The 72,089-nt window shown below is 46.8% G+C and overlaps 1 protein-coding gene across 1 annotated transcript; it reads right to left on the reverse strand.

The window, feature by feature from the left end:
- Positions 1-6,305: 6,305 nt before the first annotated feature.
- CD276 (CD276 molecule) lies at positions 6,306-38,040 on the reverse strand. Its single transcript, XM_037046906.1, has 11 exons — positions 38,008-38,040; positions 36,726-36,880; positions 35,993-36,244; positions 35,862-35,901; positions 21,086-21,206; positions 16,109-16,450; positions 15,635-15,931; positions 11,980-12,114; positions 10,872-10,913; positions 9,180-9,215; positions 6,306-7,686 (listed from the first exon to the last, which is right to left on the reverse strand). Exons 1-11 carry the CDS (start codon positions 38,038-38,040, stop codon positions 7,664-7,666), a joined length of 1,476 nt encoding a protein of 491 aa, XP_036902801.1. The 3' UTR covers positions 6,306-7,663.
- Between the last annotated feature and the right edge of the window lie 34,049 nt (positions 38,041-72,089).

The raw sequence follows: 72,089 nt of genomic DNA on the forward strand, positions 1-72,089 counted from the left end.
TTTCTTGCTCGCCTGGGGCTCCTCCAGCGCCATTGTCTGAGCACAGAACCGTCCTCCCACCCCCATCTCTATCTTACCCGCCCCACTGCCCCAAACACCCGGTCTCATCACCTGTGCCCTCTCTGTTGGTCTCAGCGCACATCTCTTCACTTTGTCTGGACTGAGCCAGATGCCAAATGCTCACAACTATCTGTTCACACAGTGTCGTGAGTGCAGGTGGGTGGCACCATGGAGCCTCTGTCCTCGGGTTGATCTCTTTCCATCTCTGTCAACCAGGGACGTGGGCACTACTCTTGACCCCATTTCATAGCTGCCTCCTGTGTGGTCAGAGCATTCAGCTCCCCAAGTGTTAGCAGGTAGTGTATCCCCCACAGACTTTAGGGACCCTTCTCTGGTAAATATTGTTTGCCTAGAGAATGACTTGCCATTACTATATCAATTATTTATGGGCACATAGGGGTTTCTAAGAGATTTTAAAAATTGAGTATTGCTTTAAATAAGTGTGTGGTATGTAAGAACATGGGCCCCTTTCCAAGCTCCGATCCCCGCTCTCACCCTGTGGGAACACGAGGAAGCCCATCTGTAAGTACGCTGTGAGACACTGGGAGCCTGGAGGAATGGCCGAGAGGAGGCTGCTCTTCCTGCAAGCCCAGACTGCAAATAGCTGGCACTTTGATCTCACAGTTTGCATGCAAGCACGTCACCCTGCGTGCCTGTTTGCTTTGTCTTCTGTACTCTATGTGATCCTGTCCTGGGAAGGCCTGTGTTGCAGAGACTTCACCAGCAGGCTGCCCCCGTGCCCACAGAAGTCCAGATAAACTCACATCTTACACAGCCAGTCAAGTCAGTCCTCTGGGTTATTTCTTTGGCATGCAAACAATATGCTGAAGTCTTTTGGGACCTTGGCTCTTTGCATAACAATAGATTAAGCACCCTTGGCGGCCTCATTTCTATCATTCACTTGCTGGAGAGTCGAGTTTTCAAGGGATGGTGCAGAAGCAAACTTCAACCTGGTCCTTTTCACTCAGAGACTGGATGAATGGTACTTACATGCTTGCACTGGGCTGGCAGGGGGCAAACACAGACCTGCTCTGGGGAGGTGAACTCCCGGAGAACAGTGAAGGAGTCAGTGCCTTGTCTGGCTGTGAAACCACAGGTGCAGCGGGAGACCAAGTGATACACAGGAAGGCATGCATAGGATTTGCATGGGCAGAGGAGCCAGGGAGGGTGGGTCCTTGAGAGGAACAGCTTGAGCAAAGCCTTATGACCAAGACTGAATACGGTCCATGTAACTTCTGCCCTCCATAGGTTACCTCCACCTCCCCCCTCATCACCCATCCTCCCAACAGAGTAGAACGCACCCCTCTCCCAGTACGGCAGACCCTATTCCACAAACATGGAGGGTCCAGATTCCCTTGCTGCCAGCACGTTCTTTTGGGGCTGACCCAGATCTGTCTGGCTGCAGTGGGCAGGGGGCACTCAGAAAGACAGCATGGAGAGAGACACCAAGGAAATCAGCATGGTAGCCAGTCTTCCTGGGTCACCAAGGCCCTTAGCGTGGCCACACAAAGAGCTTGAGCCCCCTCTGCAACTTGGCCAGCTTCGGGTGCCCAAAATGTATGCTCAAGTCGCCCTGACTGGTGTGGCTCAGTTGATTGAGCGCTGGCCTGAGAACTAAAGGGTTGCCGGTTCAATTCCCAGTCAGGACACATTTCTGAGTTGTGGGCCAGGTCCCCAATTGAGGGTGCACAAGACTTGCAACCACACACTGATGTTTCTCTCCCTCTCCCTAAAAAATAAATAAATAAAATGTATGGTCAAGTCGCCATGATGAACATGTAGATTTCAAAGCAGCTATGAAAACTAGAGGAACAAGAAGCAGTGTGTTCATTTATTAGCAGCAAATTACACAAAAATTATCTTTGCAAATAAGACAAAATGTCCATTCAGTGGTTGGCAGAGACGCATGTCAGTCCTTGCTCCCAGCACCCCAAGACTGGGAGTCACATTCTGCAGAAACTGTTTAGGGGAGAATATTGAAACACAAAAAAGGCACAAAGGGGGGCTGAAGGCTTGTGAATTACGGGACTAGGTAGGTAAACCCAGGCTATATAAAATTTGAGCCTGAGGAAGGACTAGAGGCCAGCGACCCTGTGGAGGGCAGTTGGGGCGGCAGTACAACAGGGAGCCTCTGCTCTGGTCACTCTGGGTACGGCAGGGCTTCAGAACAGTAGAGGCCCCGGGTTACCCTGGGGTGGAAGCAAATTTGAGACAGGGAGGGAAGAAAGCAGGAAGAGTGTGAAGGCCACTTTCTTGAGCCTGGCACACACCCGCAGAGTGACGGGCTGCCAGAGCAGGACAGATGGTCCTGGCCTCATGAAAAACATGGTGCTGGGGAGACGGAGCTGAACCAGCCACGTGACTTTGCACATCTGGAGGCCTGAGGGTGGAAAGGGAGAGGGACGCAGGGAGAAAGCAGGGAGGGCCTCTCATTTCCTAGACTGAACTGAAAGGGGTCGAGCCATTGCCCTTCCCCACTCCTCCAGAGCCTGGGAGCCTGGTCTGACTTAGGGCAGGGGCTCAGGGCTCCCGGGCCCCACGACACAGGGAGTGGGCTCTTTTCTTTTCCACACTAACCGTGATCGTGCCCCTTAACAGCCCTTGCATCTGTATTTTCTGCGCATCTTTTAATGTGTAAACAAACACCTCTTGGTCTGACTCGGTGATCATTGAGAACAACAGGCTCATCTCAGGTGCCTGGTCTCGGAAACCTCTGCTCGGGGTTGTCCTCTGAATCCCATTTTGCATTAGCTTTTTAGGCTAGCTAGAGCCCCTGGGCATGCACATGAAATATTTAGCAATTATCTCAACCAACTGCACCAGAACTTCTAGGGATAGATACCAGGTACTTCTATTGTTAAAAAACCTCCTAAGTGATTCTACTGTGCAGCCAGGGTTAAAAACCACTGGATTAATGGGGTCTGGAGCTTTATCACTAGGAGCATAGTACTCAAGATCAGGGAGGTGAGAGGCTGATTCATTATGAGCTGCAATATTACAGTCCGTGCCAGGGCCTCTCCTAAAAAGGCAATGACGAAACCTGTCCAGGGAATGGCAGTGGGGGTGGAGAAGTCATACTGGCTGAGGGAGGGTGAGGGGATGGGGCTTTTTTGCAGCTCAGATGCTGGGGAAAGCCTGGGGACAAAGGCCACAGGCACCCTTTGGCCCCCTACCCCCCACCCCAGACCAAGATTTCTTGTGCTCTAACAAGCACCACCTCATTCATGGTGAAATAGTGTCACTATAATTACCTGGAGCTAAGGAAGCCAAACGGCACGTTAGGAACGTCCTCAGACACAAGTGCAGATTTAACTTGCCCTGGAGGCACCTGTATCCAGCAAGGTAAGGATGAACTGCCCCCATCCATTCCAGTCAGGTGACCCAAGTACAGGATGCAGGGCTTAGCCCAGCCCCAGCACACACTCAGACCACCCCATCTAGCAGACACACCCTCAGGATTGGGGTCCCAGAAACCTGACAAGAGCTCCCTGGGAACTGAGGCAGCTGCTGGAGGGAACAGTGGTCCAGAGTGGGTGAGAGAGGGAGGGGTGACCACAGGCCTATACACTGAATCAGGCCCCCCCCGCCCAGGTCCCTGACTAGCTGGGGTGGCAGTTCCCAGCACCTTTCCTGCCCTCTCTAGAAGCGGTTTTACTCATGGCCCTGAGTGTTCTTTGCTTGCACATTCTTGCTAACGGAGGCTGGCTAAAACAGGCAGCCCGAACAATTGTCAACTCTACCAACACTTCAAATGTGCAGGCCTGGGATTCTAAGACCCCACTTCTTGGGCTCCATCCTGTGGAAACCCTGGCACAAGTCTGCATGATTTATATGCAAACTACGCATAGGAACTGGCAAAACATATTCTAGAACAGTAGTATTAATAATACGATGAGATACTATGTAGCCACTTAAGTAGAATGAGGGAGGTCTTTGAAGGAAGCTAGACACAAAATAGTGTATGCTATAGGATTCCACTTACAAGCAAAACAAATTCATGGTGAAAGCAGCCAGAATAGTATCGTGGGGGTGCTACTGATTGGGAAGGGTCACAGGGGAACTTTCTGGATTGGAAAGTGAGTCATGCCTTGACCTGGATAATGGCTACATGGGTAGAAGTATGTGTGTGAGAATTCATGGAGCTATACACTGAGGGTGGATGTCCTTTCAACAGCAGATGTATGTCACACCTCAATTAAAAAATAAAGAAACAGAAGAACTGACTTGGGAAAACGGCAAACAGAAAGAAGTTGCAGAATGATATGTATGACGTCACTTTTGTGAATATGTAACGGGGGGCGGGGGGGCGGGGGAGGAAGGTCTGGAAGGACGGCAAACCCCTAGTAGTGCTTCCCTCTGCATAGGGGCCTGGAGATGAGGCCAAGCACTTCACACGTTTCTCTACTGTTTGCATTTGTAGCATTTGAACCTGCTGCCCCAGCCCCATCCATTCTGGGTCCTCACTTCATGTCAGCCTCCAGCTTCCCTGTAGGTTTCTTACCCTTGGAGGCCCGGGCCTTGGCCACTTGGGGCGAACTCTGGCTCCACATCCCAGTGTGAGACTTGGACTCTCCAGCGGAATACGTGGGCCTCGCCTGGGTCTGGTCAGCCAGCCTGTCTGCTCTTTAAGGACCAGCACCTCACTCAAGAACTGCCTCCTGGGACGAGCAAGGTCAGGCGCCTCCCCTGAATGGACCCTGGAGGAGGCGCCGCTCACCCGTGAGCATCTGGATGCTCTGAAGGAGGGAACGAGCAGGCAGAGGAAAGCAGGGCGGCTTGGGGCCCTGGCCACAGTTTTCACTCGCACCCAGGCTGCTCCCTCTGAGTGGTCAAGTACACTAACGGCCTCCACAGCCTTGGTCACACATGGTCCTGGAGGTGAGTTCCAGTCACACCCTGAGCCGGGCGCTCGAACCCTGACACCTGCAGGCTCCAGCTTGCTGCAACATGAACAGTATTTCTCCACTAAAATGCAGGAGTTGGACCTTTGCCCAGAGAGGCAGCTAAAAATACTGCTCCTTGAGGCACTTGTCACCAGGGACACAGTGGCCACCTTCCTCCTCTCTCAGCCCACTGGGCAAGCCCCTCATCTGCTGGGTCGCTGGCCCAAGCACTTGATACAGTGTGACATCTAAGCCTGGCCCTGTCAGAATAAAAAGCACTGGTAAACGTACCTGTTTCACAGATGGACAAACTGGCCCTGACAGTTCATTCTGGGCCATGGCGTGCTGGCTACAAAATCACTGGGGGAGCGAGAGCGCAGCCTCAGTGGCGGGGAGGGAAAGAGGCCGTCCTACGTTCCAGCGCTTCACAGTTTGCAGCGTCTTCTCATCGCTGCCCCTCCAGGCCTCACCACCACCCCACGGAACACACTATCGCCCACCCTGCAGGCAGGATGACACCCAGGGAGGCGAGCAAACCCCTGGTGGGTGGAAAGCACAGGCAGACTCTCAGGGACCTTTTGATTCTAAGACCAGTGGCGGGACTTTAAGCAAGGTGACTGTCTCACTCCCAAGGCCATCTAGTTTGTAACAAGTGCTCCAGTTAGCAAAGACTGTCACAGAGTCCTCAGAGGAGGACTCGCCACCCCTACTTAACGGATAAGAAAATTAAGGTTCAGAGGTATGAAGGGCTTGGTCACAAGTTAGTAGTGGAGCCAGGAACAAAAGTCGAGGGTCCTGACCCCCAGCCCTGGGCTCCTCCTGCTGCCCCAGGGCCTGCAGAGCCCTGGGGCCAGCTGGCTGGTGCCGAGACTCAGTCCCCCGGGGGCAGAAGCACAGTGCCCTCTGCAGGCTCCCACGTCCCCAAACCGGTTCCCCCCCACACGTCTGCCTGCACTTTTCACCCCTGCCTCTCAGTCCTTGGAGGTGGGCAGTGGCGAAAACCCCAGGCCCACTTTCCATACAAGTAAGGCCCAGGGAAGCTACAGGCCCCGCTCGGGGTCACGGGCCGGAACGAGGTCCTGGACCTCTGACTCAGGTCTGGTGTCAGCTTCTCCTTCTGTAAAATGGAGCATGAGTGCAAACCTAGGGCTGGAGTCTCCCTGGACGAAGGAATTAGAGGATGTTGTAAGGAGCGGGTGGAACGGCACAGTGGCCTGAGGCCAGGGACAGGGCCACATGCCCCTGAGACCCAGTGTCGTAAGGAAGGTGAGAGGGGAGATTCGGCCTTGATGCCTGGGAGGGAATCCTTCCTGCTGAGCCCTGAGACCTGTCCTGTTTCCACACACTGTGCAGAGAAAAAGCTTTCTACAAAGTCATTTATTTTTCCCCAAACCCCCTGTCCCCCCACCCAGTTAACAGAATTCCTCAGAGTCCCACATTTAAATTAGAAATACCCACATCTTCCATTGCTAGCGAAGGGAGATACGTTAGTGGGAAGACATCAGAACTTCAGAAGTTTACTCGACCGGAGGCAGGGCTGGCCAGAGAAGCCAGAGCTGTCTGCCCAGCCCGGGAACAGCACCATGGGGCGGGGGGGGGCTCTGTTCCTACCCCCAGAGGTCCTGGGCTTCCCCTGTGCTGCGCTCTTGGAGTCTGTTGGGCCTTGGCTACCTGCCCACCTGCTCACCCTGGAAAGACTGGGGGACCATCAGCTTCTTTCCAGGTAAGAACGAGGGACGGGATGGGGGTGAGGTACCTAGGTAGCGAGGGGCACATAGAGCAGTACAGTAGGGAACAAGGCAGGAGCCTCTCTCACAAACCGCTATTTCCTCACAAGTTTCTTGCTGAAGGGCAAGATCCTTGAGGGAGCACCTTGTCTTTTCAAAGAGGGTTCCCCAAACCAAACACAGTGCCAACACCCCACAAGTGCTCAGTGAACACTGTTTGGGCACATAAATGAAAGATGGAAAAAGCAGAGGGGCAGAAGCTGACCCTCAGAGACCCAGTGTGGCCGGCACTTGCTTCTCATGGGAACAGTGGGCAGAGGGGGGCTCACGGGGCACACCAGCGCACTACTGTGAAAGAGATCGGACCAGGGGAGGGCTGAACGTGTTTTGGCACGTGCCTCTGTGTCTCTCTGCACGGCTGGGGAGGGTGCCTGTCTGCACTTAGAGGGGAAGGGAAAGGCCAGCACTGGGTGGGGCCAGTGCAGGAGAAGGCAGGAGGAGACACTGCTGGGCCCAAGGAGATGCTGAGGCTGCAGTGCCCCGTCTGAATACACAGGACGACAGGCAGCTCGGGCGGGGAAGGCGGAGGTGTAACTAGTGTATCAGGGCCCCTGGAGAAACAAGGCAGGGTGACTGTGTATCGTATCTTTGGAGAAGTAAGGCAGAGGGTCAGTCTGCATACTGTGTCCTCTGGAGACAAAAGGCAGCCAGGTGGCCCACGTGGCATATCCACTGGAGAAATAAGGTGGTGGGTCATCTGTGTCTTGTGTCCGTGAGAAATAAGGCAGCAGAATGACTCGGGAGCCATGTCCGTTGGAGAAATGAGGCTGCGGGTGTTCTGTGTGTCACATCCACTGCAGAATGAGCAGAGTCACCAGGGTGGGAGCCATGTGTTGGGTGCAGGGAAGCCCCAGCCCGGGGCTCACACCGAGGTCCCAGTGCAGCCAGAGGTGGGAACTCAGGGCAGGGGCAGCAGCTCCCTGGTCCTCGTGGTCAGGCTATTTCTTGCCCATCACCTGCATTTCATGATCAGAAGAAAAAAAGGAGGAAAAAGCATTACATGCAGGAGTTCTACTCTGGGAAGTGTGTCAGAACCCCGGGCACATGGTCATATGCTTCAGGGTGTGAGTGAGCACAAAGTCCGACGGGCAGTCTCCAGACTAAGCCCTGCCCTGAGACCCAAAAGACATAAACACAGGAACTGGGACTCAGCCAGACCGCAAGGGCACCTGCGGGAGACTGCCCAGTGCTTGCCAGCCCTGCTCACTCCCCACAGGCCTACTCACCCAAAACACTTCCCTCCCATCGACCCCTCTGCCTGGCCCGCTTCCCTCCTCCAGCAGGAAACCCTCTCCAACTTCCCTTCCCCACACTGATCTCCCCAACAGCCATGCTGTAGGGAGCCTCCTCCCCCTGGCTCTTCGGGTCCACGTGAGGGTACGCCACGGATTCACAGCCCTGGCCTCACACCCTCTTCCTGGCCTGGATGGAGAGTTCAGGAGGAGAGCCGGGGCATGCATGACCTGGCCCTTCCCTCTGCCATTCTTCAGGGGTCTGTCTGCCTGTTGCAAAAGCAGCTCTCCCTCCTGGGGACTGCCCCTGTGCTTGTCCAGCAAGTCCAGAGCCTGGGGCCCAGACGAGAGCCAAACACGGGAGGAGCATCCAGGAATCCCTGACAGGGACACAGAGGCGACTTGAAATATACTTAAGGTTCCATAAACTTTGGTGACTAACCTTGATTTTCTAAGTAGAAGCCACTCAGATCTAGTAGCAATATTCTGCATCCCGGAATATTTTGTTTAAAATACACACAGAAATACAGATATTTACACACAAACATACATACATAGAAGTGGCTGTTGGTTACTTCAAAAGAATCTAAAACTAACCTGCAACCATTTCCTAATGTAACTGCTTGCTACAATAATATGAGCACTAATAATTGTTAACATTTACTAGTTAACATTTACTAACTACCTAAGTACCAGGTGGCTGCCCTTGTGAGACATTTCCTGGTCTCGCTTGAGTTAGGAGTCACATGATAGGTTCTGACCAATGGGATGAAAACAGGAGTGCCCTGAGCTATTTCTAGACAAGCCCTAGAAAAAACTACACTTCCCTTCCTTCCTTCCCGCCTGCTTCAGGTGTGGGGGGTGCAGGACCTGAAGCAGCCCAGCTGGACTTGGGGACAGAAGCTTCACGCTGAAGGGGCAGAAACCAGGAGGATGGAAGCTGGCTCCAGGACATGAGTGGCCTTCAGATCACCTATGCTTAGACTTTACCAGGAGAGAAATGAGCTCTTGTCCTGGTTAAGCCTGTCATGTCTGTGTCCTAGCAGAGCAGCGGGACCTTGGTCACTCTGCCCTTGGCCACGTGACCAGGGGGCAGTGCAGGCTGCTGGTGTGGGGAGCAGGTCACAGTGAAGGGTGATAATTACTTCCCCATAACCCTCCCTGCCTCCTACACACAGGTGCACGCACGCACAGTCTCAAGCACTGCATGTCATTACCTTCTTTGTTTTCAGAGTGTTTCAGAGGCCGCAGAACTGTAAAAAAGGAAGGAGCACATGGTGAGGAGGGAACTGTGGAAAGTGATGGGACAGAGAGGGAGGAGCTGAGGCAGGGAGGGCCAGAGGGACTGGAGGAGTAGGAGGAGGCGGCAGGAGAGTGGGGACGACATCACAGCACCAGGGAAGGCGCCCTAGGCTGCTGTCCCCAGTCCCAGCTCCACGCTGTGGCTTGTTGCTCTGCTCTCTGGGCCTCAGTTTTCTGCATCTACATGAGAGCAACCACCCTGCCCTCCAGCGGCCGGTGATGTGGACGCGCACTGGGTCTGTTCCATGAACACGATGAAGTAAGAAGCCAAAGGGGCTGCCAATGTCCCCAGATGGCCCGGGGATGGTGGGACACTGACCAAATCTCTAAGCCACCTGCTCCTCCCCACTCCCTCCTTCTGTCAACTACATCTGCCTCTGAACATGCAAACTGGAGGCCCTGTCCCACAGCTATCTACAGCCCGCACACCAAAGGCAGCGAGTTCACTGGCATAATTCGCAGCAGTCCCAGAGGTCAGTCGCCCGCCCTTCCTCCTGCAGCTGTGGGGAGGGGACCTGTGGGAGGGGACCGGTGCCAACTGGCACCCTCCTGAATGGCTCAGCAGGAACCTGCCTCTCCCAGCCCAGAAGCCAGAAGGGAGGACACCAGTGCCCCAGAACCCATTCCCCCGCCGGGCCAGGTTTGTGTCTCCACAGCATCATGACCTTTGCAAACCCCTTTCCTGTCCAGTCACCCCAGAGAACTTGAAAACAAGCCCCTGGTGCCACTGGCGCAGGGGCAGGGTGATGTTTTCCCGATGGAGAACTGAAGCCTGAAAGAGCAAAGCACCTTGACCANCTCTCCCAGCCCAGAAGCCAGAAGGGAGGACACCAGTGCCCCGGGACCCATTCCCCGCCGGGCCAGGTTTGTGTCTCCACAGCATCATGACCTTTGCAAACCCCTTTCCTGTCCAGTCACCCCAGAGAACTTGAAAACAAGCCCCTGGTGCCACTGGCGCAGGGGCAGGGTGATGTTTTCCCGATGGAGAACTGAAGCCTGAAAGAGCAAAGCACCTTGACCAGAGTTACCTGAGCTCTAACCAGAATGGGACTATCTTAGACTATCTGCCTGGTAACAGGACTCCCAGGTGTTTACTAGGCACCAGGTATGACCCTAGGCCATTACAACCCTTACCTCATCTAATTAAACCCACTCAGCCAGTGAAGACAGGCAGTTACTATGAGGAAACTGGGACTCACAGATAAGGAAACTGAGGCTCAGAGAAGCAAAGTGACTAGGCCACCCAGCTTACACGGGCAGGATCTGGAACTGAAACCCAGGTTGCCCTATCTCCTGATCCCTTCCTGCTCACCTAGGAAGCCACCAGACTCCACGGTGCAGGGTTCCTAGGGGCGGAGCCGGCTGGCAGATGGCTAAAGGTGGGCAGGAGAAGTGAAGCGGCCCCTGGGAAGGAATCAGGGAGCTCCACCTCCAGGCCTAACGCTGAGTAGAGACCAAACTCATCCGGGTAAGGAGGCCTCAGTCCACTGGACAAACTTCATTCAACCTCAAGCAGATGTGGCTTCCCTGGGTCCTGGACTCCTCTCCCCAGTCCCTGTGTCCTCCTCTCAGCCAATAAGGAAGGCCAGCTCCAAGCATAGACTTACCTGTCTTAGAGCCTTCTCCATCTCCATCCTGATCCTCAGCTCCTGGAAGACAAATGAAACCTTCCTCAGCTCCATTTTCATCACTGCACTTTCCCACCTCGGGGTGCGGGAAGCAGGCAACTGGGGAGCAGGCGTGGCCTGTGGTCAAGCGTTGGACACAGAGTTGGGCCCTGAGAGCAAAGAGCACAGAGCAGAGCCCGGGGGCCGGATGAAAGGGCTCTCAGCCTGGAGCCCACCATTTGCCCAGCCAAGGACCAGCTCCTGGCTCCACCCATCCGCCCACCCCATCCCCTCACCCATCCACTCGCTCACCAATCCAGTCAACCGCCACCCTCCAACATGGACACCCCCCCCCCCCACTTATCAGCCTACTCATTCTGCCACCAGCCCAGCCAGGCACCACTGCACAGGTGTCACCTGTCCACCAACCAGTCTCCTCTCCACTCACATAGTCACTGTGACAGACTCCAGGTCATCTCCCATCTCTCACTGCCGACTTTCATGTTTACCCAAGAAAACCTCTGTTAACCCGAGTACCACCCACCAGGCAACTCACCCACTGACTGATGTCCACTTCCTCACCCACTGCTCACTAGAGTCGGCTCACTCACCCACCAAGGTCAAGTCACCCATCTAGTGATAGCAGCTCACCACCTGCCTGCCTGTCGCCAAAGTCAACTCCTACTGGCCCCAGCCCAGCAAATGGCAGTCATGCCTTCACAGAGCGACCCCGAACCCACGAAGCAACCACTTTGCTCAATTTCCTGGTTCTAGATCTGCACTGTCACTCACAGACACACCCATGGGACTCACACTCTCATAGTCACACTTGTTTGCACACGCATATTCACATCTCCTCACACTTCAGCCTTATACATCCACCACTCACTTCCAGTCACACTGATATACACACTCATCCCACATATTTGCACCCTCACAGATAGGCTCACACTTGTTTCCACACACAAGACATTCAGCCCGGAGATAACACACACAATCTAGCCCCACTGGCAAACTCAGTCTGTTACTGAGGAGCAACACTCAGACTGGCGTCCCGGACGCCCCGGCACATGCAGGGACGTGTGCACGCGCACTCGCCCCCCCTCACCTGCATTCTCCTCTTCACAGCTCTGTTTGATCTTTCTCCAGCACACAAAGGCCAGGGCCACCAGCAGCACGACGAGACAGACCGAGAGTCCCACAGTCACCCACAGGGCCTCGGGGGGGAACGACACAGGCTGCCCTGGAAGAGGCAGGGAGAGACGGGGAGGAACCATCATCTCCGGCCCCACAGCCACGGGAGCAGCACCCTGGCTCCAAGGTGTCCGTGGGGGGCTCCCCCCGTTCTGAGCGCCAGCACGATGCGGCGTGCCCCTCCAAAGCCCGACACAGCCGTAGCTGGAGAAGACATGCCTCAGCCCGGCAAGGCTGACGAGTCTGCAACTAATGATGCTCGAGGACCTTCTACGGCTTCCTGCTGACATGGGAATAATGCTTCAACCGTCTTAGGACGATTCAAGAACCTCAATAATCTAGCTGCTGCTTAACCTCCCCCAGCCTTTGTACCTTATTCCACTACAGGAACCTCTGCCCCAACTACACCGGCATCCCCATCACTCCCTGAGAAGATGACTGGCCCCCTCCAGCCTCCACACATGGCTGCCGGTTTCCTCTACCTAAAAAGTGCCCCCAAGACCTTCACCTAGCTTAAGTCCACCTCCTCAGGAGACCCTCCCTGACTGTCCCGGCTCTACCTGGTGACAGTCCCTACCCTACGGATAAGGAGTCAGCAAACTAAGGCCTGTCAGCTACCTCTGGCCTGCAGCCTGTGTTTGTATAGCTCGTGAGCTAACAGTGGTTTTTCCATCTGTAAAGTGTTACCAAAACATGGAAAAGGCGGCCCCTGGAGGGTGTGGCTGAGTTGGTTGGGTGTTTCAGTGGTGGGTTCGATTCCTGGTCAGGGCACACGCCTCAGTTGCAGGTTCGGTCCCAGGTCAGCGTGTGTAGAGGAGGCAACCAATCAATGTCTCTTTCTCACAGGATATTTTTCTCCCCCTCTTCCTCCCTCTCTAAAAATCAATAAGCATGTCCTCAGGTGAAGATTTAGAAAAAATGGAAAATGAGGAACACAATGAGATGAAAAAGCAGCAGCCGCAAGACACAGTACATGCCCCACGAAGCCCAAGATGTTTACCATCCAGCCCTTCACAGAAAGCGTTTGCAGACCCTGCATACAGATGAGGGTGGGCAGCGAGGGCGCCAGGGTGGGGAGACATGCCAGGGGCGCATTTCCGTGAAATGCCGAGGGCCCTTCTGTTGGCTGCGTCACGGCAGACGGAAGCATCTGAGTGCCCACGCCTGGGTCAGAGCCGAAGCTGTTCCGAGCATGCCATCTAGCCTAGTTTCTGGGCCCCTACTGGGTCCTGGGAAGAGGCCTTAGGGACAGCAAATCTAACCAAAGACAACGCTGCTTTCCTGCACTCTTTAAAAACCGCAGGCACCCAGGGCACCAGCAGCAGCAGAGAGCGCCCGCCGACAGTGTTGAGAGCAGTGCCCTGAGCCCTTTGGCAGTGGAGGCCCTAGCACAGACACAGGCATCTGTAGCAGGTGTCACTGCCAGCTGGCATGACTGGCAAAGTTGCCACTGTGCATGTTGGCAGCAAAGGGGCCCATCACCCTGATAAGCAGGAGAGGAGGACAGCAGCTGATACGAGGGGTCGGGAGGGCCAGTCTGTGGAGCACATGGGAGAAACTCCTGGAGACCCCAGGGTGAGGCCCCTGCAGCAGTGACAGGGCAGAGCCATGGGAATATCCACAGGGAGACAGACTCCGAGGCTGGTGCCTGGAACACAGGCCAGACTTGCCCTCGTTCCACCAGTCAAGGCCAGAGCAGGGCTCAGAGCCGCGTACACAGGCTCCATGCCCAGTGCCTACTCCACAAAGCCATCTCCACACAGCACACGTGACTTCACTAACCCCCAGCAGGCATGGTGGGGAGAGACCAGGCTGCAGGACTGAAAGTCTGACTCTAAAAATGTTGTGCGAGGCACAAAGCTGCCCAAAGCAAAATACAGGCCAAGGGCTCCAAAGTAGGCCAGACCTGCTTGAACGAAAACAGGAAGGAGGCTGGGTGGTGGGGAGGAGGAAAATCAGACCGAGAGGCTGAGTTCAATTCTGGTCGTGGTTCATCTGCTCACTGCAGGGTGCAGGAACCCAGGCCCACAGACCCCATGCATGAGGTTAGAGGGGCCACGCACCCTCAAAATTGAAATGCAAACTACCGCATTTATCATTTATCCAATTATCAAAGAGCTGCCTGACCCCCAGCAGAGCCAAAGCCACTGTGCCAGGCTGTAGCCTGGGGCAAGTTCTCTCTTCTCTCAGGGCTTCAGTTTCCTCACCTGTGAAATGAAGGCACTTTTAATGTCAGTTGCTAAAGTTTAAAGTAAAGATTTCTGTCCTCAGTGGGATAAACGTAGTCCCTGCAATTACATTTATACCGACAAGCCCCTTCTGTCCGGCAAAGATCCAGTTCAGCCCAGTGTGCAAATTACCAGGATCCCTCGGGGTCCCATCGACTCCCACCTGTCCCCGCAGAATTCTCTCGACCACTCTAGCCAGTCTCACTAGCTGACAGCTCTTATTCTCTCCTGCACACACACTAGACAACACGCTGTTCTTTAAAAGGGGTCAAGGAGACCCCCCAGAACACCCAAGAGGCTGGGGCAGTGACTTCCCCAGAAAGAGCATCGACCCTGAGGTGGTCTCCAGGAGTAGGGTGGGGTCAATCTTGGGGACAGGGTGGGCACAGGGAACACCTAAAAAAGAAGAAGGAATGAATCTTAATACCTAGAAGGTAAGTGAAGGCCTCAGAAGGTCTAGGTACACTTGGGAGGAGAAGAAAATGAGGACTAAGTCAATGAACTCTGAGGCTTGTGCATAATCTGGTGGCCAGGTGCAGACTGGGGCATGGGTGGGCTGGGGTGGGGGTTGGATGGAAGTCATTGGAAGAGAAAACAGGACAGAACCTGCTGTCCTGACCCCAGGGTGCATGAGGAGGCCCCTGGGAAAGGCCAGGTGGCCCATGGGAAGGGACTGAGGAGCCAGAATGAGATCCAGATACAGATGGAGATGGCCTCCCCTGGCCCGAGCACTGGCCTGAGCCCACTTATCTCCAGGTGTAAGGGAAGCTCACTGAGATGGGCACTCGGGAAGGGAAATGGTGTCTGGCCCAGGATCCCCAAACCAGAGACTGTGTATCAATCTAGCATTTGAGCACATGGGGGCAGCAGAGAGAGCCCTGGACATTGTAGCTACAGTGATGGGCTGCTGGGGACTGCCCACTTGCAGAGGCCCAGCTGCCTCCGAATCAGATGGTGCCCATGGATGCAGCAAAGGCTTCCCATCACCCAGAGAAGTCCCCATAGCAAAACCCTCCCTTACCAGGTCCTGGGGCCACGCCTCCGGGCTGCCCCGGAACTCCCGCCCACATCTCAGATTCCAGGCAGGTACTTGGTGTAAGAAGCACAAGTGCTTCTACCTAAGGTGCTCCTAGGAGAGCAAATACTACGAATGCCTCTTATCACTTCATTGAGGCAAGCCCCTTAAGGCCTCCCTCCTTTGGGGAGAGTTCGAGACACCCAAAATGAGTGAAAATGATTTTTCAAGTCTTCTGAGCACCCAAACCTACCTAAATTCCAGCCCAGGGTCCAAAAAGGGGGGGGGTGGCTCCCCCCATCCTCCCCAGATGTTTGTCCCCATACCTGTGACAGCGACAGAGCCGTGAGTGTCCTGCTGCAGCACGGGGTTGCGCACCAGGCAGCTGTAGGTGCCATTAGCACCCAGCACCACCCGCAGGACGCTGCGCACATCAAACAGACCCTGCTCATTGGCCATCTGCGACGTGGTCACGTTGCCCGCCAGAGGCACGCCCTGCCCGTCCTGCCAGAACACCTCCGCCTCAGGGTAGCCCCGGGAGCTGGCGCACGTGATGGTCACCGTGTCCCCAGGCCGCAGGTCCTTGCTGGGCTCCAGGGTCATGCTGGGCTTTGAGTAGGGAGCTGGAGGGGGACAAAGGGAAGAGGACAAGGTAAGGCAAGGGCAGAGGGGGCACAGTGAAGGATCAGGGCGCCTGGCGCTGCGAGTACGGGGGTCAGCATGGGGCAGCGGACAAGGGGCTAGGGCTAGGGAGTGAAAGGGGTGTGCCAAGGGGTGGGGCGCCCCCTTCGGGTGCTCACCTGCCACCTGCAGGCTGACCGCAGCACTGCCAAAGTCCCGGACGCTCACGAAGCAGGTGAAGCTGCCCTCGTCAGCCACACGCACGCGCTGAAGCCTCAGGGAGGCGTTGCCCTGTGCCAGCAGGTCGGGGAAGAGAGCGGTGCGGTTGGCATAAGCGCTGCCCTGGTCCTGCCCCTGCGTGAAGCTGTGCACCAGCTGTTTGGTGTCTGTCAGCTGCCAGATGAGGTTGAGCTGAGCCAGGCTGAAGCCAGGCTCAGGTGAGAAGGAGCAGCGCAGGGTAGTGTCTGCGCCCACCAGGGCCACCACGGGGTTTTCGGGGACCTGGACCTCCAAGGCGGCGCCTGGGGGCAGAGTCAATGGGGTGGGGCGGTCAGAAGGGGCAGGGGCACTCTGGCCCTCCCTAGTCTCCTTCTCCTGGTTGAACTCTAAGCCCCGAACACCTGCCCTTTGAGGCCTGAGACCTAAGGTAAGTTTATTGGCTTCAGGCCTCATTAAATCAGTAAGCACCTGCTGTTTGCCAAGTGTAAGAGTTAGGAATGCAAGACAATAGGACCAAAGTCACACCTATACGAGCCACATTTTAATGGAGGAGAGGGACATAGGAGCACACACATTCTTATTAGCATGTGATTGGGGATAGAAAGGAAGAAAACATTCCCGAACGGATTAGAAAGTAAGGTGGTAGATTTTCAAACACCTGGCAGGTATTTAACAACTGTCTCTGCTGGCTTCATTTTCCCATAAGTATATATTATCTTTATAAATCGGAAAGTGGAACCTAAAAAAAGCATGTACTGAAATGTTAATAGTGCACTTCAGTGAATGAGAAAGGATCACAGTGCTTTTTCTTTTCTTATATAAACATGAGTAATTTTCATACAAGGAAGAAAGCATACCCACACCTTTAATATGGTTACAGGACACATTCTTAGAGCTACTAAGCTGACATGTAAAAAGGATGAAAAGGAGCCCGACACACCAGAGCCTCACGAGAGCCATCGGTCCCATGGGGTGGCCCTGGCATGACAGCTCCCCCACTAGAGTCACAGCCTGAGGGTCAACCCTCCCACTGCCAGGCCAACAGCAACCGGGGCTCAACCTCAACAGGAGGGCACACACCACCCCACCTGGAGCTCCTGGCTCAGGTGAACACAGAGAACGTGCCACTGGGCCCCACGGGACATCTACTGTAAGGCCACTCTACCAAGACGGGGAGTCAGAGCAGCTCCACCTAATGCACAGAAACACACACAGGGAGGCTGCCAACATGAGGAGAGGAAGGAACGTGGCCCAAATACCAGGAAAAAAAACTCTAGAAAAAGAGCTAAACAAAGTGGACACAAGCAGATGCAAAATTTAAAACACTGGTTATAAGCCTGCTCAGTGATCTCAGTGAGAACTTCAACAAAGAGATTGGAAAATATAAAAATGGAAGTAGAAAACATAAAACAGAATCAGTTAGAAATGAAGAATACAATAAATGAAATGAAGAATACATAAAAGGGAATCAACAAGAGAGTGCATGAAGCAGAGGATCAAATCAACCATTTGGAAGATGAGGTGGCAGAAAACACCCAATCAGAAGAGCAAAAAAGAAAAAAGAATCCAAATAGAGGAAGATACTTTAAGGGGCCTGTGGAACAACATCGAGCTCATCAACATATCTATAGCATAAGGGTTAGAAAGGAAAAGAGAGAGAGAGCAGGAATTGAAAGCCATGTGAAGAAGAATAACGGACACTTCCCTAACCTGGTGAAGGAAATAGACATACAAACCCAGGAAGCACAGAGAGTCCCAAACAAGATGAACCCAGAGGGCTACACCAAGACACATCATAATTAAAATGTCAAAGTTTAAAGACAAAGAGATTCTTAAAAACAGCAAGAGAAAAGCATTTAGTTGACTAGAAGGGAGCTCCCATAAGACTGTCAGCTGATTTTTCAACAGAGACTTTGGAGGCCAGAAGGCGTTGGCACAAAATATCAATGTGATGAAAAGCAGGGACCTAGAGCTAAGATGACTCTATCCAGCACAGCTATCGTTGAGAATGGAAGGCAGATAAAGAGCTTCCTAGACAAGGTAAAGCTAAAGGAGTTCCTCACATCAAACCAGCAGTACATAAAATGTTACAGGGTCTTCTTTAAGAAAAAGGAGAAGGTAAAAAATATGAATAATAACATGGCAATAACTACATATCTATCAACAACTAACTTAAATGTAAATGGATTAAACACTCCGGTGAAGAAACACAGGGTGGCTACATGGACAACAAAACAAGACCCTTACAGATGCTGCCTATGAGAGACCCACTTCAGATCAGAGACACCCACAGACTGAAAGTAAACGGATGGAAAAAATATTTCATGAAGATGGAAATGAAATTAGAAAGCTGGAATAGCAATACTTTTACCAGACAAAAAAGACTTTACAACAAAGGCTGTACCAAGAGATAGACAAAGACCCAGCAATTCTACTTTGGGGTATTTCTCCAAATCCAAAACACTAATTTGAAAAGATATATGCACCCTTATGTTCACTGCAGCATCATGTAGCCCAGATATGGAAGCAATCTAAGTGTCTGTCCATAGATGAATGGGTAAAGAAGTGGGACATATATATAGTGGAATATGATAGCCATAAAAAAGAATGACATTTTACCATTTGCAACAGCATGGATGGACCTAGAGGGTATTTATGCTAGGTGAAATAGTGATTTCATTTAGCATAAACGCTCTCTGATATGTGAAATGACATCAGATATGATATCTGATATGTGGAATAGTGATTTCACTCATATGTGGAATCTGAAAAGCAAAATAAATGAATAAAACAAAATACAAACACATACAGAGAACATGCTGATGGTTCCCCGATGGTAGGGTGCTTCGCGGGGCTGGGAGTAAAAGGTGGAGGGCTTGAGAAGTACAAGTTGGCAGTTACCAAATAGTCACGGCGATGGGAAGTACAGCATAGGGACTACAGCCAGAAATACTGTAACAATTTCATGGGGTTAGAAAGGTACTAACACCATAAACACCGTTGGGGTGATCACTTCATAAGTTTTATGTCTAATCCCTATGCTGTTTACCTGAAACTAATAGAATGTGTCAGGTACAATTAAAAAATAAAAAATATTAAAAAAAACTTTTAAGGAGAAGAGCCTGACATACCAAGACCTGGGGTAAGAGCTGCACGTAGAGGCACCTGTAGGTGGACAGGCCCCGAGTCAGGACCCACTTACTACATGACAGTGTCAGGAAGCTGGCAGTGTGGCCAAATCATCTGGGTGGGGGAGCTCTGTGAGGCTGGTGAGGAATTTAGGGCTGTGTACATGTGATGGAAAGTCATTGGGGAGTTATTCGGGCATAATCTGAGTGCGTAGAACTCACTCGGGCTCCCTGTGGAGGACGGATTCTGCGGCCACTTCAGTGGTCCCTGGAAGAAGTGGTGATGGGTTAGCTCCTGAGGGTGGCAGTGGGGATGGAGAGAATGGGACAGCTGGGAGGTTCATTTAGGAGGCAGAACAATCAGGGCTCGCTAATGGAGTCAACGTGAGGGGAGCACAGGAACGAGGATCCCAGCAGCCCGGGGTCCACTCCATCCCCAGGGGCAGGGCCAGGGACAAACCCCACTTCCTTCTACTCCCCGCCCTCCAACCTGTGCATTTACCCTATAACCTCCCCACTCCATCACTTCCGCCTTCAATTCAGCTTTTCTTTTAGAGCCCTGGAAAGTTAGGGAGGGGCCCCCAGTGATCTGTCTCTTGAGGAGGTGCCCCCTACCGCGGCATTGCCATTCTCAGGTACTAGATTAAGTCTCTGCTTTGGATACCAGCAAAGCAGGCACACCCAAAAAGTGTGAAAATCAGTCTTAACACAAAATTTACTGAGTACAGAACTCATAAAGATTTCCTGGATTTAGAAAAATGACATTTTATTGTGAACTGCACACAGGGTAGGGGGTTTTATAATCTTTGCAGTGCACTGAGCTCTCTGAAGGTCTAAAACTGGCCCTGAATCCCTCCGTGCAACCCCAGGCGCCCCAGGCCAGCTCTGCAACTGGAGATCAACTGCACTAAGGTGCCCTTTTTGGGGCATTTGGGGAATGAAACCTGAGGAGTCACCCAAACAAATTCCTTTCTCTAGCAGGGATGTCCAATCCCTGACCCACGGGCTGCATGTAGCCCAGCATGGCTATGAATGCAGCCAACACAAAATCGTAAATTTACTTAAAACCTTTTTTTTTGCTCATCAGTTTTCATTAGTGTTTGTGTATTTAACGTGTGGCCCCAAACAACTCTTCCTCCAGTGTGGCACAGAGATGCCAAAAGGTTGGACACCTAGAGAAATAGGAGCAGCAGCGGATAAACAGAGGCTTCCTCTTTGTGACCACTAGAGGGCACCAGACACTCAGCTTTGTCATCCCCCGCGGAGGAAGAAGGTACAGATGAGGCTTTGAAACATAAAGTGAGAATATTATGATGAAAGTAGCTGCCATTGTCGAATGCCAACTCGGAACCAAGCACTGTGCAGGAAGACTTACATCATTTATTCAACACGGTGACTGAGCACCTATTATGGGGCTAGTACCGATCCTGTTCTCTGAGCAGGGAAAGCAACAAGAAACACAACATGTCGAGTGGAGACAAATGCTAGAAGCAGCATGAAGTAAGGTCGGGGATGGGGAGGGATGTGTTATTTTATACCAGGTGGCCAGGAAAACCTGACTGAGGAGGTGACCCTGGACATATTAGTGCTCACAATGCCATTTTATAGAAGAAATGGAAGCTAAGAAATGTAAAATGGGTTTCCTGTGGCGTCCTGGAAGTGGAAATGAGCGTGGACAGGGTACAGGAGAGGCTGGGAGGAGGTTTGCCAAACCCTTCCGATCCCACTAGACAGAGTCTCCACAGGACCCAGGGTGGGAGTGCGATCCCCTCCCCCACCTCCAGCCCAGCCCGGCCCGGCGCCCCTCACCTGTGAGGCAGAAACACAGCACTCTTAGGGCAGTGGCCACATGCACACCTGTGGCAGGACTTCCCATCTTCCTCTGAGGCAACTGACAGCTGGGCTCTCGGTGGAGGAAGGCTGCCCCTGCCTGTGAGGAAGAGGAAGTCAGCCTTTGTCTCAAAAGGTCCTCTCCAGGCACATTCCACTCATCTCCCCTGGACCAGCTTGGGGCCAGGTTGCAACCGCCAGCTGGGATGTCCTTCTTCCCGCATACCCACAAGGCTCCTCCCGGCTGAGGCAATTTTTGAGAGATTCTGGTAGGAGGGAATTAAATCACTGGGGAGGCTAAACCAGGACAGGTCGCTGCGACCCACCCTTTCAGAACCAGGATGCAAATATAAGCAGAAGGAGGCAAGCAGAGGCAAGATAGGCCAGCTCAGGGCAAGGATGTGCTCATTTGGGTTCAGGGAGAGAAGCACCCAAGGCTGGAGCCAGAGCTTCATAAAGATTACTCCACAAACACCTGCAGGGTAAGTGAGACAAGCTGGGCAGAAGAGAGGAAGCAGGTCTGGGTGAAAGGGCCAGGACTGGAGAATGCGGGGAAAGAAAGAGAGCAGTCAGGGTCTGTGGTTTTGTGCCCAGTGACCAGTGGGGTACTCACTGAGACAGAACGCAGAATGGTTCAGCACAGGGCATAGGAAGTTAGCGCAGCTTGCGTAGTGACTTCCAGGGGTGAGTTCTAGGAGGCAGTGAGGTGCACAAGTGTGGGGCCCAGAGAGAGAACATTTGCTGATTTAATACACTAGACGGATCAGAAATGGAAGGGGCCAGGACCGGGGCTGACCCCCGAGGCTGCAGTGAGGACTGAGAGATGGGTCTGTGGCGGCAGGTCAGACCTCAGCAGGGGGCCCATACCTCCCTGGATCTCTGCTAGGCAGTTAGACAAGGGCAGAGCAAGGGGATGGGCTAGGTACAAGTTACCACAGCAGAAAGCCCCAGGTGTCTAGCAACTGGCAAAACTGGGAAACCAAGGACCTATCCCCTAGGGTGACCTTTCCTCCCTGGCATATCACCCGGCCGTGTGGCTCAGGACCTCCTTTGACCTCCCCTGGCTTGTCACTAGTCACGCAGTAGACCCCCTTGGAGGAGGACACAAGGGGCCAAAGGGTGGTCTCGTGCAACTCCCATCTGTGCCCTTGCAAGACCACTTCCTTCAGCACTGACCCCTGGGGATGACATCTAGGCCTCCAATGTTGCCGCCCCAGGCCCAGAAAAGCAGCAAAACAAGACAGGTGACCCCATGGCTGCCTCAGGACCAGATGAAATGACTAATGACCCCCCTGACCTGACGCCAACGAATCAGTGGAGACCAGGACCCTGAAAGGACACACCTGGAAAGCCGATGACTATTCTGTTGAGACCCGCCCTTGGGACCTTCCCTAAAATCTCCATCCTCAAAATCCCTTAGGACAGAGGACCCAGTACAAGCACACCTGTGCCCTTCCCTTGCCCCTCTTCTCCCCCTGCCAGGTGTGTTACCTTTCTCTCTCCTAAGTTCCAAGGGCCCTTCTCTTGCCTGTGTAATTTGTTTCCCGAGCACGTTCCTTCTACAGCTCACTTCTTCTACCTCTGTGACTTCCTAACCAAACTTTTATAGTTTCAGTCTCATCTCTGAATCCTTTCTTAGAACTCATTTATCAAGGTTTTTTAACCAAGCTCCGCTCTGCTTCCACTGTCCAACACCTGGTGCCCACGGTGTCTGACTCGGGTGGGCTGGGGTGGGCTGCGGGAGCCTCTGCCTGTGCCCAGAGCTGCTGCCGGCCCGCTCGTGCCCAGCCACACACACACGGTGCCAATGGGCGCTGTCTGACACGGATCAGCAAGCCTGGAAACGATTTCACATTCTCATAACCCCAGGGGGAGACAGGCTGAACTACTTGACCCCATTTTGTAAGAGAAAAGAAAACAAGCTTAAAACCCAGATAAGTGAAGTGGGGACACAACGTGCTGTGATTTGCCCGTGAGCACAGCGGAGAAGTGTCTGAGTTCCCAACCACATCTTTCTGCCCTTCCACGGGGCAAAACTCCACAGCCACTGACATCAGTTCCAGTCACAGGCAGAGGGCCTCGGCCCTGCTAATCCCAACTAAGCACCCTCCAGAGCCCACACACCCAGAAGCGGGGCTGAGGGAGTCCCTCAACCTCACCCGGTGCTTCCTGCCAGCCCCCTCCCAGCTGTCGGCAGTGGGGAAGCCCTGAGCAGCCACTTCCTTCCCAGATGCTTCCGGTCCAAACCTGGGGACCCACAGCCTCACCAACCGCTGAGTCAGCAGCCTGGGCTCCATGCATAAAACATCCTTGGCAAGCAGCACATCCTGCCATAGGGCCACCGAGGCCCCCAGGAAAAGCTCGTGGCCTGCCATGCCTGCCTGTCCCCCAAGGAAGCACCCAGGCTGAGGATTAAGACGCTCCCAGATTCCAAGTCTCCCTTCCTCACTTCTATCCCCAGAGAAGCCAAGGCCTGTCTGATGTTCCTAGGCCCCGCACTCTCTGCCTGCTGCTCACGCCTTCCGTCTCCCATCCCGACCCTGCAGACACCCTCCACTGTCCCCACAGATCACCCCATTCTCTGCACTGCCTCCTAAGACATGAACCTGCTCACATCCCAGCCCTTGCTCAGAGCCTCCCACAGCTCCCCATTTACTACTAAAGTATACAGGCCCCGCCCAGTACTCCCAGGTCTCTTGGGAATCCCTGCCACCTCTGTGAGTGTGGGGATCAGGGAGCACTCTCACCTCATCAGACCTATCCGGGCTCCCCAGGGGCTAAGATCTCTTTCCCTCCAGTGGAAGAATGAGGGAGGCCCCAGGGCTGGGTGTTGGGCTTGCTCCCTTTTCTCCTTTCCTAGATGCTGGACCCAGGGAAGCCTCCTCCTTTGTGGCTTACCCGGACAGCCCAGCACCCAGTGGCTCCACCACAACAGCCAGGCACCCAAAGGCATAGGGCAGGAAGGAAAAACACACCTGAGAGACGAGGCACTGCTCCGTGAACAGGAGCCTGCCTGGGAACACAAACCCAATCACCGCCCCTGGCGACAGATGAGCTACCTGCCTAGACCGAGAACTGCAGGCACTGGCACCGCCCTCCCCCTTCTCTCTGCAAAGGGGAATTCTCACCCCCAGGCTGTGTGCCGTCCCTCCCGGTGAGTCAGTCACCAGCCAGCCGTTCCTTCCCCTCCTTTTCCTGCCCCCTCCTCCTGTCCCAGTCCTGGCTGTCTGTGGGAACTCCAAGGAACTCTGCCAGGAGAGATCTCCAAAAGAAGCAGGAGTGAGGGGCCCAGGGCCACCTTTAGCCTGAAAGTGCAGCAGGCGCAGTCCACCTCCAAAAGAGGTGGAGCCACAGGGAAACGCCTGAGAAAGGATGCAAGATGTGACCCCCGAGGGCTAAGGCTGGGCTCTATGCCAAGGTGCCTCGGAATGGGGGGTGTCCTAGAGGGACTCCTTCCCTCACCATGGCTACCAGCGGCAGCCCATATTCTCCTGCCTTCTCCCAATCCCTGCAGGGACTGCTTGGGCGACCCTTCCCACGAAGAAGGCAAGAAGTGCAGCACTTCTAAAAATGGCGGTTGAGCCCCTGGATACAGCTATGCCTGAGGCAAGGTGCACATCCAGACTGCCCAGGCACTTCAGCCGGTCTTTTCCCGCCCCCCCCCCCCACCGCCTTAAGCCAATTTGAGCTAAGTTTCCCTATCTGACAATTGAAGAAGTCCTTGAATATACATTTATCCATGTACTCAGTAATGCATTTAATGACTAGACAGGTACTGGGGCTAGAGAGATGACTCTACATTCCAACTGGGAAGGTGGGCATGCACACAGATCATTGAAGTTCAGTAGAGTGTGTGGCTTAAGATACAGGGAGGCCCACTGAGCGGCCCCTCAGAGACCTGACAACTGAACCTGAAAACTGATGAGCACTTCCCAGGTAGACAGACTGTGAAAGGTGGCCCCTCCCCAGTCCCAGCCCTCCTGCTACTGCCTGTCTGCCTCTCAGGCAGATCTCTTTGAAGAGGTAGAAAGTGAGCCCAAATTTGAGGTTCTAGTCCTCACTCTGACACTCTACTATACAGTCTTAACAGGTCACTTCCCCTCTCTGAGTTCAATGTTTCCTTCCACTAAAAAAGCTTTGCTGGTTGTTGTTAGAATTTCATTCATGTGTTAAGCCTTCAGGTACTACATCCCTAGGGTCTATTAGCCAATTAGCTGCATGCAGGTCTTACTGAAATGTGCAAAATCATCATTACAGAAATAACTAGTTTTCCTCTTATGCCTCATATCTCCTCTTCTATTGTAGCATTTTTAGTTAGGTACAGGGTCACTCAGCTAAAGACTACAGATCCCAGCCTGCCTTGCAGCTGGGTGTGGTCACATGACCATTTTCAACAGCGAACAGGGTGTGAGAACAACTGCTGTGCACAACTTCTGGGTCATGCCTTGAAAGAAAGGGCATATACCCTCTCTCTTCTCTTCCCTGTTGGCTCTGGCTGGAACGCAGATGTGGGGAGCCACCTGGGACCATGCTGCCGGCTACACCCTGAGGACAGCAGAGCAGCAAGACAGAAGGCCCTGGGTTGCACTATCAGCCCGGAACATACCAGGACGGTCATGTGGGCTAGAAATAAGCATCTATTCTAGCTCTCTTTCTTACAGCCCTTAGTGTGACTAATTCAGGAAGCCATCCCTCCCTTACTTTCCCTCTTTTTCTCCCCACTCTGCTGACCCCATGAAAATTGCCACTGCTCAGAGGAGAAAAAAATACCCCACACCTAAAATAAGTATTTCAAAAGAAAAACTGGACACTGTCTCATCAGAGTCACTCAGTGATGTCTGGCCTAGATTTATTTCAAAGGTAGACGTGACGAGCTTGGGGACTGTGTGGGAGGGAGGGGCTGAGAAAGTCGAGGCCACACTGATGGCTTGAACAAACAGGAGCAAATGGGCAGGCACACAAAGGGGACCCTGGAAGTGACGCACGTTTAGGGGGAAGTATGGTTCCTGTTGGGCTTGAGCTATGGATCATCCCTGCCAAAATGCCTGGTGGACCCCTTGGACACACAGAGAACAGAGAACAAACAGAGAACAGTTTGGACACACAGAGAACAGAGAACAAACAGAGAACAGTTTGGACACAGACTCAGAACAGAGAGGGGCAAGGGAGCCATCTGTGCACTGGTGGGAGCGAAAGCCAAAGTCAAGATCATTGAGGGAGACTATAGAGTGAGAAGACACCCCCACAAATTCTGGAGAAACTGTGGAAATCAATAGTCAGGTATCAGAACAGGGAACCTCTTTCTGGCCACCATCACAACCTCTGTTTGCCCCCTCTCCTGACAGACACCCACCACCTCCCAAGTCAGTGTCCTGGCTTTTGGGCAGCTCCCATTGGCGGAAAGCTCCACCTTAGGTTGAGCCAAAAATCTCTCCCTCATACAGCCCACGTCAGCCCTCATGCGAACCCTTGGACCATGCAGAACAAGTCTGTCCCCTACCTTGTAATATTCAATCTTCCCCTCTCTTGAGGTCACCAATGGGCATCCATGTCATAGTGTTCACCAAACGACACCAAATGATAGACTATCAAAGCTACAGCCAACGACCATCCGTGGTTTTCACGGATTGCTGCCGATCCATGTGTGGACGGAAAAGGGGCCACACAATGGTCCTGACAAGCTCGGGAGAGGCCTGCACGGTGGGCCTGACACACGCCGAGACCAGAGTAACCCAGCAGGACGGTCTGAAGGTGGAAATGCCTCACTGAACGTGGGTCATGGCCGGCAGTCACATCCTAGGCCTGTAGCTTCCTGGACCCAAGTCAGTGTTGACAGTAAGTGAGCCTGTCCACTGTCTTTTTGCATCTAAGGTAGCACACCTTTGAAACATCAGAGTACTCTGCTTTCTGGACCCCTCAGGGCACAACCTGGCCAGACCAGAACACCAGGCCCCAGAACCCCGCCCTGCTGTTTTGTTGCCCACATACCATCTCTATGTGCTGTGAACAGTAACTACCCTGTACCCACTGATACAAAAGAAGCACCTGCCTTCGTTTCACTCTCTAATCAATCCCAGAGGTCTCCCTGCGGTGCGTTCTTCGGCCTCCCAGATCTACCACCAGTGGGTTTCCTGTCGCCCTCCGTACAGCTCCTCTTTAACTCGAAGGTGCAAAATAAGCTGCAACAATGGCTGGAACACAGGTTCTCTGGAGCTGTTTCTCAATCCACCGAGGTTTCGCTTCCTGGCAATTGTCATCCGTTTGGTTCAAATAAGCTCATAGAAATTCTTCTCAGGTTCGGACATTTCTTATCTCAGAACACGCCTCTTCCATCCTCTTCTGAGGGATTTGGGGAAGAGCTGGAGCTTAAGAGGAGATTTCAGTTTCACTACTACATTTCATCTGGTTAAGCTGAGTTCATCACGCCAACTGCCGGGATCTTTTTTTTTTAATTTTACCAAAATATGCATACCATAAAGCTTACCATTTTAATCATGTAACTGTGGTGTAACTGTGATCTTCTGAAGTTCTGTTTGGACAGTTCCTGGTACACAGAGCGTGCACAACCCTTTTTCGGTGGACGAAGAACAGGGAGTGAAAGAATGCCGTCCAGAAAGGTTGCTCTCCTCTCCGAGCTCTGTCTCTTGTGTTGTCAAGGCCCTTGAGGCGAAGGCAGGAGTGGGAGGAGCCCACAGCCCTAGGACCAGTGTCCGTCCCATGTTTAGGCCTGTGAGCCTTCCCCCTCAAGCTGCCACCCCGCCACCCACCGGCTCCTCTCCACCCCTGGGCTGTCATGGGATGCGTCTCGGCTTCCGGTAATAGACCAGTCGCATGGAGGAGAAGCAGAAAAGAGATTCCCATGAGGAAGCCAGCCTGATAATTGGCTCCAGGATTCTGTCAGGGATTAAGGACAAGTTCACACACCTGTTGTTCCCACAATCTACCTTCTTCCCCGTAGAACTGGTTACTTGCCCACCTCCAGTCTCCCATCCTTCATTTCTCCATTCCTGCAACACCCGTGTCCTGGGGGCACTGTGTCAGGTACTACAGACAGTGACAGATGTACAGACACACCTGCATGAATGTTCTTGTTCTAGTGTTGGACTGGGCTTATCAAGTTTCCTAAGCCCACCGCATGACATTATTGTGTTTGCAGCAAATAATAATACTAAAAGCCAACAGTGTTAAATGCCTGCTACCCACCAGGATTTTTTCTAAGTGCTTTTACACACACTAACTCCTTTAAGCTTCCCCAAAAGTCTAGGCACTATTTTTATCCCATTTTGCAGATGGGGAAATTCAGGTAAGTCATTAACTTACCCGAGGTTACAGAGCTACTAAGTGGCATATCCGAAATATCCCTTTTATATATTTCTTATACTTTATTTATTGACTTTAGAGAGGAAAGGACAGACGGACAGACACACAGACACTGATTTATTGTTCCACTTGCTGATGCATTTATTGGTTGATTCTTATATGTGCCCTGACCGGGGATTGAACCTGCAACACTGGCATGTTGGGACATGCTACCAACATGCTACCTTCCAGGGCTGAAATGTCACTTTTATAAAAAAATAGGAAGGGGTTCGGGAGAAAATATGTAATTAAAATAGCCAAGGTTACTAAGAAGGAGGATGTGCTCCGGGGCCATTAGCAATGAATCTATCCGCTACCACCAATGTAAAGAAATGACCCGAACAAGTGAACGGGGCAAAGATGAAAGCTAGAGGGACACTGACACAGTGCCCTGAAAACAGCATTTAAGCTCCTGTGCCTGCAGCCAGCTGCTCCTGCAGACGGCCCAGGTACTCTAGCCAGTCTTTTCCCCCCTTAAGCCAATTTGAACTAGGTTCTATCACCCGCAACTGAAGGAGTCCTTAACTATACACTCATTCGCTATACACTATACACTATACACTCAGTCATTCAATCATTCATTCGCTGAGTACCTGTCAGGCCGACATGGGGAACAGAGATATGACTAAACTCTGTGTCTGTCCTTGAGAAGCCTGCACACGAGTCACTGCAGCCCCGCATACTGTCCTATTTACGATGCAGCAAGGGCCACTTGGAGGCACCTACAACACTTGGTGATCCCAAAGCTGACCCCTGAAAATTGACCTGAAGCTACCAGATGGTCAGGCTGGGAAAGGCCATTCCAGGCAGAGGGCATGGAGGTAAGAAGCAGTGTGGCAAGCTGGAGGAATTGCAAGCAATTTAGTGTGGCTGACATGAATGGCAAGGTGCTGGTCACGAGAGGAAGGCAGGGACTAGAGCGGAGAGTTCTGTTTGGACTTTGTTAGAAAGTGATGAGGAAGAAAAAGGAGTAACTATTGTTATAGGTAGGCTGGACCTTGATTGATTGATGGATTAATAATGTAATCATAACTTAGCTGAGGAGGTTTAAATTTTAAAGGAAGACACGTAAAAGAGCAGGGGTATACTCAAAATAAGAAAGAGTTGATGGAGGAATTTGAGGCATTAAAGTATTGTTCTAGACTGTACCCTCCTGGAGATGCTCAAAAAAACTCACTCCACCTGTGTGTGGACCCACTGCTGGTCACAGATGTAAGACTGAGTCAGGCAGGGGTCAGCAAAGGTCAAGAGGGAAAATATTTCAGGCTCTGTGGGCCATCCAGTATCTGCCGTAGCTACTCAATGTAGCTGGAGAGCAGTCATAGGGAATGTGTGACAGAGAGAGGGACAGCAGTTGTGGAGAGTGTGTGACGGAGAGAGGGACAGCAGTTGTGGAGAGTGTGTGACAGAGAGAGGGACAGCAGTTGTGGAGGGTGTGGTGGAGAGAGGGACAGCAGTTGTGCAGAGTGTGTGACAGAGAGAGGGACAGCAGTTGTGGAGAGTGTGTGACACTGAGAGGGACAGCAATTGTAGTGAGTGTGACAGAGAGGGACAGCAGTTGTGGAGAGTGAGTGACAGAGAGAGGGACAGCAATTGTAGTGAGTGTGACAGAGAGGGACAGCAGTTGTGGAGGGTGTGGTGGAGAGAGGGACAGCAGTTGTAGAGAGTGTGTGACAGAGAGAGGGACAGCAATTGTAGTGAGTATGACAGAGAGGGACAGCAGTTGTGGAGAGTGGGTGACAGAGAGAGGGACAGCAGTTGTGTCGAGTGGGTGACAGAGAGAGGGACAGCAGTTGTGGAGAGTGGGTGACAGAGAGAGGGACAGCAGTTGTGGAGAGTGGGTGACAGAGAGAGGGACAGAAGTTGTGGAGAGTGGGTGACAGAGAGAGGGACAGCAATTGTAGTGAGTGTGACAGAGAGGGACAGCAGTTGTGCAGAGTGTGTGACAGAGAGAGGGACAGCAGCTGTGGAGAGTGTGTGACAGAGAGAGGGATAGCAGTTGTGGAGAGTGGGTGACAGAGAGAGGGACAGCAGTTGTGGAGAGTGGGTGACAGAGAGAGGGACAGCAATTGTAGTGAGTGTGACAGAGAGGGACAGCAGTTGTGCAGAGTGTGTGACAGAGAGAGGGACAGCAGTTGTGGAGAGTGGGTGACAGAGAGAGGGATAGCAGTTGTAGGGAGTGCGTGACAGAGAGAGGGTTCTGTTCCAACACTGATTTGAACTGCATATCATTTTCATGAATCACATGATTTTTCCACCATTAGAAATGTGAAAACCATTCTCAGCTTGGGAGGGGGGGTTTAAAAACAAGCAGCAAATATCTGGCTCATAGGCCATTGTTTTAGAGTCTGGGTTAGGGAAACACTAGCGTCACTGCTCCGATAGCCAGGTGGCAGCAAAAGCAGCAGCAATGGGGGACTGGTGCATGAGTTACGGCCAATCTAGATCATGGGAAGCATAGGGCTTTTCTAAAGAAGGCCTACTGATATGGAAATAAGTCTGTGACATGTTGTTGAGTGAATGACATATTTGCACGACCTCATTTCTGTGGTACCAAGTGCTCTATGGTCTGAGGTAGAGTCACCCATGTCTCTCTCTTCATCTGTCTATCACCTGCATTTCACTGCAGGCCCTTCCTTCTTCAGCAATTCCTTGGTCCTCTAGGTTCTCCAACTCTGTTACTTTCTTTCCTAAAATATCATTTATATTCAGCAACTCCTGAATTTATTTCTCCAGCCCGCAACTTTCATCTGAGCTCCGACCTTAAACCCAACTGTTTCCTAAGTATCTCCATTCCAGTGACTCCCAGGCATCTTCCTCTTCACTCTTGATTTCTCCCCCAAACCCGTTCCTCCCAGCGCTTACTGCATAGTAAAGACACCACTCTTCACCCTCTGCTCAAGCCAGGAACCTGAGTTTCTCTCATCTCTACAGTCCATCCCCAAGAACAGCCACCTCAAAATATATCTCAGGGGTCTGCAAACTATAGCAGCCTAAGGGCCACATTCAGCCCACCACCTGTTTTTGTTCAGCTCACGAGGTAAGAAAGGCTTTACGTTTTTAAATGGTTGGGGAAAATCAAAAGAAGATCATTTTGTGACACAATGAAATTGCATGAAATTCAATGTCAGAGTCCATAAATGAAGTTTCGTTGGCACACAGCCGTACACCCTACACATGCACGCTGTTCGTGGCCGCCTGTGCACGATCACAGCAGAACAAATGGAAGCAAGGCCTCAAAGGTTTACTTTCTGGCCCTTCGCAGAAAGTTTGCTGGCCCCTGAAATATCTTTCTCTTTCCACCTCTGCTTCTGTCTCCGGCCTTCCAAGTCACCATGATCTCTTGCTTGGTAACCACAAAAGCTTGTTCACCAGTCTCCCAACTTTCTCTCCAACCAGTGCTCTCTGCCAGCCTATAACCTATACTCTATATAGCAGCTGGAATAACCACTATGAAAACACAGATTGCATCATGTCATGACTTTTAATATTTCAATATTTTTTCTCAGGACTGTCTTCTCACTCGGGATAAGATCCCAACTTCTCCACGGCCCCACTTCATCTGGCCCCACCCACCTGCCTGGACTTGCCACCCCCAACAGTGGGCCTTCTAGTTCCTTTGCAAACACAGTTCCTTCTTCTTGGATGGCTGGGCAACACCAGCCTCTCCTGAGATTCACCTGGGCAGAAAAGCTCCGCCAGAGGTCTGCCACTCTAAGGTAGCCCCTGTTACTCATTGCCCACTTGGTTTTCTCTCTGTCACACTGACCTTCCCTGAGCAGGAAATGCATATGCTTTGTTTACTATTGCATCCTTAATTCTAGCAAAATGCTCAGTGCATATTTCGTGATGCATTAATGAATGAATGAGCTCATACATGTTTGGGGGGGTAGAGAAATGGACGGATGGATGTTTATACATGGGAAAAGGGTCTGGAAACCTGATAAGGAACATAACCCTGGGGTGTGGGAATGGGGGCAGAAGCCTACTTCCATTTTCTAGTTGATGCAGTCTGTGTCTGGCTTACCCCTATTAGTCCTCTCCTCCTTCCTCCTCCCAGAAGCCACGCCAGGGCACTACACACCATGGGCGCCAGCCCCTACCACTCCTGCTGCTGCCACACCTCCTTGTACAGGGCCCCTCCACCAAGGACACAGGTCATTGTCTCCCCTGGGGAGTCCCAGTTCCTCAGAGCCAATGCTGACTTTAAGGCGACCTGGGAGCCCGGTGTTCCGGAGGTGGTACTGTTCCCTGCCCCAAGGCCCCAAGGCCCCAAGGCCCCCAACAAAACATGCTTCTCATCTGCACTCCCAGCAGGTTTCCCTCCAACATTCTCTCCCTAAGCCTCAAGAAGGCCAAATGTCTGAAGGCATGAGGGGTGTAGAAGAGGTACAGCACTGTCAGAACCAGAGGGTATGGGAGTGGCCCCTGGAGGCACAGGTCTGCTGAGGACCAGCCTCTAGAAGACCAAGCACTGTCAGCAGTGGCCCCGGCGGGGATGCCAAGACGACTGGTTGGAGACGCCCAAATCAGGCCTGCCCTCTCCCCAGCTACCTCCCCAGATGAGTCCTCGCTGCCTCCCTGTGAGGACGCTCGGCACATCTTGCCAGGCTACACAGCGAGAAGCCTAAGCCTGCCTCCAGAGTGCCAGAAAAAGTCAGTCCTGGAGGCAGACCCAATCCCAGCTCCAGCATCAGCCAGCTGTGTCTTTTGGCGGACTTCCCCTTTCGGAGCCTCAGTATCCCCACCGACACAATAGAGCTAATGCTACCCTACCTCACGGGACTGCTATAATGATTAAATGAGACGATATTTTATTGAGCATTCAGGAGAGCTCTCACCCCAAAACTTGAAAACATAGTGCTCTTATCTGGAAACTCATATTGCAGGCGAGGCAGAACTGGGGATGGCAAGTGAGGGAGAGTTGTGTAACAGCACACGGGGCCTCTTCCAGATGTTTGTTCCATTCTGAGCCAGTAAGACCAAAGGAAATTATTCAAGGGTCATATAGGACCACCCTTTTCCCTCTCCCCTAGGTCCAGGCTACGCTCTCCCTCTTTTGCTAGAGGACAAACCTGTCACTCCTATCTCGGGGGTGTGGGAAAGGGATAGCAATGAGAAATTGCCACCCACTCAGAGGACAAGGTCATGGACAGTGACATCATCCTGCCTGCCTTTCTTCTCCCTCGCCTGACCCTATGACTCACGGCCACAGGCTCATGCCCTATGGAGTCCTGATCTCAGAGGCTGCTTGGATTTGGGTCATTTTCTTCACCCAGCCCAAAACCTGCATGTCTAGCTGTGAAGCAGCCAGCAAAAGGCCAGATGCCTGTCCTACAACACTTTCTAGGAGTCTCTCTGGGTGCTGTGGAGTCCCAACTCAGGTGGCTCTATGACCCCTCTGGGTCTCTGACCCCAAACGGTATTGTCCAGGTCAGTGTGAAACCCAAATTCTGCTCCAAAGAATGAAGATATATGACTCTGGAGAAGGGTGCAGTTTAAGGATGGGGGAATTCCCACAAAGAAGACTCGGACATCAACCTCACCAGAGTAAGGGCACCGCCTCCTCAGAAAGGACAACACTTCTCTGACTGTCCTTTCCAAACATTCAAGCACCCAGATGCCAGATATCCAGCCAGCCGGCTCCCGTCAGGTGCCTGGCAGAGCTGAAGAGGACCAGGATCTGGAAGGAAAGCGGTCTTCAAGTCGGACAGCCTTCTCATCCTCAGGCTCGCATCAGCACAGGCTGCTCACCTCTAACAAGCTGCGTGGTTTGATTGGAAAGCTCAGAGCAGGTAGGCAACACAAACTACCTTTGAAGAGAGAAAAGAACTCCGAAGACCATTCATGGGACCAATAAAAGCACTGCTGAAGTCAAGTGCAAAGCTCACTCCAACAGTCCCCTTGCCTTATGGCCTCTGAGTGCAAAAACTGATGCCCACAATGCTGACCCAAAGTCATAAAGAAAATGAGTGTCCTGATGTCAGACGGTGCTGTACATAATACAGGAGAAAGACTCCCACGCTCAACAGTTAACAGAAGTGTTGGTGCTTAAGCTGGAAAACTCAGATGCCAGGGAAATGTACTCACCCAAACAGTCCATTCCCAAATGAGCCGAACGTCAGCCACCACCCAGTCCCCACAGCCCTGGAGCCCCGCAGCCCTTCACCCTTCCCCACCACTGAGACCAGCCTGCCCATTCCACAAGTTTAAACTTCAGTTTCCAGTTTAGACTTCAATTTCCCTCAGCCTCCAAAAGGGCCCCACCTATGGCGCAGGCCCCCAAACTACAAGGAGGGCTGCACAGCATCGGATTTCCTAGGAATTTCTGGGAGGCCAGAGGGAATTAGCCAGGAGGCAGAACTAAATAAAGAACTCTCTTAAAGACTGACCGCTTCATTCCTTGCTAAAACAGAAGCTAAACGCTAAAGATGCCTGTAAGGAAAGGACTGGGAGGCCTAATTGAATGAGAAATCAGACTCTTTCACAATTAGCCACATCCCATTTGAAGCAACTTTTCTCAAGTCAAACAAACCCCCTCTGCCCCCACCCCCCCTTTTTTAACTACTTGCTGGCATTTTCCCTCAATGACATATCCCATATCTGAGTCACTCATCACACATTTCTCATTAGGGCAGGTCGTCCTTTGGAAATAAATCCCCTTTTCTTGCAGTTCACTGCCTTAAGCCCCCAAAGCTGTCAATTTGATGGCTGAACAGTAAGTGAGGGCCTTGAAACCTGGGATTCGATCCCCTCCCCTGTCGTGTTCCCCCATTCTGGTCCCTACCTTCCCTCCATCGGTTCCCTTCTGTCTCCATCCCACCTCACCCACTATCTCCCTGGGACATCCCAAGCCCAAACCACCCCACCCCTGTGCTTTCCCGTTCTTGGGCATCCTACTGTCTCTCTTCCCCTCCCCCAACACCTATTCACCCTTTCACCCGGGCCAGCTATCCCTACCCGTTCTCAGAATAAGCCCCCCTCACGCCCACTGCCGCCTGCAGAACTCCTCCGGTCAACCACTCCTTCATCTTTTAAGCCCAAGCAGAGCGGACCCTAAGCACTCGCCTTCCCCTCCCAGGCAGCTCCCCGCCTCAGAACTCGTGGTCAAGCTGTTTTCCTCTGCAGGAGCGGGAGACCGCTTCCCTCCCAGCTCCAGCCAGCCGGTTCAGCCTTTCAGGATCACCGACGCAGCGACATACGTGCCTACATGCCCCCTGCACACCCGGGGCCTCCGTAATCACGACACCCACCCAGGCAGATCACACGGTGCCCCAACTCCCCGGGGCTGGAAGGAGAGGGTGGCCAGGTTGGAGGTGGCGCTGGATTCCAACCGCCCCCTGGCTGCCTCTGGGCCCCCGGAGCCAGGGTCGCCGCTCGGGTTCTCCCTGCTCACCACGCTACGGTCAGCTCCGGACCGGGAGAAGGCCGGGTGGCTGCACCCCACGAGGGAGGGGACTCCGCACTGCCCGCTCTAGCGGCCTTGCAGCGGGACCAGCCGCAGACAAAGGCCGCCCGCGCCCGCACCAGCCACGAAAGCACTCACCGCGCCGCGCCCACTCCCGGATCCGGGACTCGATGGAGCCGTGGACGCGCCGCCGCCGCTGCCACCGCAGCTGCTGCCGTGAGGCCCGACCCCAGTGGGGGTCGGGGGCGGCCGGGGAGTCCGAGGGGCGGGGCGGGCGGGAGGAAGCCGCAGGCCCGGAGAGGCGGCGGGTGAGCCCAGAGACCGGATTGGCCCAGCGGCGGCGTTTTGGGGCCGAGGCCTGGGCCCGCCCGCTGGGCAGGGCGAGGGGCCTGGACCCCGCCCCTGAACCCGGTCCTGACCACGTGGGGAGAAGCACCGGGCGAGGGAAGGAGGTGTAGGCCTAATCGCTGCCCCTCCTGCTGCCCGTTTCCACACCCCCGGGATCCAAAGTTTATTTTCCTCGAGAGGGACAGTGGGGCAGTCACCAACTCCCCCCGCCCCCCGCCCCCGCCCCAACAGGCTGCTGGGAGCAGCACGGTAGCTCACATTCTGCCATCCGAACCCAGGCCCACTTCCCTGGACTCGGGGCTGGTACCAGAGTCTGGAAAGGGTTAATTCGACTGCAAGGAATTAAGAGCTGCTCTATAAATACGGTGTAATGGGTGCCTGAGCCAACCGCAGGGTAATTTCCACCCAGCTGGTTTTCCTCGTTTCCTTCCGCCCACGGCAACCCCACCCCCACCCCCCTGCGGCCAGCCCCATCCCTAGCCACGAGTCGAGTCGGGTGCTGGCCAAACCAGCTCGGCTCCGGAAGAGGTTGCAACTCGGACCACCTTGGTGCAGTCTCTGTCCTTATAAGACCCATCTCCAGCCTGGGAGGACACGGGGCCAGACTCTGCCTCGGCCCATCCCTCCCCGCACTTGTTCTGTGACCTGTTCTTCACCAGCTACAGACAGGAAAAGCTCCAGTGGAACAGGCTTCTGTGGGACAGGTTGTTTCCACGCTGGGCCTCTGTGGATCCTCACAGCAGCCCATCAAGTAGATGATATTACCCTGTTTTACTTTTGCCAAGCCCACCACCAAGTGGCTAGACTATGGGGGAGGGCTTGAGAAACACGCAGGAGCACGCGTGTCTGCATGTCAGCCACTGAAAGCTCTTCGCCACTGTATCTCATTTCATCTTCACAACTCAGTGAGGTAAATGCTATTACTATCCTCATCTTTATAAATAAGGACATTAAGACACAAAGACTAAGTAACTTGTTTCAAAATAACCAGCTATTAAGTGGAAGAACCAGGATTTGCCCCATTGAACTTAGTGCTGAATTCATATTTAACTGTGTGTGTGTGTGTGTGTGTGTTCATGGTGCATGGGTATGTGTCTTTGAGAACACATGAGAAACTCTGTGTTTGAGTCTCCGTGCACAGGCGTTCCTGAGTGTAAGTCTGATGGTGGCTGTGTCTGTCTGGTTGCTCCAAGGGATGGGAGCAGGGTGTGGGGCATCAAAACCTGTCCAGGGTCCCTGGAAGTCATTAGCTTCCCCACCAATCCATGCTGCTCCCCCTGCCCTGTCAGGCCCTGTTCTGCCTGGGCCTGTCCTCGAAGGTCTCAGGATGAGTAGCCCCACTGGGCCCCACACAACCTGGGGCGAAGTGTCCGGGGAGAGAGGCATCCCTGGGATGACAGCCAGGAGTCCTGCAGTGGAACCCTTGAACAAATCTAGAGGGATTTCCTTTCCTTCCTTTGTCCACAAGTCAGTTCTGTGCTCTCTGCCCTGCTGTGGCGACACAGGGTTCCATCCCAGAGGACTATAGCCTGGCAGGGAAAGCATGACTCAGCTGTGACAGTGAGGGAACAGCACCGGGCAGTTGGTGGGGGCTGGGGAGAGACTTATGATAAAAGTTAAAAGACAATATGATACAATTGAACAGGTCAGGAGGGAAGGAAATGAGTAACGGCTCATTTCAGGAAGCAGTGGCTTAAGAGGGCACTGATCCCCCAGAAAGTGCAAACAGCTGGGGCAGGGGATACACAGCCCGTCTGCAGGAAAGGCTCTGCTGAGACTCAGGTACCTGGCCCCGAACACAAACAGCTAGAGTGACCATCTCAGCATGGAGGAATCTCTTCAGTTCAGCTGTTTGTTACATGCCTAGCTGAAAATGCATCCTTTCTCAGACTGCTTGTAGCAGAGGTGGTCATGTGACCCAATGTGACCCGTGAGACAGGAATGAAACTCACTGGTTAGAGCTTTGGGGAAAGCTTCTTAAAGGAGAAGACTTACACTATGAAAAACAGCAGGGTATTTCCTTAAAAAATTAAAAATAAAACTACCATAGGATCCAAAAATTCCACTTCTGGGTATGTACCCAAAAGAATTGAAAGCAGGGTCTCAAAGAAATATTGTACCCTCATGTCTATATCAGCATTCTTCCCAATAGCCAAAAGGTGGAAACGACCTAAGTGTCCATCAATGGATGAATGGATAAACAAAATATGGTATATTCGTACAACAGAACATTACTCAATCTTAAAAAGGAAGGAATTTCTGACACATGCCTTAAGGACATTATGCTAAGTCCTCAAGGACTTAGCCAGTCACAGAAAAACAAAATACTTTATGATTCTAGAGAGTGAGCTATCTAGAGTAGTCACTCTGTTGAGACAGAAGGTAGAATGTGGCTCCAGGGCTTATGGGGAGGAGGGAATGCAGGGTCGTCATTTAATGGGCATAGCGGGTCAGTCTTGCAAGATGAAAAAGACTTCTACAAAACAATGTGAATGCACTAAATACTACTGACCTGTGCACTTAAAAATGGTTAAGATGGGATCTGACTGGTATGGCTCAGTTGGTTGGGCACCATCCCACAAAATGAAAGGTTGCCAGTTCAATTCCTGGTTAGAACACATGCCCGGGTTGCAAGTTTGGTCCCTGGTAGTGTCGCACTCATGGTGTGAATGAGGGGCAACCATTTGATGTTTCTCTCTCACACCAATGCTTCTCTCCCTCTCTCAGTCCTTCCCTTCCCCTCTCTCTAAAAGTAAATCAATAGGCACTGACAGAAAAAAAAATGACCCAGATGAAAGAACACATCAAAGTTCTGGAAAAAATACAACTAAGCAATGAAGGGACAGCCAACCTATCAGATGCACAGTTCAAAACACTGGTAATCAGGATGCTCACAAAACTGATTGAGCTCGATTGTAAAATGAAGAAATAAGTGAAGGCTAGCCAAAGTGAAATAAAGCAAAATATACAGGGAAACAACAGTGTTGGGAAGGAAATGAGGACTCAAGTCAATGTTTTGGAGCAGAAGGAAGAAAGAAACATTCAATCAGAACAGAATAAAAAAACAAGAATTCAAAAAAAAAAATGGGGAGAGGCTTAGGAACCTCCAGGACATCTTTAAACATTCCAACATCTGAATCATAGGGGTACCAGAGGAGAAGAGGAAGACCAAGAAACTGAAAACTTATTTGAACAAATAATAAAAAAAACTTCCCCAGTCTGGAAAAGAAAATAGACTTCCAAGAAGTCCAGAAAGCTCAGAGAATCCCAAAGAAGTTGAACCCAAGGAAGAACACACCAAAGCACATCATAATTACATTAACCAAGATTAAATTGAAGGAGAGAATCTTAAAAGCAGTAAGAGAAAAGGAAAGAGTTACCTACAAAGGAATTCCCATAAGACTGTCAGCTGATTTCTCAAAAGAGAACTTGCAGAGAAGAAGGGGCTGGAAGGAAATATTCCAAGTCATGAAATCCAAAGACCTACATCCAAGACTGCTCTATCCAGCAAAGCTTTCATTTAGAATGGAAGGGCAGATAAAGTGCTTCTCAGATAAGGTCAAGTTAAAGGAGTTCATCATCACCAAGCCCTTATTATATGAAATGTTAAAGGGACTCATTAAGGAAAAGAAGATCAAAACTATGATCAGCAAAATGACAATAAACTCACAGTTATTAACAACCAAACCTAAAAACAAAAACAAACTAAGCAAACAACTACAATAGGAACAGAATCACAGAAATGGAGATCACATAGAGGGTTATCAGTGGAGGTGTGGGAGGGAGAGAGAAGGGAAAAAGGTACAGAGAATAAGTAGTATAAATGCTAGGCAGAAAATAGACAGGAGAAGGTTAAGAATAGTGTAGGAAACACAGAAGTCAAAGAACTTACAAGTATGACCCATGGACCTGAACTGAAAGGGGGGAAGGGAACATGGGTGGGAGGGGTGTGCAGAGGAAGGAGAATAAAGTGGGATAAATGAGACAACTGTAATAGCATAATCAATAAAATATATTTAAAATAGACTTCCGGCCAACATGGAGGCATAGGTGGAAATACTGTGCCTCTTCACACAACCGAACTGAAGGACAACAAAGATTTAGAAACAAATACACAACCAGAACAGACAGAAATTTGAACTGTATGAAAGTCCGACAATGAACCATTCATCCAGATAGGTAAGAGGGGTGGAGTTGGCAGCCAGTGGACAGGGGTCGAGGCAGGAAAACGTGGTGGTTGGCAGACACTGGCATGAGGAGGAAATGAACAGACCCAGTGAGGCACACAAGGTGGTTGGCTGACTGTGAACACACATTCGCGCACAGATAAACCAGGCAAAAATAGGTAGTGAGACAGACAGTGCAACCGGGGACCCCAGCGATGGGAAATAAAGCCTAAAAGCACCGATTGAAAAAACTTGTCAGGTTTGAGGTGCCAAGAGAGACTCCCAGCCTCACAGGAGAGTTCACTAGAGGGATCCACAGGGTCCTAGAATCTACACAAGCCCACCCACCTGGGAACCAGCACCAGAAAGGCCCAGCTTGCTTGGGGGAAGTGGTGGAAGGAACTGAAATCCTATGGGGAGTGGAGCAAGAGCCACTGTTTCCTCTTGGACCCCACCCCCACATACAGCTTCACAACCCAGCAAAATGGGTTACCCTGCTCTGGTGAACACCTAAGGCTCTGCCCCTCATACATAACAGGTGTGTCAAGACAAAAAGACATGGCCCAAATAAAAGAACAGATCAAAACTCCAGAAAAAATACAACTAAGTGACGAAGAGATAGCCAACCTATCAGATGCACAGTTCAAAGAACTGGTGATCAGGATGTTCACAGAATTGGTTGAATGTGGTCACAAATTAGATGAAAAAATGAAGGCTACACTAAATGAAGTGAAGGAAAATGCACAGGGAAACAATAGTGATGGGAAGAAAACTGGGACTCAAATCAAGGGAGTGGACTAGAAGGAAGAAAGAAACAACCAAACAGAAAAAAATGAAGAAACAAAAATTCAGAAAATGAGGACAGGCTTAGTAACCTCAAGGGCATCTTTAAATGCTCCAACATCCGAATTATAGGGGTACCAGAAGGAGAAGAGGAAGAGCAACAAGTGGAAAGTTTTTGAACAAATAATAAAGGAGAACTCCCCTAATCTGGCAAAGGAAATAGACTTCCAGGAAGTCCAGGAGGCTCAGAAAGTCCCAAAGAAGGTGGACCCTAGGAGGAACACACCAAGGCACATCATAATTACATGAGCCAAGATTAAAATGAAAGTGAGAACTCTAGAAACAGCAAGAGATAAGGGGACAGTCACCTACAAAGAAGTTTCCATCAGACTGTCATCTGATTTCTCAAAAGAGACCTTACAGGCAAGAAGGAGCTGGAAGGAAATATTCCAAGTCATGAAAGGCAAGGACCTATATCCAAGATTTCTCTATCCAGCAAAGCTTTCATTTAGAATAGGAGGGCAGATAAAGTGCTTTTCAGATAAGGTTAAATTCAAAGAGTTCATCATCACCAAGCCCTTATTATATGAAATGTTAAAGGGACTTCTCTAAGAAAAAGAAGATAAAAAATATGAACAGTGAAAGGACAGCAAACTCATAGTTATTAACAACCACACCTAAAGCAAAAGCAAACTTAGAGGACAGCTAGATCAGGGGTGGAACCATAGAAATGGAGATCACATGGAGGGTTAGCAACAGGGGAGTGGCAGGAGGAGAAGGGGGGAGAAGGTACAGAGAATAAGTAGCATAGATGGTAGGTAGAAAATAGACACGGGGGAGGGCAAGAATAGTATGGGAAATGTAGAAGCTAAAGAACTTGTGACACATGGACATAAACAAAAGGGGGGAATGGTGGGGGAAGGGTGTGCAGGATGGAGGGGAATGAAGGGGGGAATAGGACAACTGTAATGGCATAATCAATAAAATATATTTTTAAAAAAGAACAGTATAGGAAGTGGAGGAGCAAAAAGCCTTGTATGCATGACCCATGGACATCAACTAAGGGAGTGAATTGCTGGAGGGAATGGGGAATTGTGTGGAGGAGGGCCAAGGGGGAAAATTGGGACAACAGTAATAGCATAATCAGTAAAATACGTGAAAAGAAAAGAGACAGCTGAAGTGGGGAGACAAAGAAACAAACTCCAAACAAAAGAAAAGGAGGAATCCCCCCACAAAAGAAGCTAAATGAAATTAAGGCAATCAAATTATAAGACATAGAAGTTCAAGTAATGTTTATAAGGATGCTCAAGGAACTTAAAGAGATCTACACTAGCATGGAAAAGGACATAGAAGCTATGAATAGCAATATGTTGGAAATGAAGGATGCAATATCCAAAGTGAAGAATACATCAAAAGAATCAAAAGCAGGCTACATGAAGGAGTGGTATGGAAGACAAGGTGGAAAAAAACAGCCAGCCAAGCAACAAAATGAAAAAAAAAAGGACTTAAAAAGAATGGGAATAGTCTAAGAAAGTTTTGGGACAACGTGAAGCATAACAATATTCACATCATAGAGATACTAGAAGGAGAGGCAGGGGAACAAGGGACAGATAGCCTGTTTGAGGACATAATGATAGAAACCTTCCCTAATTTGGTGGAGGAGAGAGTCAGGCTGCTTCATGAAGCACAGAGAACCCTAATTAAGATGAACCCCAAGAAGCCCACACCAAGACATATCACAGTCAAATGGCAAAGTTTAAAGACAAGGAGATAATCTTAAAGGAAGCAAGAGGGAAACAGCTAGTAACACAAAGGAGCTCTCATAAGGCCGTCAACTGATTTCTCCAAAGAAATACTGCAAGCCAAAAGGGACTGGAATGAAATATTCCATGTAATGAAAAGCAAGGACCTGAAACCAAGACTACTCTATCTAGCAAGACTCTCATTTAAAATAAAAAGCTTCCCAGACAAAAAAAGAAAAGAAAAAGAAAAAGAAAGAAAGAAAAAAGAAGCTAAAGTAGTATATATCTACCAATCCAGCTTTGCAAGAGACTAAAGGAACTGTTTCAGAAAGAAGAAATAGAGAAAGGAACACAAGTACAAATGGAAACAATTTGAATGAGTAAGTGCTTACCAATAATAACCTTAAATGTAAATGGATTAAATGCTTCAATCAAAAGACATAGGGTAGCTTAAAGAATAAAAAAAACGCAATGCACATATACGCTGCCTATAAGAGACTCACCTCAGAACAAAAGATCTACACATGCTGAAAGTGAAGAGATGGAAAGAAATATTGCAGGCAAATGTAGGTGAAAGGAAAGCTGGCATAGCAATACTTATATCAGACAAAATGGGCTTCAAAACAAAGGTCCTAATCATAGACAAAAAGGGCACTACAAAATTTTTAAGGACTCAGTCCAAAAAGAGGCTATAACCCTTGTAAACATATACACACCCAATAAAGGAGCACCTAAATATATAAAGAAAATATTGGAGGACTTTAAGGATAAGATCTACAGCAATACAGTCATAGTAGAACATCTTATACACCACTGTCAACAATGGATAAATCTTCTAGACAAAAAAATCGGTAAGGACAGAGAGTCATTAAAGGACACACTAGATCAAATAGATCTAATTTATATTTAGAATATTCCATCACAAAGAAGCAGAATATACATTCTTCTCAAATGCTCACAGAACATTCTAAAAGATAGACCATATGGTAGAACAAAAATAAGCCTTAAAAATTCAAGAAAATTGAAACCATATAAAATATCCTCTTGAATAACAATGACTTGAAAGTAGAAATTAACCTCAAGAGAAAAACTCAAAAATATACAAAAACACAGAAGCTAAAAAGCATGTTATTAAACAATGAATGGGTTAACAGTGAGATGAAGGAAAAAATTAAAAAGTACCTGAAAACAATGAAAATGAACATACAACACCCAAAACCTAAGGGACATAATGAAGACAGTCTTGAGAGGAAAGTTCATAGCATTACATGCCTACCTAAAGAAGATAAAAAATCTCAAATAAACAATTTAACCTTACACCTAAAAGAACTAGAAAAACAACAACAAACAAAGCTGAGAGTGAGTAGAAGGAAATAATCAAGATAACAGCAGAAACAAAAGGCATAGAGGCTGAAAAATAATCTAAAAGATCAATGAATTCAGGAGATGGTTCTTTGAGAAGATAAAGTAAATTGACAAACTTGTAACCAGACTCATCAAGAAAAAAGAGATAGAACTCATATAAATAAAATCAGAAGTGAAACAGGAGAAATAACAACAAATGACACAAAAATACAAAGGAAAGTAAGAAATTACTATGAATAACTATATGCCAAGAAATTGGACAACCTGGATAAGATGGATAAATTTGTAGAAACATACAATCTTACAAAGCTGAATCAGGAAGAAGCAGAAAACCTGAATAGACTGATAACAACTAGTGAAATTGAATCAGTAATCAAAAAACTCCTGTCCTGGCTGGTGTAGCTCAGTGGATTGTGCCCAGGCCTACGAATCTAAGGATCGCGGTTCGATTCCCAGTCAGAGCACATGCCTGGGTTGCAGGCCAGTTCCTATCAGGGGACACACGAGAGGCAACCATACATTGATATTTCTCTCCCTCTCTCCTTCTCTTCCCCTCTAAAGATAAATAAATAAAATCTAAAAAAAAAAAACACCAAAAAACTCCCAACACACAAAAGCCCTGGACCAGATGGCCTCATAGGCAAATTTTACCAATCATTCAAAGAAAAACTAACATCTATCCTTCACAAACTATTCCACAAAATTTAAGAAGAGAGAAGACTCCCAAATTCTTTTTATGACACCAGTATTATCCTAATTCCAAAATCAGGTAAAGATACAAGAAAGAAAGAAAATTACAGGCCAATATTGCTGATGAATACAGATGATAAAATCCTCAACAAAATATTGACAAATTGGTTCCAGCAATACATTTAAAAGATTATACAACATGATTAAGTAGGATTCATTCCAGGGGTGCAAGGTTGGTACAATGTTAACAAATTAATAAATATGATACATCACATATACAAAATGAAAGATAAAAATCACATGATCATATCAATAGATGCAGAAAAAGCATTTGATAAAGTACAGCACCATTTATTATAAAACAAACACTAACCAAAGTTAAAATAGAGGGAGCATACCTCAACATTAAATAAAGTCCATATATGAAAAACCTACTGCCAACAACATACTCAATGGGTAAAAAATAAAAGCATTTCTCCTTATGTCAAGAATAAGACAAGGGTGTCTACTTTCACCACCCTTATTCAACATAGTACTTGGAAGTCCTAACCACAGCGATCAGATAGAAAGAAGAAATAAAAGGCATCCAAAATGGAATAGAGGGAGTAAAATAGTCATTATTCACAGATGACATGATATGCTACATAGAAAACCCTATAGGTTACACCAAAAGACTATTTGACTTCATAAGTGAATTAGGCAAAGTAGTGGGATACAAAGTCATTATTCAGGAATCAGTGGCATTTTTATACACCAATAATGAACTATTAGAAACCAAGCAAACAATCCTATTTACTATTGCAACAACAACAAAAAATGAAGTTCCTAAGAATAAATTTAAGCAAGGAGGTAAAAGACCTGTACTTGGGAAACTATAGGACACTGAAGAAAGAAATCGAGGACGATACAAGTAAGTGGAAGCATACACTGTGTTCATGGATTGGTAGAATTAACAGAATTAAAATGTCCATACTACCCAAAGCAATCTATAGATGCAACACAATTCCTATTAAAATACTAAAAGCAGCCCTGGCTGGTGTAGCTCAGTGGATTGAGCTCGGACCTGTGAACCAGGTGATCGCGGTTCGATTCCCAGTCAGGGCATATGCCTGGGTTGCAGGCCAGTTCCCAGTGGGGGACACATGAGAGGCAACCACACATTGATACTTCTCTCCCTCTCTCCTTCCCTTCCCCTCTTTCTGAAAATAAATAAATAAAATATTTTTAAAAATACCAAAAACATATGTAACAGATCTAGAAAAAATGTTTCAATTTATATGGAAAGAAAAAAGATCACAAATATCCTCAGCAGTCGTGAAAGAAAAAGTGAATGGGATCACACTACTTGGTATCAAACAGTTCTACAAGGTCACTGTAATCAAAACAGTCTGGTACTGGCATAAGAACAGACACAGATCAATGGAACAGAATAGAGAGCCTAGAAATAAACCAATGTTTTTATGACCAATAAATATTTGACAAGGAAGTCAAGAGCATACAATGTGGTAAACATAGTCTTTTCAGTAAATGGTGTTTGGAGAACTACACTGGTACATGTAAAGAAAATGAAACTAGACCACCATCTGACACTGTACACCAGAATAAATTGAAAATGTAGCTGTAAGTCGGGGTACCATAAAAATCCTAAAGGAAAATATATGAAGTAAAATTTCAGATGTCTCATGTAGCAATGGTTTTGCAAATATATCTCTTAAGGCAAGGGAAATAAAGGGAAAAATAAATAAATGGGACTGCATCAAACTAAAAGTTTCTGCTTGGCAAAAGAAACCATCATCAAAATGAAAAGAGAACTGACTGTATGGGAGAACATATTTGCCATCAATACACCAGGCAATGATTTAATCTCCCAAATATATAAAGAACTCATACAACTCAACAGCAGGAAGACAAATACTCCAATTAAAAAAATGGGCAAAGGACCTAAACAGACATTTCTCCAAGGAGATGGCCCTTGGACATATGAAACAATACTCAACATCACCAGCCTTCAGAGAGATGCAAATTAAAACCAAAATGAGATATCACCTCACATCCGCCAAACTAACTATTTTAATAGATTAACAAACAACAAGTGCTGGCGAGGCTGTGGAGAAAGGTAACCCAAGTGCACTTTTGGTGGGAATGGAAGCTGGTGCAGCCACTTGGGAAAACAGGATGGAATTTCCTCAAAAAAAACTAAAAATGGAACTTCCTTCTGATCCAGCGATTCCACTGCTGGGAATATACCTGAAGAATTCCAAAACACCAATTCAAAAGAACTTATGCACCCACATGTTCATAGCAGCACTGTTTACAATTGCCAAGATTTGGAAACAGCCTGAGTGTCCATCAGTAGATGAGTGGAAAAAACACCATGGTACATTTACTCTATACAATACTCAGCAGCAAGAGAAATAAGGAATACCTACTTTTGCAACAGCATGGAGACTATAATGCTAAGTGAAATAAGCCAGTTGATGAAATAAGCCAAGTGAGTTGACCTCACTTATAACAGGAACCTAATGAACAACAACAACAACAAAAACCTAATGAGTAAAGTAGAACCAGAAGCATATAATTATGGAACAGACTGACAGCTGTAAGAGGGGAGGAGAGAGGCTGCGACTTATTGAAAAAAGGTGAGGGGAGGTCTGCCCTGGCTGGTGTAGCTCAGTGGATTGAGCGCGGACCTGCAAACCAGGCGAATGCGGTTCGATTCCCAGTCAGGGCACATGCCTAGGTTGTAGGCCAGTTCCTGACAGGGGACACACCAGAGGCAACCATACATTGATATTTCTCTCCCTCTCTCCTTCCCTTCCCCTCTAAAGAAAGATAAATAAAATCTTTTTTAAAAAGGTTGAAAAAAAAGAAAAAAGGTGAGGGGATTAGTCAAAGAACATTATATGAAGGATCCGTGGACATAGACAAGAGTAAAGGGACTGATTATGGAATTGCGGGGGGATGCAGCTGAGTGGAGGAGGGCAAAAGGGGAACAAGGGGGACAACTGTAATAATGTAAACAATAAGATATTTTTATTTGAATTTTTTACTGTTTTTTACAGTTGTCCCAGTTTTCCCATTGCTCTCCCCTACCCAATCCCTCCCACTTCCTCAGTCAATCCCCACCTCATTGTCCATGTCCATGGGTCATTTATACTTATTTCTTAACTAGACCATTCTCCTTCTTTCCTCCCTTATACCCCTTTTGCCCACCCTTTTGTCCCTGTCAGTTTGTTCCTTGTTTCCATGTCTCTGGTTCTATTTTGCTTGTTTATTTGTTTTGTTGATTAGCTTCCTGTTATAGGTGAGGTCATATGGTATTTGTCTTTCACTGGCTGGCTTATCTCACTCAGCATAATACTGTCCAGTTCCATCCACATGGTAACAAAAGTTCGGAGCTCCTTTCCTTCTGCTGGGTAGTATTCTATTGTGTAAATGTACCATAGTTTATTGATTCACTCATCTACTGATGGGCACTTAGACTGTTTCCAAACTTGGCTATTGTAAACAGCACTGCTATGAATATAGGGGTGCATAGGTGCTTTCAAATTGGTATTTCAGGATTCTTAGGGTATAATCCCAGCAGTGAAATCACTGGGTCAAAACACAGTTCCATTTTTAGTTTTTTAAAAATTCTATACTGTTTTCCACAGTGGCTGTACCAGCCTGCATTCCCAACAGTGCACTAGGGTTCCCTTTTCTCCACATTCTCTCTAACACTTGTTTGTTGATTTATGATGCCCATTCTGACCAGTGTGAGGTGGTATCTCGTTATGATTTTAATTTGCCTCTCTCTGATGGCTAGTGATGTTATCATCCTTTCATATGTCTATGAAAGGTGCTCTATGTCCTCCTTCGAGAAATGTCTGTTCAGGTCCTTCGCCCAAGTTTTTAATTGGATTGTCTTCTTGGCATTGAGTCATATGGGTTCTTTATATATTTGGATACCTTGGATCAAACCCTTATCCAAGGTATTGCTGGCAAGTATGTTTTCCCATAGTTAGCTCCCTTTTCATTTTGGTGATGGTTCCTTTAGCCATGCAGAAGCTTTTTAATTTGATATAGTCCCATTTGTTTACTGTTTTTTTAATGCCTGTTGTCATAGTGGATGTATTGGTGAAAATATTGCTGCACGGGATATCTGAAATTATACTGCTTATATTTTCCTTATATTTTCTAAGACTTTTATGGTGTTGTAGCTTATGTTTAAGTCTCTAATCCATTTTGAGTTTATTTTGGTATATGGTGTAAGTTGGTGGTCTAGTCTCTTTTTTCACATATACCTGTCCAGATCTCCCAGCACCATTTATTGAAGAGGCTATTTTTACTCCATTTTATGCTCCTGTCCCCTTTGTCAAGTATTAATTGACCATAGAGACCTGGGTTTATTTCTGGGCTCTTTATTCTCATCCATTGGTCTATATGTCTGTTCTTGTGTCTATTCTATATGTCTATATGTCTATTCAAATTCACTGTTTCAATTACAGTGGCCTTGTCATACAGTTTGATATCAGGTATTGTGATTCCATTCACTCTGTGCCTCTTTCTCAAGATTGCTGAGGCTTCGGGGTCATTTTTGGTTCCATACACATTTTTGAAATACTCATTCTAAATCTGTGAAATGTGTCATTGTTTTTTAGGGATTGCATTGAATTTACAGATTGCATTGAATTTTTTTAGGGATTGTCATAGGGATTGCATTGAATTTACAGATTGCTTTGGGTAGTATAGACATTTTAATGATAATTCTTCCAATCCACGAACACAGAATATGCTTCCATTTTTGTATCTTCCTTAATTTCTTTCAGTGTTCTGTAGTTTTCCAGGTGCAGGTCTTTTACCTCCTTATTAAGTTTATTCCTAAGTACTTTATTTTTCTTGTTGCTATAGTAAATGGGATTTTTCCTAGTTTCTGTTTCTGTTATTTCATAGTTGGTGTACAAAAATGCTTCGATTTCTGAATATTGACTTTGTATCCTGCTATTTTGCCAAATTCACCTATTAGGTTGAGTACTTTTTGGTGGAGCCTATCATTTTCTGTGTACACTATCATATCATCTGCAAATAATGATAGTTTTACTTCCTTTTTTCCAATTTGGATGCCTTATTCTTTTTGTCTTGTCTAATTGCTGTGGCTGTAACTTCCAATATTATGCTGAGTACAAGTGGTGAAAGCACACCTACTTGTCTTATTCCTGAAATTAGTGAAAAGCTTTTGGTTTTTACCCATTGAATATGATGTTGGCTGTAGGTTTCTCATATATGGCCTTTATTATATTTAGATATTCTCCCTCTATTTCCACTTTGCTGAGTGTTTTTATTATAAATGGTGCTATACTTTGTCAAATGCTTTTTCAGCATCAATATGATCATGTGATTTTTGTGTTTCATTTTGTTTATGTGATGGGTTATGTTTATTGATTTGCAAGTATTATACCATCCTTGCATTCCTGGGATCAATCCCACTTGATTGTGGTGTATGATCTTTTTAATGTATTGCTAGATTTGGTTTGCCAATATTTTGTTGAGGATTTTAGCATCTATGTACATGAGTGATATTGACCTGTAGTTTTCTTTGTCGTGTCTTTACCTAGTTCTGGAATTAGGATAATACTGGCCTCAGAAAAAGACTTTGGGGGTCTTCCCTTTTTTAAAAATTTTTGAAATAGTTTGAGAAGTATAGGAGTTAGCTCTTCCCTAAATGTTTGATAAAATTCTCCTGTGAAGCTGTCCAGTTCAGGGCTTTTGTGTGCTGGGAGTTTTTTTTATTTCTTCTTCAATTTACCTGATGGTAATGGGAAAATACAATAAAAACTTAAAAAAGAAAAAAAGTACTAAAAGTCATCAGTCATCAGGGAAATGTCAATTAAAATGAAAATAAGGTGGTACTACAGACCTGATGGAATGCCTACAACGAAAAAGGTTTTATAATACTAAGTAATGCAGATGTGGAGCAACTGGAATTCTCATATACTGCTGGTGGGATTGCAAAATGAAATAATCCCTTTAGAAAACTGGTAGGTTTTTTTTTCTGTTTTAAATCTTTACTGTATTTTTTCCCCATTACCGTTTTGTCCCCTTATATCCCATTCCCCCCAGCAAGTACCACACTGTTGTCCATGTCCATGAATCCTTTTCCCTTGTCCATGTCCATGAGTCCATTTCCCATTTTTCCACTTTCCCTCAATCCCTCCACTCCCTAACAACCCAACTAGCTGTCATCCTGGACTCTATCTATGAGTCTGTCCCCATTGTTCTTGTTAATTCAGTTTCTTTATTAGATTCCACATGAGTGAAATCATATGTATTTGTCTTTCTGTGACTGGCTTATTTCACTTAGTATAGTGTTCTCCAGGTCCATCCATACTATCACAAAAAGTAAATGTTCTTCTTTTTTGTGATTGAGTAGTATGCCATTCTGTAAATATCCCATAGTTGTTGTATCCTCTCCTCTATTGATAGACTCTTGGGCTTCTTCCATATTTTGCTGATTGTAAATAATGCTACAATGAACATGTGGATGCTTATGTTCTTTTGAATTAGTGTTTCAGGCTTCTTTAGATAAATTTTCAGAAATGGAATCACTGGGTAATAAAACAACTCCACTTTTAATTTTTTGAAGTATTTCCCCACTGCTTTCCACAGAGGCTACACTCGTCTGCATTTCCACCACCAGTGCAAAAGGGTTCTCTTTTCTCCACATCCTTATCAGCACTATTTATTGCTGATAGCCATTATGACCAGTGGGAGGTAATATTTTGCTGTGGTTTTAATTTACATTTCTTTGATGATTAGTAACATTGAGCACCTTTTCATATGTCTATTGGCTATCTGTATGACCTCTTTTGGAAGTCCCTATTAAGGTCCTTTGCTCATTTTTTAATTTGGTTGTTTGTTTTTTTGGTATTGAGTTTGGTAAGAACTTTCTAAATTTTGACTATTAGCCCCTTATCAGATGTATCGGCAAACATATTCTCCCCTTCTGTGAGTTGTCTTTTTATTTTATTGATGATTTTCTTTGCTATGCAAAAACTTTTTAGTTTGATAAAGTCCCATTTGTTTATTTTTTCTTTTTTTCCCCTTGCCTGGGAGATATATCCAATAAAAACTGCTATGAGCAATGTCCCAGATTTTTTGCCTATGTTTTCTTCTAGGATTTTTATGGTTTGGGGTCTAACAGTTAAATCTTGGATCCATTTCGAATTTATTCTTCTGTGTGGGGTAAGAAGGTGGTCTAGTTTCAGTTTTCTGCATGTATATGTCCAATATTCCTTATACCATTTATTGAATAAACTATCTTTAGCCCATTATATGTGCTTGTTTCTTCTGTCCAATATTAATTGACTACAAAGGCATGGGTTTACTTCTGGGCTCTCTATTCCATTCCATTGATCTAGGTGTCTGTTTTTATCATTCTTTTAGACTCTATCTAGTTTATTTTCCCTCTGATCTTTATTATTTTCTTCCTCTACTCACTTTAGGCTTTGTTCAGTGTTCTTTTTCTGGTTCTGTTAAGTATAAAGTTAGATAGTTTATTTGAAGATTTCCTTGTTTTTTGAGATAAACCTGCAATACTATAAATTTCCCTTTTAGGATTGCTTTCCCCAAATCCCACAAATTTTGGACTGTTTGTTCTTATTTTCATTTGGTTTAGGGTACCTTTTGATTTCTTCCATAATCTCCTTGTTGACCTATTCATTGTTTAATAACATGTTATTTAGCTCTCATGTCTTTGTATGATTTTCAATGTTGTTCTTGTGATTGATTTCTAGTTTCATAGCAATGCGGTCAGTGAAGATGCTTGATATAATTTCAATCTTCTTGAATTTATTGAGACTTTTTTGTATCCTAACATGTGGCCTATCCTAGAAAATGTTCCATGTACACTTGAAAAGTCTGTATATTCTGCTGCTTTGTGGTGAAATGCTATGAAGATATCAATTAAAACCATTGACCTAGTGTGTCTTTTAAGGCTACTGTGTCCTTGTTGATTTTCTCCTTGGAAGATGTATTCATTGAAGTCAATGGGATGTTAAGATCCCTGACTATAACTGTATTTCTGTTCATCTCTCCCTTTATGTCCAGCAAGATTTGCTTTACATATTTAGGTGCTCTTATGTTGCATGCATAAATGTTTACTAGGGTTATATCCAGTTGTTGAATTGTTCCCTTTATCATTATGTAAGTGTTCTTCCTTGTCTTTTACTATAGCCTTGGTTTTTAAAGTCAGTTTTGTTGGATATAAGTACTGCTACCCCAGGTTTTTTTATTTTCCATTTGCATGAAATATCTTTTTCTATCCCTTTACTTTTAGTCTGTGTGTATCTCTTGATTTGTGATGGGTCTCTTAGAGGCAGCATATATACTGGTCTTCTTTTCTTATCCATTGAGCTACCCTATGTCTTGTTTTGGAGAATAATAGCCATTTACATTTAAGGTGATTATTGATAGATGGATATATATGAAGTACTATATTATTGTTAGACTCTTTTTCTCTGTTTTATTTTCTTTCTTTTTCTTCTTTTTCTTCTCCTTAAAGCAAGCCCTTTAACATTTGTTGCATTACTGGTTTGATGTTAACAAACTCCTTTAGCTTGTTCTTGTCTGTGAAGCTCCTTAATTCTTTTTCAATTTTAGATAACAGCCTTGATGGGTAAAGTAGACTTTGTTGTAGGTCCCTGCTTTTCATCACCTTGAGTATTTCGTGATACTCCCTGTGACCTGAAATGTTCTGTTGAGAAATCACCTGACAATCTAATTGTGCTCCCTTGTAGATAACTATCTGCTTGTCCCTTGCTGCTTTTAGGATTCTTTCCTTATCTTCAAGCCTTATCATATATCATACTTCATTTTAAGTATGATATGTCACAGTGTAGGCCTCTTTGGGTCCAACTTGTCTGGGACTCTGAGCTTCCTGGACTTGTGTGTCTTTTTCCTTCACCAGATAGAGAAGTTTTCAGTCATTATTTCTATAAATAGGTTCTTGATCCCTTGCTTGCTCTCTTCTTCTGGTATTCCCATGATGTAGATGTTGTTTCATTTGATGTTATACAAAATGTTTCTTAAGCTCTCCTCATTTTTAAAATCTTTTTTATTCTGGACTTCCACCAAGATGGAGGTGTAGGTGGAAACACTGTGCCTTCTCCCACAACCAAGTTTAAATACAATGAAGGTTTGGTGAACAAAGATGCAGCCAAAGAACAGAAAATTGAACTATATGGAAGTCCAACAACAACGAACCGTTCAACTGACCAGTAAGAGGAGTGGAGCCAGCAGTGGAGCGGGGACAGGCAAGAAAGATCCCCCAACCCCAGGCACCCAGGCAGCTCTGAGTTGGGCTGACCCAGTGAGGGCTCGGGGCGGGCTGCGGTCACACATTTGCACACAGATAAACCAGCAAAGGAGTGAGCAGTGAGACGGACCACGCAGGCCCCAGTGGGCGAACCCAGTGGTGGGCTGACCGTGGTCACACCTTCACTAGCAGTGGGACAGACTGCATGGCCCGCGGCGGTGGTGGGAGGCAGCAGAGGGGGCCCGCCATTGCTTTTCTTTGGCCCTGCCCCCACATACAGCATCACAAGCCAGTGACTGAGTGGCCCTGCCCTGGTAAACACCTAGGGCTCTGCTCCTCATATGTAACAGGCATGAACAGTCCAAAATATGGCTCAAGAAGAATTCAAAGCCCCAGAGCTGATAACTCTAAGTGACCAGGAAATAGCGACCCTCTCAGATGCACAATTCAAGACATTGGTGATCAGGATGCTCACAGAACTGGTTGATTTTAGCCACAAATTAGAGGAACATATGAAGGCTAAATGAAATGAAGGGAAATGCACAGGAAACTAATAGTGATGGGAAGGAAACTGGGACTCAAATCAATGGAATGGACCAGAAGGAAGAATGAAACATCCAACCAGAAAAGAATGAAGAAACGGGAATTCAAAAAAATGAGGAGAGGCTTAGGAACCTCCAGATCATCTTTAAACATTCCAACATCTGGATTATAGGGGTACCAGAAGGGGGAAAGAAACAGCCACGAGTGGAAAATGTATTTGAACAAATAATAAAGGAGAACTTCCCCAGTCTGGCAAAGGAAATAGACTTCCAGGAAATCCAGGAAGCTCAGAGAGTCCCAAAGAAGTTGGACCTAAGAAGGAACACACCAAGGCACATCATAATTACCTTAGCCAAGATGAAAATGAAGGAGAGAATCCTAGAAACAGCAAGAGATAAGGGACAGTCACCTACAAAGGAGTTCCCATCAGACTGTCAGCAGATTTTTCAAAAGAGACCTTACAGGCAAGAAGGAGCTGGAAGGAAATATTCCAAGTCATGAAATCCAAAGACCTACATCCAAGACTGCTCTATCTAGCAAAGCTTTCATTTAGAATGGAAGGGCAGATAAAGTGCTTCTCAGATAAGGTTAAATCCAAGGAGTTCATCATCACCAAGCCCTTATTATATGAAATGTTAAAGGGACTTATCTAAGAAAAAGAAGATAAAAAATATGAACAATGAAAAGACAGCAAACTCACAGTTATTAACAACCACACCTAAAACAAAAGCAAACCAAGAGGACAGCTAGATCAGGAGCGGAACCATAGAAATGAAGATCACATGGAAGGTTAGCACCAGGGGAGTGGGAGGAGGAGAAGGGGGGAGAAGATATAGAAAATAAGTAGCATAGACGGTAGGTAGAAAATAGATAAGGGGGAGGGCAAGAATAGTAGGGGAAATATAGAATCTAAAGAAGTTGAGACATGTGGTTATAAACTAAAGAGGGGGAAGGGTGGGGGAGGGGTGTGCAAGGTGGAGGGGAATGAAGGGGGGAATAGAACAATTGTAATGGTATAATCAATAAAATATATTAAAATAAATAAAAAATAATGATTCATTAAAAAAATAAATCTTTTTCTTTTTGCTGCTCTGCCTGGGTGTTTTTTCTTCCTTGTGTTCCAAATCACTGATGCAGCCCTCTGCTTCATCTAATCTATAGTTCATTCCTTCCAGTGAATTGTTTATTTCAGATATTGCATTCTTTATTTCTGACTCCTCCTTTTTCATGGTTTCTATGTCTTTTTTCATGCTGTTGAGTATCCTTATAATCATTACTCTAAATGGTCTATCTGATAAATTGTTTGCCTCCATTTCACCTAGTTCTTCCGGCGGAGAGTTCTCTTTTTATTTAATTTGGAGTCCATTTCTTTTTCTTCCCATTTGGGCTGCTTCTTTGAATTTTCTGCCTTTGTCATTAAACTAATCATCCATTAAACTGGTCAGTTGTTAAACTAATCAAGTTGTGATTGGCAGCTGGCCAAACCTCCACAGCGTGGGGCAGAGCAATTCCTGTGGACAGGTCTATTGCTTCCCCTCTTGCTGACGTCACTAGCAGGGAAGTGCTTTGCCTGAGAAAGATGGCTTCTGCAGTATGAGAAATGAATCATCACAGGGACCTTGGTGGCTCTTTCTTCAGTTCTCTCCCCAGAGCCACCGACCCTAGGCTGTCTTCACACATCTCTATGCCACTCTGCCCTCCCTCTTCTGGAGCCCTAGGCAAGTGGGTACAAACTGAAATTTTACACGGTGGTCCATTAAGAGACTCTCTGTGTCTCCAGCAGCCTCTCTCTGGCAGTCAGAAGTCCTGCTGCTCTTCACAGTTGGATTGTTATCTGGGTTCCTTTCCCAGCTCGGGTGCTATAGGCTGGGGAGCCAAGCTTGGGGTTTAGACCCCACACTTTTCAGGGAAACCACCGCCAACAGCCACTGAAATATCCCTCCAGAACTTCAGCTGCCACCTGGGGGAGCCCAGACAGTCCTCTTGCGTCTCCTCCACACTCCCTATCAGTCTGGTCGTGGTGGTTTCTTCTGTCTGTCTCTGTTTATCAGGCTTTGCTTGAGCTGGTGTTCAGTTGGTTCAGGATGATTTCTGTACAGTCTGTTGTAATTTCCTCCTGGGAGGAGGTTAGTGTAGCTTCCACTTACTCCTCCATCATCGTGAAACTTGAAAACTTGTCGTTTCTCTAAAAGTTAAATATACATCTATCCTCTGACTCAGCAATTCCACTTCCAGAAAAATAAAAACATGTCCACAAAAACCTTGTATAAGAATGTCCGTGACTTACAGTCAAGATGGCAGTGTAAGTAAACATGGCTCACCTTCTTGTACAACCACATCAAAATTATAACTAAATTATAGAACAGCCATCACTCAAAACCATCAGAAATGGAGTTGAATGGAAGTCTAACAACTATAGAATGAAAGAAACCACACCCATCCAAACTGGTAAGAGGGGAAGAGATGGTCTTGCATGCATGTGTGGTTGGTAAAAGTTTGGGAGGGATATCTTGAGAGTGAGGGTACCAGCCCCACACCAGACCCCTGGGCCAGCATTCAAGTGCCAGGAAATAAGTCACCATAATTTATGGCTGCAAAAACCAGTGGGGATTGAGTCTGTGTTAGAAACTTCTGGAGTCTGAAGCAGTTCCTCTTAAAGAATTCACATATGGACTTACCCAGACTCACTTTCTCTAAGCGCCAGCACCAGTGTGGCAGCTTGAAAGGCACCAGTGCCATACAGGGAGGAAATGAGGTGTCTATCATCAAGGTGAGAGCTGGAAGATAGAAAGGTGGGCAGAGGCCATTGTACTTTTTTGAACCCTCCTCACTCTGAACCACTGAACCACAGAGCCGGTTGGAGGTACCACATCCGAGACTCCATCAACCTGGCTAATACTGTTTGACTGGCCCTGGAGACCCTCAGTGACTCCACCTCCCCCAAACTTATGGGCCCACCCAAGCTGCTTTTCTATATAAATGGCTTGTCTTGGGTCATGCTTCACAACTTTGTAAATCCTCTCAGTCAAGCAACAGCCTGACTCAGTGAGCCTCCAGATCTCATACTTCTTGCTAAGTGGCTTCAGCAACCATCATAGAATCATAGCTCAGCTTCTCATGGAAATCTCCAAGTCCAGCATGAGTAACAACCATCTCAGATAGCTTTATAGCTCAGGCAGAAAATTGAGAGTGACTAGAAAATTGGGATTTTGCAGAGTTGGAAGTGGTAACTCCTTCTTAACCCTAACAAGTATAAAGAAACATGAGAAGGACTAGGAAGGATCAGAGCCAATTCAAATCTCAGCATTTTGACAATGACTAAGTCAAGTTTATTGCCATTTCATCCATTGATTTAAAAAGAAAAACTTTGAATGGTAAAGATGTCTCCAAGCGAGGACCCAACTAAAGAGGAGTTATTCAGTAACTTCTTTTAATTTGACAAAATAGCTCTGGGAAAAGAGACTAAACGTACAGCTCTTCACAAAAGCCTGATAAGCATAACACTCTTCTTGCAATCAAGTGAAAGGGAAGGGGTGGGAAATGGGATGAGAAAGAAATGTAGCAAATCCAAGCAGTACCTCTAGAAAATAACTGGCACATTGATTGTTACCACTTCCAACTCTGCAAAATCCCAATTTTCTAATCACTCTCAATTTTCTTCTATTCCTGTTTGGAAATGTGCCAGTTATTTTCTAAGCTTATTTCAAACGGAATCAACAGAAACTAATGCTTACCACTATCTTCCTTTCCCCTGAGATTAAATATTTATTTGGCATAAGATCTACTTTCCAAGTTATTACAGGTGGCAGTTTTATGCAACATTTTGCCACTGAAAAACATGAATCACTGTCAGTCCAACATCTGCTCATTGTTTCCTTCCCACCTGGTGACCAGCTCCTAAGCCATTGTCACATATTTTAGATGCAGGACCTCCACTTCTGTATCAGCCGGGATAGACTAAATTGTGCTAGGGTGACAGATAACCATAAAATCTTAATGGCTTAAAACCACAAACTTTGCATGGGCTCTGCCATGTGGAACTGAGTGGAATCCAATGAATACAAAGGCTAATAAGTTAAAATAACTTTGTATTTCCAAAGAGATTGTGAGTATGAACCTCAACAATCTGTAATCCTTTGACTCTAGGGACCCTGACCATCAATGGGCAGGAAATGTGCTCATGCCCATGTCAGACAAGGCCAAAGAGAAACGAATCCTCCAGAAGGTAGAACCAGGTGTCAGGAAGAATAAAGGACAGGTAGCTACTCCCAGGGCAGAAAATCAGGGCCAAACAAGGAACATATGCATTCCAGGGGTAGAAGATGGGATGGCCATGTGGGGTATGTAGAAAATAGGAATGTCTCCCCAAACTAAGCCACTTTGGCATAAAAATTGTTTGTAGCTGAAGACAATTGAGAAGTACAGTCAACTTTGGTTCTTGACCTTAGAGGTATTCAAAGAATTCAGTTGCCAAGCAAGTTGTTCATGGGAAAAAAAATTCTCTGATATTGACCCAAACTCCAATTCTCAGCTCTCAACTTGACAACCCTTTCAGGCTGACACCTGTAGGATCAGTCACACATCTCTCAGGTGATAAACAATGGAGATATGGTTTTCAAACCAATTGCTTCTTGAACAATTTTCCAGAACATGGTAAGCATAAGAACTGAGGTTCCACTGTAAGTGTAATACAACTTCAAGCCCTCCTCCTGTTTGCCTAAAAGCAGGACATAAATTTTCAGAGGTGTCCCTTCTCCTTCTCCATGAGGAAGGGTAAAATTAATTTCCAGAGCTAACTTTAGACCACAGGTAGCAAACACAAGGCCCACGGGCTGAAACCGGCCCTCTACCTTGTTTCAACCCAGCAGCCGAGCTCTCACTTAATTGTTAAGGAGTGGTTACATTTATGCAGTCCTAAAATTACATTCAGCCCTTTGAAGGCAACTGCGAGGCTGGTGTGGCCCCTGATGACAATGAGTTTGACACTCCTGCTTTAAACCCTATTAGCCTAGAATCACCAGGGGAATCTACATAATCTTTACAAACTAGCCTCTACATACCATTGATGTCCCATATGTTTACCTTTCCACAGTTAGCCACCCTTGGAAGCCTGAAAAATGTTTTTCTTTTGTCGTTTCTCTACAAAATTATTGTTTTTTGTTAAAGATGCTAAGCCACATTTTCCAGTTACTCTTCCCTGAATTTCTTCATGTATATATAAATATACATGCTAACAACCTTCTCTTTATTTTCCTCCTGTTAATTTATTCTGTCTTTTGTTACAGGAGCCCCAGCAGAGAACCTGGAAGAGTAGAAGGAAAATTTTTTCTCACCTATGAATGTTTAGAGAATTCCCTTAGGTAAGGAGGGAGTATATTTCTTTTATGAGGAACCCCCCCCCCAAATATTTACTAACCAGAAGGATAGACAATGGTTATCATTAGCGCTCTTCACCAACTATTTCCAGTTCTCCTCTTTCTGGTCAAACAGGATTGTACTTTTCTATCTTTTGAAGTTATATATAACAAACTATGACAATGAAATGTGAGTGGAAATAATTTGTGTTATTTCCATGTGAAAGCTGCAGAGCCAAAGCAGGATTCACCATATCCTCTTTTCCCCTGGAACAATGATGATGTGTAATTTCCAAGACGATGGCTGCTCCTTTATCCTGGGTCTCCGAGTGGCTGAGAACCTGAGCTCCTCTGACTACTCACTATGGACATGTAGCAGAAATAGGAAATAAATATTTCTTCCTTTAAGCCAATAAGATGTTTTGATGGTTTGTTACAGCAGCATAATTCAGTATATTCTGATTAAGACAATAAGCAATCTGCAAAGGGTCTATTCAAATTCTTAACATGTAAATAGAGATGCTTAAGAAACATAAATTAAAACAGCAATAAAATATTACTCCATGTCCACCAGGTGGGCAAAATTAGAAAGAAGGGAAATTGCAAGTGATTAAAATATATGGGGAAATAGGAATACTTATGAAGTGTTTGTGGGAGTTTAAAAAGAGTTGGAAGTAATCTAGACATTCACCATAAGAGAATAAATAAAGCCCTGGCTGGTGTAGCTCAATGTATTGAGCGCAGGCCTGCAAACCACACGATTGCAGTTCGATTCCCAGTCAGGGCACATGCCTGGGTTGCAGGCCAGTTCCCAGCAGGGGACTCACGAGAGGCAACCATACATTGATATTTCTCTCCCTCTCTCCTTCCCTTCCCCTCTAAAGATAAATAAATAAAATATTTAAAAAAAGAGAGAGAATAAATTAGTAAATGTAGTAGAAGATTATAATAGAATACCAGGTTATATTGTAAAGCATTAATTAAATATTCATAGAATATCATGAATATCAATAAATATATAAAAATGAATATATATTTAAAACAAAATGTTGGCAGAAAAAAGAAACAAATCTTTTTGTACTATTTATGTTAAAATACAAACATACATGAAGCAAAAATATATTCATTCTATTAAAAAAAACTGGAGTTGAGATGGTGCATGAAGACCAAAATAAATAATGGTAATAATAATAATAGAACATTGTAGATCAGTGATAATTAACTACTCTGAATTGAGGAGCCTAAACAAAGCAGAGATGGAAATATAAGTTAGAGATGCTTTTTCTCAAAGAGCTTCAAGGAGTCAGCAAGGGCAGGGAGCAGAGCAGAGGTGGAGTGATTAATTAAAGGTTTGCCCCAGAAAAACTGAGCCAGTCCTCATCTCCCCTCTCTAAACACTGAGCAGCTGGCTCAGTGCTTAGCTCCAGCATAAAACCAGGATTACCACTCTCTAATCAAATCAGAAAATCTGTCTGAGAAGGACTCTTAGGCCCAAGAATCAGATTAGGCCCAAGACAATTATGTAAATTTGCAGTATAAATGGAGAAAAAGAAGAAAAAAAAAATGTAGCCCACCCATGATTGAAAACACTTCTAGAGTAAAGCCTTTTTTTAGCAACTGTGGGAGCTTATCTGACTGTTCCACCAATCCTGCAATTAAGGAAGGAGACCAGCTGTGTAAATGTAACTTTAATTCTCAAAAGAATAAAAATAAGCTATATAGTAGTCCCCCTTAATCCTCAGGTGACACATTCTAAGACCCCACTGTACTCCTGAAAGCACAAGAGAGTAGCAAACCCCATATGTATTGTTTTTTCCTATACATACATGCCTAGGATAAAGTTTAACTTTTAAATTGGCCACAATAAGAGATTAATAATAACTAATAATAAAGTAGAACAATTATAACAATCAAATAAGTTACTTGAACACAAGTACTGTGACACCACATTAGTTGATCTAGTAACTGAGAGGGTTATAGAGTGACCAATGGGAGGGCATTGGATTTGGTGTGGCTACCCTGGACAAAGGGATGATTCATGTCCAGGCAGGATGGAGTCAGATAGCAGAAGATATTTTTCACTTGATGATGTGAGGGCAAGTCCTTTGTCTGCAAGTCCCCCCCGTCCACCATGGATGAAAGTAACACTACCAAGACATGATCTGCTTGGGGAGGAGAGGTGGCCAATCTCTCAGAGGAAAAAGACCAGGAGCCCCTTCTTCAATGGCTTTTATTGGGTTGTAATACACAGGAATACAGGTGGTAAGGATCAAACAGTAGATAACATTTCAAAGAAATCTGAAGGCTTAGTCTGAGTCAGTGTCTGTCAGGAAAGGGGGTTGCAGAAATTTTGGGAGACATACTCATTTCTGGCTCAGACCCTTAATATATGAATGAAAGCACTCTTAGCAAAGCAGGCTTCACAGGACTTTTAGGAATTCTTTCTCATACCCGATCACCCTGGATCCTGCTCTAGCTGGCAAGAGGCTGCACACCTCCTCCATCACAGGTTTTCAGGCTTAAGTGGATTAGAGCCAGGAAGCACTTCTTCCAGAGGACATGGGGTCCTCAAGCTATGTCAGAATAGCCAGAGTGTGAGGGTCCATCACTCCCTTTTTGTTGCAGCCCCCCGAGTCCTTCCATGATGGCCTCCCAAGTGATCGTGTCTGGCTTAGGTTGCCCCTCCTCTGAGGAGTCTTACTCATCATCGACTATCCACCATGATTGTGGGCAGGGGAGTAAGCAGGGGCAGTGTTTGCTGCCAGAGATAAGCTTTGTCTCCTTGTGGTTTATATTCTGAAGGTCGCTCACTCATCCTTAGCTATGGGAGGCAGTTACAATTCCTGAAACCAGGCAGAGCTGTTCCCAACATCTCCCCCTTTTTTGTTTGTTAAATCAATTGAAGCTATTAGGCCTGTGAAACCTACTATTTGTTGTTCTCAAATGCGATCATGGGAAAATAACTTCCATATACATGATAAAGCACAAATAAGGATTAAAACAAGGAGGCATCCAAGGGCTGCCATAACCCAAACTTGTAAATTCAGTCCATCAAACCAGTTCTTAGGGTTCATCCATTGTAGATTGTGGTTCAGATTCTGGAACACCTCCTGTTCAGTTAGGCATTTGATGTCACTGAGCTGCTGGTGGAATTCAGGCTGGAGGTGATCAACTTGTCCTTTAAGATTGGTAGAAAAATGCCTCCTGCAGGTGATGATGAATATCTGCCCAGGAATGCTGACTGGAATTCCACCTTAATGGAGTAACACAGAGTTTAGAAAAACCAGGATCACAAGTAAGCTGTTGCCTTAAGGCGAGAGCATCCAGTCACTCTCCAAGCCAAACAATGGCAGATTCTGTGGCAGAGAGCCGAGTAAGAATCTCCTGATCAATTTGGCTTTGTTGAATCATTTGCTAAGTAGTATTAGCGAGAAGAACATCAACCACATGCGCGGTTTGAATGGATTCAGTAAGGGCTACAGATGCAGTAGCCACTGCCCCAATTATTACGATAGTAGAAACTATGGAGGCAATAAGCATGCCTATAAATCAGTGGGCTCTGACATGGGCAAGAGCCTTATTGAGAGCACTTATTCCTCCTGGATCAGCCCACTCTCAGGTAAGGTTAACAGGAACCCAGGCCTGGCCTGTCAGTGAATGATGGATATAGTGGTAATATTTAATTGAGTGACACTCGCATGGGTTAAACAGCTGGTATATATAGTGCCAGGGGTAGTGGTAAAAGTATACACAGTAGAGGTTTCATTATACACAAGTTGAGGTATACCAGGGATGGCTACAAATAGCTTAGGATGAGAAGTACATACAGTAACCCAGGTACATTTAATATTCCAAATGTTAAAGTAACCAAAGGCATTGTCTTTCTTTCCGATGAGTTGAAATTGCCCTGTCTGATGATCAATAAAAGGGAGTCCCATCTTCCAAGTAGAAGTATGCCATGGACTAGTGTGATTAAGGCCCTTTATTCTGAGAATAGGGGCTCCTGCCCTTCTGCTATGCCTACTAAGTTTATTATACATTGTGAGGGGCATACTTGCCAAGTTTTATAATTGCCAAGTCTGCTATGGCATAAATCTTCCATTATGCACCCCAGTTTTCTGCTACTAGAGGGGTGCTAGTGATATTAATTAGTGATGGTGTTTGATCACAGCGTAGTTTCCAAGTGACTGGCTTGGTTGATCCACCATCTATTTGACATAAAGGAAGATTGAGTGGTTTGCTACTACCTCCTTGCCTTTCTCCTCTGAGAGACTAGCCACCTCTCCTCCCCAAGCAGATCATGTCTTGGTAGTTACTTTCATCCATGGCGGATGGGGGGACCTGCTGGCAAAGTCACCCCTACATGACTCATAACTGTGTGCAATTGAAAACTTAGGAATTATTTAGTTTTGGAATTTTCCATCAATATTCAGGGACCACAGTTGGCATAGGGAATTGAAACCTTGGAAAAGGAAACTGCAGACAATAGGCTCCCATAGATCAACTTACTTTTGCATTTAAAAAATACAAACGGACAATTAACAGTCACTAGACATCGGGAAACCAATGAATTTGGACAGCATGGAAGAGATGAACAAAGATGAACAAATAGGATGTTCAACCCTGGAGGAAACAAAGTTCATTCAGGGAACTGAGGACTTACTAAAAAACTTAAAGTGAATTAATGTCCTTGGAGATCATCAAGATCAAGCTGCATCTATGTAGGGTAAGTAGAAGCAGTCTGGCTTCCTCACCCAGGTGTCTGGGGCACTAAGGGGAGCAGAGTTCCCATAGCCTTGGAGAGTCCTGATAACTAGTGTTCACATAGCCTTGAGACTGGGTCTGATAAACCATTCCCGTAACATGGGTAGGCTCACATGTGCTGAATTATGTTATGTTATGTAATGTTCTGGCATTTTGCTGGCTTTGTTCACCTCTAGTACTTAAGCAAGTAGGGGTTTCTCACTACACACACACAGCTTGCAGTGTGTGCGTAGCTTACCCACCCATGAATAAAGATATGTCAAACATCCCCATGGCTCCACACATTTTCTTCTGTCTTCATGAAGCTAGAGTGGACCTGCCCATCCTTGACAGGCTGCAACACAGTCTATAAAATAATAATATGCTGCTATGAAAAGGTAGCGATAGGAGAACAAAAGAAATATTGACATTTAAAAAGCTAACTGCCAAATAAAATTTAACATGAAATATTAGAGGTCAATAATGTAATTGGGCATGAAGACCAATTAAAGGTCTTAATGATAAAGTCAAGGACATCGTTCAGAATGAAGACTATGTTTGTTCTCTATAAAAAGAGAACATTGAGAAACAAGAGATGTAGAAGTAGATCTAGAAGAGTGTTGTCTAGTAGAACTTTCTGTGATAAGAATGTTCAGTCAGGAGGACTTCCAGCCAAGATGGAGGTGTAGGTAGACTCACTGTGCCTCCTCACACAACCAAAAGAAGGGCAACAACAATTTAAAAACAAAAAACAACCAGAACTGACAGAAAATCAAACTGTATGGAAGTCCAACAACCAAGGACTTAAAGAAGACACATTCATCCAGACAAGTAGGAGGGGTAGAGACAGGCACCTGGGCGGAGAAGACTCATAGAAGGCAGTGGCTGGTGGACACAGCGAGGCAATGGCTAGTGGAGTGGGGGCTCCCACATTCATGTGCAGATAAACCAAGAGGAACACCTGGGGAGCAAAACAGACCCCACAACCCAGGGTTCCAGTGAGGGGAAATAAAGCCTCAAACCTATGATTGAAAACACTGGTGGGGTTTGAGGTGGTAGTGGGAGAAGCTCTTGGCCTCATAGGACAGTTTGTTGGAGAAGTCTACAGGGTGTTAGAACACATACAAGCCCACCCACCTGGGAATCAGCACCAGAAGAGCCCAATTTGCTTGGGTACTGGGGGAAGTGACTGAAATTTGGCAGAGAGCGGAGCAAATGCCATTGTTCCCTTTCAGACCCCTCCCCCACATACAGCATCATACCACAGCAATGTGGGTGCCCTGCTCTGGTGACCACCTAAGGCTCCACCCCTGACTATGTAACAGGTGCACTGAGATGAAAAAATGGCCCAAATGAAAGAACAGATCAAAGCTTCAGAAAAAATACAACTAAGTGATGAAGAGATAGCCAATCTATCAAATTCACAGTTCAAAACACTGGTAATCAGGATGATCACAGAATTGGTTGAATTTGGGCACAAATTAGATGAAAAAAAATAAAGGCTATGCTAAGTGAAATAAAGAAAAATGTACAGGGAACCAATGGTGATGGGAAGGAAACTGGGACTCAAATCAACAATGTGGGCCAAAGGAAGAAAGAAACATTCAACCAGAAAAGAGTGAATAAACAAGAATTCAAAAAATGAAGAGAGGCTTAGGAACCTCCAGGACATTTTTAAACATTCCAACATGTGAATTATAGGGGTACCAGAAGGAGAAGAGAAAGAGCAAGAAATTGAAAACTTATTTGAACAAATAATGAAGGAGAACTTCCCCAGTCTGGCAAAGGGAATAGACTTCCAGGAAGTACAGGAAGAGAGTTTCAAAGAAACTGGACCCAAGGAAGAACACACCAAGGCACATCATAATTACATTAGCCAAGATTAAAATGAAGGAGAGAATCCTAGAAGCAGCAAGAGATTAGGGGACAGTCACCTACAAAGGAGTTCCCATCAGACTGTCAGCTGATTTCTCAAAAGAGACCTTACAGGCAAGAAGGGGCTGGAAAGAAGTATTCCAAGTCATGAAAGGCATGGACCTACATCCAAGATTACTCTATTCAGTAAAGCTTTCACTTAGAATGGAAGGGCAGGTAAGTGCTTCTCAGATAAGGTCAAGTTAAAGGAGTCCATCATCACCAAGCCCTTATTATATAAAATGTTAAAGGGATTTATCTAAGAAAAAGAAGATAAAAACTACGAATAGTAAAACAACAACAAACTCAGTTATTAACAACCACACCTAAAGCAAAAATAAAAGCAAGCTAGGCAAACAACTGGAACAGGAACAGAACCACAGAAATGGAGATCACGTGGAGGGTTATCAACAGAGGAATGGGAGGGGGAGAGAGGGGGAAAAGGTACAGAGAATGAGTAGCATAAGTGGTATGTATAAAATAGGGGGTGGTTAAGAATAGTATAGGGAATGGAGAAGTCAAAGAACTTACATGAATGACCCATGGACATGAACTATAGTGGGGGGGAATGTGGGTGAGAGGGGGTGTGCAAGGCAGAGAAGAATAAAGCAGGGAAAATGAAATAATTGTAAAGCATAATCAATAAAATATATTTTAAAAAGAAAGAATGTCCAGTCAGTGCTGGTATATGGTAACCACTAGCCACATAACAATAAACAAGTTTAAATGTGGTTAGTGCCACTAAAGAATTAAATGTTTGATTTTATTTAATTAACTAGAGTTTACATTTCAATGGTTACATGTGGCTAGTGCCTACCATATTAGAGTAAAAATACAGAAAATCTATTGTATGCTTCCTAGAATTCAGGAGAGACAGAATAATAAATCAGGTCAATACAAAATAGAGAAACTCTTACAACTCAACACAAAACCAACCAACCCAATCCAAAAATTGGCAAAGAACTTGAATAGAAATTTCTCCAAAAAAAGATAAAGAAATAGCTAATAAGCTCATGAAAAGATACTCAATATCACTATCAGGGAAATGTAAAGCAAAACTACAGTGAGATACTACTTCATACCCATTAGGATGACTCCTGTCATACAAACAAACAAACCCAGAAAATCACTGGTGTGGTGAGGATACAGAGAAACTGGAACCTTTGTGCATTGCTAGTAGGAATGGTACAGCTGTTGTAGAAAATAGTTGGGCAATTCCTCAAAAAGTTAAACTTAGAATTACCATATGATCCAGCAATTTCACTTCTAAGTATCTATCCCAAAGAACTGAAAGCAGGGACTCAAACAGTTACTTACACACTAATCTTCATAGTATTATTAACAATAACCAAAAGGTAGAGATAACTGAAATGTATACCAATAGATGAATGGATGAACAAAACATGGATATACATAAAATGGAATATTATTCATCCTTAAAAATGAAGGAAATTCTGAGACAACATGGATGAACAGTGAAAATATTGTACAACAACATAAATCAGTTTTGAAAATATTATGCCGAGAGAAATAAGGCAGACACAAAGGGGCAAATATTGTGTGATCCCCTTATACACAGTACCTAGAGCAGGTAAGTTCTTAGGAGACAAAAAGTAGATTAGAGATTGCCAGGATGTGTGGGGAGAAAAGAATGAAAAGTTACTGTGGAATGAGCACAGAGTTTCTGTTCCAGGTGATGCAAATTCTGGAACTAGATGGTGGTGATGGTCGCATAGCATTGGGAACGGACTCGGTAACACGGAATTGTACACATAAAATGGTTAAAACAGCAAATTTCACATTACATATATTTTACCAGGATGAAAATATTTTTAAATAGAGAAATCACAAATAATAAAAACATAAAAGGGGTTAAAAATAAAGATAAAAATGCAATTGTAAGGGTAATAAAAATTGGAAGATATCAGTTTTCATAAATAAATTTTTAAAAATGGATACTTTTCTAAGAAATACATGACGTACCAAAACTGACTCAGAAAGAGGCAGGAAAACTAGACAAACAGATAATAAAAAAGAGATAGAATTGTCGAGACTTCCGCCAAGATGGAGGCATAGGTGGAAACACTGTGCCTTCTCCCACAACCAAGTTTGAATACAACAAAGGTTTGGAGAAACAAAGACACAACCAAAGGACAGAAAATTGAATTATACGGAAGTCCGACAACATCTAACCGTTCAACGGGATGGTAAGAGGGGCGGAGCCAGCAGCGAGCAGGGTCGGGCGGGACAGGGCCCCCGACCCAGGCGCACAGGCAGACGGGAACCAGTTGAAGTGCGGGGCAGACCGCGGGCGCATATTCGCGCACAGTGAGACAGACCACGCAGGCCCCAGGGGGTGAGGGCTGATGGCGGTGGCACACTTGCGTGCAGTGGGACGAAACGCGTGGGCCCGGTGACGGCAGCAACTGCGGCACCGGTGAGGGCCCTGGCGGCAGGCGGTGGACAGGACACCATAGTCCCTCTTTGACCCTGCCCCCACATACAACGTCACAACCCAGCGACTTAGTTGCCCTGTTCTAGTGAACACTTTAGGGCTCTGATCCTGCTATGGAACAGGCATGAACAACCCGAAAGATGGCGCAAGAAGAACTCAAAGTCCCAGAGCCAATAACTCTAAGCAACCAAGAAATTGCCAGCCTCTCAGAAGCACAATTCAAGACACTATTTATCAGGATGCTCACAGAACTGGTAGATTATAGTCATAAATTAGAGGAACAAAGTCACAAATTAGAGGAACATATGAAGGCTAAACTAATTGAAATGAAGGGAGATGCACAGGAAACCAATAGTGATGGAAAGGAAACTGGGACTCAAATCAATGGAATGGACCAGAAGGAAGAACGAAACATCCCACCAGAAAGGAATGAAGAAATGAGAATTCAAAAAAATGAGGAGAGGCTTAGGAACCTCCAGGACATCTTTAAACGTTCCAACATCCGAATTATAGGGGTACCAGAAGGGGGAAAGAAACAGCCACGAGTGGAAAACGTATTTGAACAAATAATAAAGGAGAACTTCCCCAGTCTGGCAAAGGAAATAGACTTCCAGGAAATCCAGGAAGCTCAGAGAGTGCCAAAGAAGTTGGACCCAAGAAGGAACACACCAAGGCACATCATAATTACATTAGCCAAGACCAAAATGAAGGAGAGAATCCTAGAAGCATCAAGGGATAAGGGGACAGTCACCTACAAAGGAGTACCCATCAGACTGTCAGCGGATTTCTCAAAAGAGACCTTACAGGCAAGAAGGGGCTGGAAAGAAGTATTCCAAGTCATGAAATCCAAAGACCTACAGCCAAGATTGCTTTATCCAGCAAAACTTTCATTTAGAATGGAAGGACAGATAAAGTGCTTCTCAGATAAGGTCAAGTTCAAGGAGTTCATCATCACCAAGCCCTTATTATATGAAATGCTAAAGGGACTTATATAAGAAAAAGAAGATGAAAAATATGAACAGTGAAAGGACAGCAAACACACAGTTATTAACAACCACACCTAAAACAAAAGCAAACCAAGAGGACAGCTAGATCAGGAGTGGAACCATAGAAATGAAGAACACATGGAGGGTTAGAAATAGGGGGTGGGAGAGGGAGAAGGGGGGAAGAAAATAGCATAGATGGTAGGTAGAAAATAGATAGGGGGGAGGGCGAGAATAGTGGGGGAAATATAGAATCCAAAGAACTTGAGACACGTGGTTATAAACTAAGGGGGGGGGAGAATGGTGGGGGAGGGAGTGTGCGGGTGGAGGGGAATGAAGGGGGGGAATAGAACAACTGTAATGGTATAATCAATAAAATATATTTAAAAAAACAGATAATAAAGAAGAAAAGGAGTCAAAGAACTCCCTTCCCTTCACTTGCTCTGCCTTCCCCCATCACATTTCAGGCCCACAGGTATTTATATGCAAATACTTTCACACATTTGAGGAAAAGATATTTTATATAACATTTATGCCAATGGTTTCCAAACTCATCTGAACATTAGAATTACCTGGGTACATTTTTAAATACATATGTACATCCCCTATCCACCCAGACTCAATGAACTAGATTTTCCAAAGTTTGGGCTAGAAATCTGTTTTTTCCAATTAGATTTTTTTAATTATAAAAGATTATTTATATATAAGCATATATATATGTTATAAAAAACAATCCAACAATACAGATGTGAGTAAAATAAAAATTAATTATCCCCATGTTGTTACCGAATGAACTGGTGGGGGCGGGAACCCAGACACTGTCCCTGATACAAGCCCCTTCCCCAGGGTTCTTTCCATCAGGGTGGGTTCTTTGCCCTTTGCCCTGTTAGGAATTGTGGCTTTCAATGCCAGAGCTTCACAAAAAGGAAAGGAACTATTTATTCTAAAGTTATACAGGTTTAGAGTGAAGGCAGAATGTCGCAGTTAAAATCCCAAAGTCTCTTTGAAACACACACACACACACAGTCCTGCCTTCCACCTCTGCCCAACCAGGCCAGTCAGAGGTACCATATCTCAGGAAAAGAAAACAGAAGCCTGTAGCTCATTTAGACTTGCAGTTCCTCCCAGTAATCCGTGCTTGGCCGGGCAGGTCTCCCGCAGCTCCCAGCACCATCAGCTGTGTCGCTGCCATGATCTCCAGTTCTTAATCCAAAACCATGTGGCACCTCCTCTTGGTGCACCAACAAGAGTCCTTTCACCGCTTTCCTTCCCGCATGGTCTCACACTGTCCTTTCATTGTCCTGCATTGTCTCCCTGTCCCTCCGCATAGTCCTGCACTGTCCTTCTGCATTCTTTCAAACCACTAAGGGAGAGATCTGCATGGATGCTACAGCTTGCTTTCCCACTTCCTAAGCTGTATGGTCAAGAGAGGCCCCCTCTCCGCTGCCCAAACTGTGTGGTTAAGATCCGGCATGGCTGCCACACCGGGGTTTAAATCTCGGCTGGAATCTTCCTCTGTAACCCCATTTCCAACTCCTCTCACAACTGTCTACACCTGCTAGCCCTCCCGTATTCTCTGCCTTCTTGGCTGCCATAGTCAGTTCATAGTCAGTCCATACTCAGGGCAGTGGCTTCAGGCCACTTCATGTCCCCGTGGCCTGAAGCAAACCATCTCTAAGCTCTGGTTCAAGTGCTGTAACCAGGAGGAGTTGCCTCTCAGTTACATCACAGTTAAAGTCACACTGGTCTCCCTAGCTAGCCTGCTGTTGATATTATGAAGACTAGTCTGCTGTTACTGATATGCAAAATAACTCTCAATGTCCCTGTTCCTTGTGTCC

Source organism: Sturnira hondurensis, unplaced genomic scaffold (genome assembly GCF_014824575.4).
Source record: "Sturnira hondurensis isolate 20B ecotype Veracruz unplaced genomic scaffold, ASM1482457v3 Scaffold0005329, whole genome shotgun sequence".
NCBI lineage: Eukaryota > Metazoa > Chordata > Mammalia > Chiroptera > Phyllostomidae > Sturnira > Sturnira hondurensis.

What these genes read in the sequence shown, in the direction of transcription:
- CD276 (XM_037046906.1), bottom strand. Translation starts at nt 38,040, where the DNA reads ATGGTCACTCTAGCTGTTTGTGTTCGGGGCCAG. An exon ending in CTGTTTGTGTTCGGGGCCAG is followed by an intron (nt 36,881 to 38,007) that starts GTACCTGAGTCT and finishes TCCTGTCTGTAG; the next exon opens with CTGGTGAAGAACAGGTCACA. An exon ending in ACACTCTGAAAACAAAGAAG is followed by an intron (nt 7,687 to 9,179) that starts GTAATGACATGC and finishes CATGAAATGCAG; the next exon opens with GTGATGGGCAAGAAATAGCC.